This window comes from Argiope bruennichi, chromosome 6 (genome assembly GCF_947563725.1).
Source record: "Argiope bruennichi chromosome 6, qqArgBrue1.1, whole genome shotgun sequence".
Classification (NCBI taxonomy): domain Eukaryota; kingdom Metazoa; phylum Arthropoda; class Arachnida; order Araneae; family Araneidae; genus Argiope; species Argiope bruennichi.
Window position 1 is genome coordinate 22,841,494 of NC_079156.1, and position 72,089 is coordinate 22,913,582.

Genomic DNA, 72,089 nt, shown 5'->3' on the forward strand with positions numbered 1-72,089 from the left:
AAATGATATTCAGAAATCCAACCAACATAATGACCAACAGATATTTACCTTAACTGCTAAATAATTCGAAGCTTATTGCACTCTACAAAGAAAATATACATCCGTAAATTGTCATTGGATTCCTCACAAGAAATGAGCAGATCGAACGAAGGGCAACGGATTTTAATAACTGTTCTGTCGACGTTATCTCATGAAGATCAAACTAAATGGTTCAAATCGGTGCCAACATGGAATCGCGGAAAAAATAACGGAGCCACCTGTCTTCATTCTGGTCTCGTTCATCGAAGTTTTTTTTTCTCTTTAAAGGAATTATTCGAAAGGAATTAATGTAAAGATTTTGAAATTAAAAATTTCACAAGGGCCAGTCTATATTTTGTAATAAGAACAAACTAAAATTTCCAACGGAAACACCCATTTTATTCATTAAATTTTAAAATGACATCAAAAACTCCTGGAAACCAAATTTCATTCCTCTAAGTCTATTCTTTTCGAAATGATGAACTAAAAAAATATGCCCCCACCCTTTTGACCTTTAAATGCTATGCTAATACAATGCTTAACAAAATCATTGCTGATGAAATCGTAATTAAATGTTTACAATACTGATTTGTCATGGTAAATCTTGTATCTTTAAATTTGCTAATAATTCAAGCTAATTCAAAGATGTCCGGACCAAAGTATTGTTAAATAATTATTCATTAGCGCTGATATCTAATCAATGTAGCGCCCTCTATTGTTTCCCTCCATGGATGAAATCGAGAGCCACTATTTCTTAGAGGGATGCTCGATCTATGCAGAGCATGCGCAGCTCAGGACTGTAATCTTAGTTATACCAGTGTGCCAGATGGGAAACATAATGTTTTTAAAAATCCAAATATTCAACTTATCTGTAATCTTAGAGTAATCAAGAAAGACACGATTTTAACTCATCCATTGCTTTCCCAACTATTTACTAAATATTACGGTTAATATAATAAATTGGCGATTATTAACGATTATCGGTAATTATACATAATTACTAGATAAATATCATTTACTGTAAATACATGATCAAAAATATCTGGTTCCTTTCGAATTTACAAATTGTTTCGAATTTCCCCATAAAGGCTGGACGAACTATCTTAAAATTACGATTATATAAATGATGTACAAATATGCCCACATTTTAGCATGAAGATTCCGCCATACGGCATTTAGAGAAACAAGCAGTAATTGAAAATTATTTTATTCCCTCCATTTAACAGAAAACAGATAATGAAGCGGATCATTCAGTAATGGTAGACGCTGTGAGGCATGATTATACGCATTTTCGTGCAAACAGCGTAAACATTGGGGAATACATTTTTTTCAAATCCTACATTTTTCATAAGCTTTTAGGATTATAAAACGCAGAATTTTCAACCAAATTATACAAACTTACAAAATGTGCATAAAAACGTATTATAATCTAGAGTGAATTACATAAAATGTTGTCCGGGACATACTAGACACTTTAAAAAATAATCAAATATAAGCGAGAATACGATGTTTGGATTTTTGTTCCTTTTGATTTCATCCATTTTTCGAATATCGAGCTGTGTGAATCATCACAACATTCGAATGGGGAGCAGTGAAACGCTTCACGCTTGCCGCTCAACTTTAATACGATTTTCCAAAGTTTAATATTTGGAGCGCCCTATCTCAAAACGAAGTTATTAGCACTACGATATTGCATGTCAAAATCTGTGAGTGATTGCCTCAACTAACATTTCCCTAAGATGGATTGGTTCATCCATCCATTTTAAGATCCATTTCTGTGGCCTCCCCGATTACTATATTTTATCCCATTTAGGTTTTTCATCTGGGATTGCGTCAAAGACTTCGTCTATAAGACTGTTTGATCGATATAGAAAAATTCAAGCATGGAATTGCAACTGATATTTATTTCATAACTATACGGATATTTTCAACTACATGGAAGGAAATAAAGAATAATTTTGGTGGCTCATAATACACCTAAATATCTCATATTGAAATCTATTCACTTTTATAAGCTGTACCCAGAAGGGATTCATTAGATTGAATTCCTACTATTTTTAGAATTTTTTAAAATTTAATTTCGTGGAATACCTAATTTCACGAATCTTCCCAATAAATATTCAAAGATATGAGTATTTTAGAAAGGGAATTTTAACTACGCATGAGTGAATTATTGCATATTTACCTCTTACCATTCCAAATGCAAATATATAGGGCAACTTATAAAAAAATTCAATATGAATGCCACTAAAATTCTCGTAATGCAGTAAGAATGTAGTTTCTCTCAAGAGCAGTTAAAAGGTGGGCTTTAAAACACATTGTTATTCTTTGAATTTGGAACAGTAATATCGCATTCTAATTAAGATTCAAAATATATTACACAAGCCTCTTCATACTTAATTTGTAATACATAATACAAAGTGCAGCAATTTAAGATCTCAAATAACAAAACATTTAATTATGTATTCCATTAATATTTGCAGAAACGATAGATTTCCAACTAAATAACTTGAATTATAATGTGATTGAAAGCAAACACTGCATGTTATTCTTGCAAAAGAAAACTAGGAACCTCTGTCCCTGATGCTAGGCCTTAGGATTTAGGTCGAATACGACATTCTGTTCAACCCCAAGATTATTTTATGGAAATTAGATCAAAATCCTGTGCAATGCATTCAAATTCCTAAAAACACGAGATAAAGAATTAAAATTTCAAATTGGATTTCGACTCCAACGCCCTGTGGCCGTGTTAGGGTTTCCAATTTTCTTTTAGAAGAATGGCGTTCAATCCCGGCAGAATCATTCCCAAAATTAATGGGCATGATTCCTTCCTTCCTCATACAGCAAAGCAAAGAATATTGTCGATGCGCTTGGGTGATTAGCGCACAAGTTAAAACTTCAAATAGCCCGTGTGCTTTTAATTATATCGTAAATTAAGTTGCATAATGTTAGAAGTTCACTTTTTGCACAAATTTAAATGAATATGTTAAGTCAAATTTAAACACTATCTCAAGTCCGTTACTTGTAAATATAAAGACATTTTTAGTTTATATCCAACCTCGTATAAAATCTGATGATTTATTCGAAGATTCAAGTTTAAATAATATCACTTTACAGAAAAAGTTCCGTCTTTTAACTGAACAGAGATGAAATTTAGATCACTGCAACAGCAATATCTTTTCAGAATGTCGAATGTATTCAGTTGCAGTTTTTGTACAGTTACCCAATATATTTGATTTTTGAAAGGGCAAATATGCTGTATTTCACACATACACAATTAAAATGTATTTACAAACAAAAAATAAAAATAAAATGTTATTGAATATGTACAGCATTCATTTTACATGTTAATATAAAGCTATAACTTTTTTCAAACATTCTGCATTTTATTAAAAAAACACTTGAGAAAAATGTGAAATTAAAAAATAACCTTTATATCTTTCCGAATAAATTGGCTACTTTTACGAAATACCAAGTGTATTTTCATCACTAGCCGGCTTTTTTACTTTCTCGAATATGTAGTACAGAGAAAGTATAATAATCTCCAAAAAAAAATTGAACCGGAGATTTTGACGAATCTCCACATTTTAGACCTTCTTGAATTTGAAAAAAAAAACATTTTTGGAAAATGTCAGTCCATCCGTCTGTCTATGACAAAGGTAACTCAAAAGCGATTTCAGCTCGACGAATGAAATTTGGTATATGGTCATTATACCAAATTTGCAGTTTTCTACCAAATTTTGAATAAAATCTGTTCAATGAAAGTCCAACTGTTTTAATATAAGTTGGCACGATAATTACAAAACAGAGAGTGCAAGATAAATAGAATTTGGTACAGAGATTTAATATCTGTAGTGATGACACTTATCAAAGTTTGTGCTAAATCTAGCAAACGGCTTGTCCGTCTGTCGGTCGGTCCTCACTTTCAGAAGCAAATTCGATCATTCAAAAGCGCAGCGACTTAAATATATTAAATCTGTTACTTGATATTCTGAACACAAGTGCGGTTTTGCGTCAAACTTTTGTTCTAATCGTTAGCGAAGTACTTGTCTGAAATACAAACTCGATTTTTGGAGACTATTCATGCATGTCAGGGATTAATGGCAAAATAATTCACCAAGAACAACACGAGATTCAGTAAAAATACTAAATTCACACCAAAAGTTAATAATTCGTAACTATTGCACGCCAATGACGATTAGGGCATGACAATTTATTAAAAAGTTTTGGGGAGACCACTCCCGATAGTTTAAGCGGCGAGTTCTCCGGAAGTAGGGATTATATCCAATTTCGGTTCAGCTGTTTAGCTGCGTTATTCCTTTGATTTTTCAAACATTAAAATCCTATTATTGTAACTACTTAAATTGTGTTCTATTTGTTGCCTGCATGAAACTTTCCATGATATCAACCCGCTATTAAAAACGTAAATATGCGATGGAGTGTAACCACTCTTTTATTCGTCTAGAAAGCCACATGGATAATAAACCGTATCCTTTTTCTTTAACCCTTTAAAGGGCCATTTTTTCCTAGTCATATTATGTTAAAATATTTTTAGGCTTGAAATTAGAATAAGAAGGATTCATTTAGCTTATTAGATAAATTTAATTTGATTAATTAATTAATTTGGTTAATAATTAAGTAAAAAATCAAGACGCATCATTTTGTCTGAGATAAAGAACTGAAGCATCTAATTTCTGACTTACTAAAAAAATCTGTCATAACTTATGTCAACCTACATAATTTCATACAAAGATTGATAAATTTCGTGGAAGCATACTTCCCACGATCCTAGAAAGGGTTAAAGCCAGAAGATGAAAAAAATTATGCGATTAAATACTTGATGAAGCAATGAAAAATTAATTAGAAGATAGAAAGGCAATAGATTGAAAATACATCTGAGCTATTATTAAATTGATATTATAACTTTAAAATGCCATACACTTCGTTTTTTTGCACTAATATTTTCAAAATTCATTGTAGAAAAAATTCCAAAATTCAGCTTTATTTTTAATAAATTAAAATATCAAACCAATCGCTCCGCGATGAACATATCCATCTTCCTATATTATATATCAAATTTAATAATATATTTTGACAAACAAATTCAGTCTACACAGTGCCAAATACGCATTAGTACTAGGAATAGGAAGCAATACTACTTTTGAAATCTGAAATTCTTCTGAAAAATTCTTGTGTTAAAAAAAAATACTGTTTTCTGTGTTAAAAAAAGGGAAAAAAATCTATATCATAGAATTTTAGCCGGTCACCTAACTACTTTCGCGTTCGAATCTTTACAATAAACGTAAAGTCAGTATACTACTTATAGAATTGATGTGCAAAGGTAATTAGTTCAGCTTCATAAAAATTCGAATAAAATGTTTTAATATATCCGAAAACGACTGGATACTCTTATCACGAAGTAGACAAGAAGTGTTTCGCTTTCTCTTATACGAAGTATAGAAAAAGTATTTTAATCGTCAAAAAATTCCGATTCCAGATTGAGACATTTTCACGTTTCGGACTTCGCTCACTTCAAAGAACACATTTTTGGAAAATGTCTATCTATCCATCTGTGAAAAATAACTCAAAAATGCTTTGTATTAAATGATGAAATTTGGATTATATGTTTTACATTAATTTGTAGATTGCTATCAAATTTTGAGCAAAATTCGTTTCAGAGCAAGTCATTTCGTACATAAATTAGCAAGATAACTACAGAACGAAGTGAGCAAGATAAATAAAATCCGGTACACATATTTAAAGTTTATGCAGTAAGACATCTGTCAACTTTTATGTCACATCCAAAGAAGGCTTCATTATCTGCATTTTCAGAAACATGTAAATGCAATGATTTAAATATATCAAATTTGGTGTGCTATTTTCTGGCTGCAGTTGTATTCCGTGTCAAATTTTCATATTAATCGACTGGGGGGAGGGAAATGTGTCTAAAGAAATTCACCTTTATTAAAGAATTGGGGGGAACCACTCCCATTGTTTTACGACATTAAATCTCTTAAGAATTATATTACTTTAAATATAAAAAAGTATATTTATAGAGAAAAAATATTTATGAAGAAAATATAAAAAAAGCAGGATTTTTTTGTTGGAACCACTTCTTTATTTCTACACATTAAAAATGCTTAAGTAGTTCATATAAATGTTACTACACTATAATTAAGTGGCAACTTATAAATGAAATATACTAGATACATGTCATTGAGGATGCAACCTCCATAACAAAAATAATGATTTATGTCAAACTTTCGATCTAATCGGAAAACGGAAGAAGGTTTTGTCCCAAAATAAATACTTAATTCTCGTCACTAATGGATGAAATTATACACGATGTAGGTTATATTGATTTGATTGTTTTTTTTTTTATGGCGCAAGGTCCAATACTGGCCAAGCTGTGCCAAACTCGATTTAACTTAAAATACAAAAAATATACTCATTACAGTAAGGGGATATAAAGTTAAAATAACAAAGTGAAAATAGAATTTTAGATATTATGCATGAAATTCATGTCAAGTAAAAATGAAAAAACATTAATATGGAAAGGTTCGTCAATTATATCTTTCAAATTTGGATAATCACTGCCGAAATATTTTACTCTTAGAAAGCGGTATTTAGGGCATTCACATATGATATGCCGAACTGAAATTATGGCACACATTATTAAAGAGTACGCGAGAAAGTTTTGGGGAGACCACTACCGATAGTTTAAGCAGCGAGTTCTCCGGAAGTAGTGATTATCTGTTTTCGGTTCAGTTGTTTCTTTGTTTCAGCGTTATTCCTTTGATTTGTGAGATATTAAAGCCCTATAATTCTAACTACTAGACGTATCTTCTATTTATTGCCTGCATGAAATTTTTTAATCCAGACTAATCCCATGATATCAACGCGCTATTAGAAACGAAAATGTGCGATGGAGTGTAACCACTCTTTTATTCGTCTAGAAAGCCACATGGATAATAAACCGTATCCTTTTTCTTTAAGGTCTGAAAATGAAAAAAATTACGTGATTAAACACTTAATGAAGCAATGAAAATTTAATTAGAAGATAGAAAGGCAATGAATTGGAAATAGATTTAAAATTTTTAGAAAAAATTTCCATCGTTCAGGAAAAATTTGAGCTATTATGAAATTGATATTATAACTTTAAAATGACATACACTTCGTTTTTGTACAATAATATTTTCAAAATTCATTGTGGAAAAAATTCCAAAATTTAGCTTCATTTCTAATAAATTAACATATCAAACAAATAGCTCCGCGTTGCACATATCCATCTTTCTATATTATATACTAGCCGCCTTTGGCGACCAGCCGGTTCGCCAATCTTAATGTTCGTTAAAATTTTAATAATTAAATATTTTATGCAATTCCTACTTTAATAGCTTCTTCATCAAAATATTTTAAAACTTCAAATTTTGATTATCATATAATTCATTCATAATATTATAAAGGCCTTCAGTCATCTCTCTAATTTTCTGTTAGCACCCGTAGAATTTATGCTTTAAATTAAAGTGGAAAGAATGAATCGTCAATTAATATAATAATATTTTTTACTGAAACAAAGCATTTTTTTAATAATCTAATTACTGAAAATAGAGTCACTCAGCGTTTAAACTTTATGGGCACTAAAGAATATCTTTTTTAATTTATGTAATAGCTCAAGAGTTTGTCAACAAAATTTTCTTAGATTCATTATGAGCAGATCGATTCATTAACAATGTTTAAATTTAAATGCATCAAACATTAAGAAAATAAAACGAATCGTTTAAAATAAACGGTTGAAAACAGGTTTTAAAAAAACTACTTAAAAAACGATGTACTTAAAACTATAAGCATATACAAAAAATATATAACATAACTACAATTTACTTACTAAAGCATGCAACTAACCCAAAAATAATTTAAATCATCCATTGATAATGGTTTCATGGCAACAATAAGAACAGAATGCTCGAATTTTCTTCGCCAGTTACGTAACGCAAATACGTGATTTTTTCTACGCCAGTTGGGGTAACGCTATGCGGATTAGAAATTTTTAATTTCCTTTATTCTGTTTTATTTTAATTCAAAAGTACTTCAGAATGAATCTGAAAGATAGATTAATTAACAATGTTTAATTTTAAATACATCAAGCATTAAGAAAATAAACAGAATCGTTTGAAATAATCCACCGAAAAATGTTTACCCTAGCCTCATTACTGTTGGGAGAGAAAAAAACTGAAGCCTTACTCATTTGGCGGTAGGGAAAATGGAAGATTTTTTTGGCGGAAAAGTTGGCGGTGGGGAAAATGGAAGATTTTTTTGGCGGGAAAGTTAGTTTTTAATTAATAATTAAAATTCTAATTAAAAATTCGAAAAAAGGAACACCATGTGCACATTCCCAACCTCCAAGGTATACATGTACCAAATTTGGTAGCTGTAGGTCAAACGATCTGGCCTGTAGAGCGCCAACACACACACACACACACACACACACACACACACACACACACACACACATTGAGCTTTAATATAAGTATAGATATAAAATCAAATTTAATAATATATTTTGACAAATTTAATGTACACAGTGCCAAACATACATGCTTAACTTTATTGTTAGTACTAAGACTAGGAAGCAATATTATTTTTGAAATGTTCAATTCATTATCTGCTTTCTGTGTTAAAAAAAAAAAATCTATCTTCGAATTCTAGCCGGTCCCCTAACTACTTCGTGTTCGAATCTTTATAATAAACATAAAGTCAGTATATTTCTTATAGAATTGATGTGCAAAGGCAATTAGTTCAGCTTTCCTGAAATTCGAAAAGGTTTTAATAAATCCGAAAACGTCTGAATAATTTAATCACAAAGTATATAAGAAGTGTTTTACTTTCTCGTATGTGAAGTATATAGAAAGTATTTTAATCGACAAAAAATTCGGACTCGACATTTTGACAATTCTCCATATTTTAGACTCGCTAAGTTAAAAAAAAATTGGAAAATGTCTATCTGTCTATCCATATATGAAAAATAACTCAAAAAAATGCTTTATACTAAACCGAAGAAATTTGGTATACGAGTTTTACATCAATTTGCATATTTCTATCAAATTTTGAACAAAATCCGTATGGAGAAAATGTGTCTGTCCAGCGGCTCAAATATAAGTCACCACGGTAACTACAAAACGAAGAGAGTTAGATAAATAAGATTCGGTACACAAATTTAACTTTTATACATTAGACATCATTCTAAATTTGAGACAAATCCAACGAAGGCTTCATTATTTGTATTTTCAGAAACATGTGATTTAAATATATCCAATTCGGTGTGTTGTTTTGTGACTGCAGTTGTATGCTGTGTCAAATTTTGATTTCAATCGACTGGGGGGGATGCGTCTAAATACAAATTTACCTTTATTAAAGAGTATGAAAGAAAGTTTAAGAGACCACTCCCATTGTTTTACAAGATTAAAGTTTAATTCTTAAAAATTACATTACTTTAATGAAAAAATACAAAAATTCTGCTTTTTAAAAAAAATTAGAACCACTTATTTTATTTCTACACATTAAAAATGTTTAAGTAGTTCATATAATGGCTACTATACTATTATTAAATCGTAACTTATAAATGAAATATATTAGATACATGTAATTTAAGATGCAACCACCATAAAAAAATAATGATTTATGTCAAACTTTGGACCTAATCAGAAAACAGAAGATTTTGTCCTAAAATGAATATTTAATTCTCATTCACAAATGGAGCAAATTATACAAGACGTAGGTTATATTGAGAGAATGTTACAAGAACGTCCCCACCATTTGTATTCTGTCATTTAAAAAGTCAGCAACAAATGAAAAAATGTTAATCGGAATGTCCGCTTTTTCAAGGATATTCAGAATGCAAGGCCACCATGCATTGTCAAAAGCACCTTTTATATCAAGAGAAACCAGGATTGAGTGTAAATGTTTCTTTTTACCACTCTGAATAATCTCATTCAAACGTAAAAGAGCCTCTTCAGTACTTTTTTGAGGGGTAAAACCATACTGATCACAAAAAAAAAAAAAAAAAAAAAAAAAAAAAAAAGTCTCCGCGCCGCAGATACCAGCATATCCTATTAACAAAAAGTTTCTCTAAGCATTTACCAAGAGCCGGAAGTAAGCTTATGCATCTAAGGTTATCCTAATGGGGAAATCTAAATTCATTTATTTTGGGAATAAGAATCCCCTGGGCAAGTTTCCAAGCGCGTGGAAAAATACCTACATCTAGACAAACATTAAAAAGTTTATGAAGAAAAGAAGGGAATGCTAAGTGAAACTGTTTAATAATCTCATTTGAAATAGAATCCGGACCAGGTGATTTATTTGGCTTCAGCATAGAAACAACTGTATTAACTTCATCACAAGAAAAGGAAGGATAAGTAAGGGAAGAGTACGCATTACGCGCTGTCTGACGATACACTTTCTGTAAGTGATTGTCATTTTCCTCTGAATCAGAAGGAAAGGATTTCTGAACCACAGCATTTATCGTCTCATCTAAAGAGGTGGTTGTTTCTCCCGTGCGTAGATTAATACCAGTTATTTCAATTTTTTTCATGAATTCTCTTTTAACACCATATGTATAGACCTTTTTCCACACATTTTGAACATCAATGGTCAAAAGAAATTCCTTCCAAGAATCAGTTTTAGCATCAGTAAGCATTTGATTATAATCGTTTCTGTATTCAAAATATTTATCTTTATATAGCTCTCTAACAGCTGGATTCCTACAACGCTGATATCTACGCCTAAAGGCATTAAGCCTCTTTCTCGCACAGTCAATCTCGATTGACCACCAAGAGACATTATGTTTGCTAGACTTCTTAATAGGTATTGAGTACAAGCATGCCTGATAAAGAACAGAACCAAGTTCCTCAACAACTGTATTTAGGCAAGAACAATCGGTACAACTGTTAAGAGTATCAAATATACGAATTATACGAGAAGAACAAAATTCCCGAAAACGGCACCAGTTTGCTTTCTTTATATTGAATATTGTAAAAGGAACTCTTGATGTTTCTTGTAGGACAGTGGAAAGACAAAACTAGAATTCTATCATCACATGATCAGAAAGGGGTTCATTATCAGAAAGACACCAACTCGAAATATCTTGGAGTAGATCCGAACCAAGGAGTAACTGTAACATCAATATAGCTTGTACCCTGAGATGCACGAAAAGTAGGCCCACAGTCTTCGTTAATAATAAATAAATTGTTGGCAGAAATAAATTCCCACAGCTTATCACCCCGTGCATCTGAATAGGGACTAAACCATAATTCGGATTTGATATTGGAGTCCATACTCCAAACCAGTCGATTGAGATTCCTGCAACAAAAACTTGGCTAATTTTATGGACATCCGAATCAATGTTTTTTGAAGGTTCAAAATAATACGAGAAAAGAGTAAACACATCTGTGCCTGCGGCAACTTCTAAAGTGACCATATTGTAATCAGTATTCTTATAATCAAGAAAAGTTGAAAGATCACGTGAACGAACAATAATGGCTGCCTTAATAATGTCTGAATTAGGATCATAAAAAAGTCTGTAAGTACTGGAATAACCCGGAAGAGAACTCATGTAACTATGAGGTTCCTGAACCAGCGCACAGTCAATATTATCTGCTTCCATATTTAAAATAAGTTGCTGAGTCGCAGATTTGGATTTATGAAGGTTTAATTGCACACATTTTAGAACTTGTTTATCTGACCTAACCATAGTTAATTCTAGATTGAGTATTCTTTATAAAAATATGGCAAGAACAGCACTCAGAAAAGGGTTTATGATTAACATTGACTTTTTTATGCATATTGTTTGTTTTATGATTGAAACGGATGCAGTTTATACAAGCCACTGCATCTCTATTCGAACAATCTTTCCCTTTGTGTTCTCCAGACTGTTGGTTTATTACATTCGTCAGCACGATGGTTGTATCCAAGACACTTAAAAAACCTATTGATGATAAGAAAATCGTCAACATCACATACACTCCAATTGATTTTCAGTCTTGTTTGTCGTAGAATACATTTACGAACCATGGGGAGCGTTTCAATCACAACATGCCTCGTATATTGGAAGTTTTTTAAAGTAAAGTAACTCTGCACTGACTCAAACTTTCATCAGATACAGCAATTTCAGGATTTTGTTCACTTTTAGGAAATTTAGGAAATCACTTTTAGGAAATCACTTTTAGGAGATCTTCATTATTAATTTCATTAGGCACATTTTTAACCAAGATGGCTGGATTCCCCTTTTAGGCAGAGAAGTATTTAATTCCGGAGATTTTTCTTTAAGTTCGGTTAAAAGTCGATTCCGATCATTTTCAGAAAAACAGTTTACTAATAGTTTATTTCCTCTAATATTTTTCGAGTTACACACACCTAATTTAGACTCTGATGGATTTATTTTTAATTTAATAATTTTCCTAACATCATCAGAAGAGCAATTTTCTGAATCTACAATTAGACAGCAATTCGAAGAAAATGAAGACTTTTCTTTATCTGTCGTAACTTTAGATGGCGCCACAACACTAGCATATGTTGGCTTTGTAATGGCTTCCCTCAAACTTTGTTTACAAGCTTCCAAAAATTAGCTGCCTTTATTCTTTCAAAATTCTTATATATAGAAGATTTTAACTCACCCAAAGCTTGCCTGGCCTCTTCACGCACCTGTTGGTTCTTATTACCTTTCGATAGAAGCGCTGATTCAACAATCTTGCAATGTTTTTCAAGAGCTTTGAAAAACACGTCATCCACCATTGCCGCCATATTGGCCATCCTTTTTCTATAAGGTACCATTAGTCATTTAAATAACCAAACGTTTATGCACTATAACATAGTTACAAACTTGTAATGTTGCTTCCCAGCACTAATACTTTCATCGTAAGAAAGACCGTTTTACGATCAACCCTAATCGGGTGCCGCGTCAATGATCTCATCTTGGCGACAAAATAGAAATTACTGGAAACTTCGATAATTTTATCGATCCATCCATTAGGAACTGAGATGCTCCTGATTGGACCAGAAACTTCTCGGCTCCCGGGAACTATAAAAGGCCGGCAGTCTCAAGCCGAAATGAATGGAACCAGAATCGGAGTTCGAATCGAAGAGTCATTGAGAGGAAGCGAAGCAAAGGCGGAATAGTCCGATGAAGTGCTGCATTGCGTGGAACTCAAGCTATTGCTGAATTGGGCTGTGTGCCAAGTCTTGTTGTTAATTTTGTAAGCAGCATCGAGTCCTTTGAGGAGTAGCCAGTCGTGTAGTAGTGTGTCGGCAGCTGGATACAGCTAAAGCGAGGAGACAGTGGAGAATTTCAACCGTTTGCAGAGACCGTAGTGTAAAGCTCCGAGGACCCCATCCTGAATTCTGCCAGGCCGCTTTGTGTGCTGTGACCATTACTACTTGTGGGCTACTGTTTGTTGCTGTGTGTTCGTCTCGGCGGTACATAATCGTCGTCTCTGTGTACTCGTGCCCTTTGTGTTAATAAACGTCGTCGTTTCCTACTAAAGGACTGTATTTCTGCATCAAATCTTAAAAGAACCCCTACGGACAAAGAAGTGAATTCGTAACAATACGCTAAGAAAAGTTTACTGTTTCCTGATTAAAATCGATCGAGTTTCAAGCGTTTACCTTCAGTAGGAATTTCCTCCAAATTTATTTCAAGGAACATTTTGAAATAGCAATACAATGAATAATTTAAATTTGGAAACGATACCTTATCTCGAGTCACCTAATTTAGTAGCAAATTTTTTCTCAAACAGCGGTCTTTAACATCTCATTTCTTAATCAGTAGTAACCAGTCGTAGAATGAGTGTATTCTTTGAAATTTTATAGTATCAACAATATTTTTTACTAAATATGAATGACTGGATGGGGGAAAATATAAAAAGTTTAATTCCGTAACATTTAGAAAAATATATTCACTAACTCTGTCTCTACCAGTTTAGAAATCAGATACTGGAGCATAATAAGTGGTAATCTGTATATCGTCTTTAATTTTTTATAGCACTTTCCGAATTTTTTTTTTTTAAATATGGAATTATTTTAGCGAGAATATCAGACTTGAGGCGTGAAAAATACCGAGTTGACCCTTTCTAGGGCCGTGGGAAGTATGCTTCCCACCAAATTTATCAATCTTTGTATGAAATTATGTAGGTTGGCATAAGTTCAGATTATTTTTTTTTTTTAGAAAAACAAACTTAGATGCTTCAGTTCTTTATCTCACACAAAATAATGTGTCTTGATTTGTTAATTATTAATCAACCAAATTAATTAATCAAATTAAATTCATCTAATAAGCTAAATGAATCCCTTTTCTTATTCTAATTTCAAACCTAAAAATATTTTAACATAGTATGACCAGAAAAAAAAATGGCCCTTTAAAGGGTTAAAGTCGTTTTAGTTTGTTTAGAATCAACTCTCGCAGAAGTTACTCAACCACCTTCAGTTTTACTTTTTACTTTTTCATTTATGCACTGCAATTAAGAAAAAGAATTGTAATAATCAAATGACAATTTCTTGATTTTGATTAATTTTAGATCTACTGGAGCAATAAAAAAATTAAATGAAAAGATGTAATGAACTGAAGTATTTAGTATTAATTCTTAACACCATTTAAAGAAAACTGGAAATATCTCAGCATTCAAAAAATTGATTTTTCAATTTTAGTCTAATAAGTTAGGGGGAATTTCACTGATTATAAAAAATTGCATAATTTGTGTAGATTTTAAAAATGAAAAGTTTATAAATTAGGCTTTAACCATGAATCCAACAAACTTGCGAAAAAAAACTTTTTTTTGCCTCTTTATCGATGCATGTTTTCTACAAATTTCGGTACGCCTAGATCGAATTACAATCTTATGAAGCTGTTTACAACAATATTTACAAATATAATACATCTATTTATTCTATTTTTATTTTTTTTCTATGCAATAGTAATTATTTTTAGAAGTTATTTATCATGCAAGATATCATATATTTTAGATTTTCAAATTACACGACATTCATTTTTTGAAATTTTTATAATTAGCATCTTTCACTGGAAATAAATTCACTGCAGTTATTAAATCTATGCTCGTATTATACTAATTTTAGAATGATTTATTCAGAATTATTTTTTTCTGAGGATATCGATCTGCTGTTATGAACTTGAAAATCATCTCATCACAACATATAATCGATTTGCCATTAAAAAAAAGAATTTATGCAACAAATATCTTTCTAGTTTGTTTTTATAATTAAAATAAGTCATTCGTTTTATATGTCCAAAATTATCAATTAGATACAAAACTTACTGGCGAAAAACTCCACTTTAAAACTGAATTTCTGACTTATTGCCAAAAGCACCCCACTCAAAAAATTATTAAATTCTTAATTATCAATGAAAAGTGTCTCAGTAAGCCTCTAAATCAGTGGTTAAGAAAATTAAATCCTAAGGTTGGTCTTCCCCAAACTTTCTGGCCTATTCTCAAGTAGATATATTATACCCTGCCTGCATAAAATTGTGGAACTCGGTAAAGCTTTGATTACCACGACTGTTGAGAATTTTATTTTTGAAGATCTGTACATGAAAAATCTGTGTTTCATAGTATAGTTAAAGCAACATATATACATTTTTTCCAATTAATTCAAACAAAATTTGAATCAGAATTACAATTTTAGTAACATAAATACATAACGAAATTTTATTTAAATCACTGAAATTTGACTTATCGTGTTTACATGGATGCAAAAGTGCAAACGGATGTCTACTCTTTGACAGATTTGTTTCAATTCTTTTGAAAAGTTCCATATTTTAGATGCTAAAACTGAGTACAGAATTTCATTTATCTAAAACGCTGCTTTTTAGAGTTATCGAATTTACAAGAATTGAAAATGAGGGAAACCAACAGCCAACCCCAAGATGAATTTGGTTCAAAATTTGATCAAAGCTACATCTATATATCAAATTTTATTCATCCCTTTTCGTTTTGCAATTATTTACTAGTCGCCTCAGGTGACCAGCCAGTGCGATAGAGTACTTATTATTTTAAATTTCAATCAAATCATTCATATATAATTGCGATTCCATTTAATTCCCAGACGTTAAAGTCGTCCTACTTGATTCTCTTACTTAAGTTCTGTTGATTGTGTATATGAACCGAATGGGGGCCACTCCCGTGACATCATGGTGTTATTAAAAATGTAAATGTCGATTAATCTATCTTCGAAAGTTTGCGGTATTGTAACTTCACTTTGTTACCCATCTTGTGAAGTTACAACACCGCAACCTTTAGAAAGTGAAAGAAGAACATTTCTTCCTTCACTTTCAACAACAACAACAAAAAATTCATGTAATTAGATAGTTGATGAAATAAGGAAAACAGTTTGAGCTTCAGAGTAACAGATGTAATATACTATTAAAAATTAAAAAAAAAAAATTAATTTCAAAATTTTTTAAAAATTTTGCATGCCTATTAAATAAGTATTTTTATACATATTGGAATGGTAATGTGCAATAGTATTTTCGGAATTTATAGCGAAAAAACGACAAAATTCAACTTAAGTTTTAATTAATTAAATATTTTAAAAAAATCTCTCAAATGCACATTTTTACCCTCCAAGGTATGTATGTCCCAAATTTCTGATCCTGAGAGCGCCAATTAACATATGCACCCATCTTTAACAGACTTTCTACGAATAGATTCCGTTCAAAATCAGACAGAAACCATTACTTTGGTGTAAAAACTGCGTATCAAATTTCATCCGTCTAGCTGAAAGTTTTTGCGATATTAAGTTCATGAAACAATTCCAAAAATGTGTTTTTCGCGCTCAGAGCCGATGAATGTGGCGATTCGTCAAAACGTCGAATTCGAATTTTTGACAATACAGTACTTTTCCTTTGTATATATGCTCTATATTCGAAACAGTAAAAACAGTTAAAAATATGATACAAATATTTGGCTCTACCTAAATAGAATCTGCATCCAAATATTTTCTCAACTGCGTCAAAGCGCTGATCCTCTTGATAAAATCCCTGAAACTTAACTGTCTTACTGTTAAGTTTTTGTTACCTCTGTTTTCATTATAGAGCTCTTTGAAGCATATACAATAACACACGTGTCTTAATTTCCTTCAAGACAAAACAGTGTTGGCTCACAAAAATACTAATTTATTTAACCCTTTGAACAGCGAAATTAACGACATTATTATATAAATGTGGATATAAAGTTTCCTTTTGGTACTTGGATATCTCAAAATTAGTTGCAAATTTTCTATAATTATTAAAAATTAAAGTGGAAGTTTTTTTCTATTGTAAGGCTTATATAATAATCATTATCTAGCAGGAATGCGAAAACTGTTCATCTTGCACAATTCAGAATTGATATAGGAGTGCTAAGAGCTCAATATTACTTTAACACAGTACAGGATTGGCTGAAAGCTAGGACATAGCAGTAATGTGCCAGAGGTGGAATTCTTCTTTCACCTTTCTCTCTTATAATAACAGAAGATGGCAAGTTTTGTACTTCATAGAACAGAGAAGAAAACTGAAAACTGATTTTGAAACTTTTCCTTCCCCTTGATTAGATTTAATGTTCAAACAGATCAGCAGTGAGGATGATTAGATCACTTTCAAATTCCCTTTGTTTAAAACAGTTGGGTTTTCTAATTATTTCATTCAAATACTCATAAATTTACAAATCAACTGGCGATCACTCCTTTGACCGAAAGTGTTTAAAATTTGAGTCATATCTTTAACTATATACACTGATGTATTGAACTGCTATTTTGGAAATGTGTATTAAACACAAGCAATGTAAATTTTGAAAGGTAAGAGAAGGTAAAATGTTTCTATCAAAAATTTAATAGCATGCATGATTTCTTGAAAGTTATTGAGATATCGAGAAATGGTAAAGAAAAAGAAAATTGTTAAGCATTCCAAAACCGATATTTTAGTATATGTAAAATCGGTTTCATCGATTGTTCCTGTCCGCAATGCCGATTCGTTTCGAAGGATGGGCTCATTTTTTTTTGTTTTATTTTTAGGAAAAAATTTTCCTTTTTAAGATAAATATTCGGATAAAGGGATATTTTATACATACTATTAAGTTATAGGACTTGAATGTTTTCAAATTATCAATTTTCCACAGATTTATACAAATACTGATACTTATAAGAGTTATGAAAGAACATGAGCAACACATACCATATTTCCATGAAAAACTTTATGCTGGTATGGAAATCTGATTTTTTGTTGAGGTTGAGGGGAAGAGTTAAAATTATTATATATTAAGAGAGATAAGCACACATATTTCCTCTGCGTTTTCCCCGGGATACTGAAAGTGTCAAGCGGCCCGTTGCATTAAATCTTTAGATTAATGTAAATATTATAAGCACAATAAAATGAATTAATAAATAAATTAATACACAATCAATGCGAGAATTGCGCTTCTCAATATACTTTGTAAAACTAAAATGGCTGGTTTACAAATAATTTCATTCATAATTTTTATATAACAGAAATAAAATGGACTCTCCTAAAACGAGGGGTGATATGAGAACTTCCATCATGATCATATCAAATGGAGCATTCAGGGGAAATATTCATGCATTCTTTACTTTTTCCTGAACTGGCATCTGATTTTTAAATGACAAATTAAGTCAGTATGTGGTGAAATGAATACCAGTTAAGCATAACTCAGTAATCAAGTTCAAACAGACCTCGAATTTGTATTTCCGCCTATTGCTATGCGATAAACTGTCAGTTTTAGTGTTAATTTATGACTACATAAATTTGCTTTATTAAACAAAACAAAAATTATGAAACTGCTAATCTTATGCTTAATACAGAATTTTTTTTGGAGATTTATGCAACCTAGTCAAAATTTATTTAATGCTTTAATTGATCATGATTATACAGAGATGTGTCATAGGAGAGTCCATTGTATAAGAGAAACAATCAGTAATTGAAAATTCCTTTCTTTTGCAATTAATAAATGAAAATTTATTTACCTTCCAACTATTTTCATTCCATTTGCAGCTGAAAAAAGGTTCTTCCAACCATACAGTATGGAAAGATTCCAGAATTGATGTGATATCAATAAATATTTTAGAAAGATCTTCGGTTGCAAGATGTCTTCCATGAAAGGGCTGTGTATTTATTGGATATACTTTTTATTGAGCGCTCTTGGGTTAATCTTAATTCTCTAATGGTTGAAATAACCTTTGTAACTTGCAGCATCAGCTCCCCGGAGTTTCCTTTTTGGAAAAGAAAAAAAAAATTATAAAAATAATCATAACATATCTGTAATTATATTATATAAAATCATGACAAATTTCTTAATAAATCAAAAATAGGTAAAAATTTAGATATATCAACATTTTAGAGTGGCATGAGAGATTTGCTACAAATCATCTCACTGTAAATCCTAAAACAAATTTCCAAGTAAATTTAAATTAATCATAGGTAAACAACATTCTGTGCAATTTTTGAACATTCCCTTACAGACAAATGGCAAGGGTTAACATATTAAAATCTAAGTAATACTCGTGGTAAGAAATTATTACTAAATCTACTGTGAGAGGTCAAATAAAAATTTTCCAAAGCAGTTCTAATGCGTTGGAGAATTGCTGATACTTTTAACGTTAAAAGAGCTTGGTGTTCATGATCTTATTAAGTTCAGTTGTAAAAGTAAATTTTCTTCCCATAGCACATGGATCGCCGTAGAATTTCATATAAAATGTTAAAAAAATGGCTATTGGTTTCCAAGATTATTTTGTTAGGATATATAAACATGATTAGTATTTTATTATTTTAGTATATTTATTAACAAAGTAAAAAAAAATACACCAAAAGATACAATTTGTGGATAGATGTGTGGATTTTTAGACAAAAATCGTTGATGGTAAGGCTGTATCCAAACGCTCGTAAATAGAGATTTCAAAATTGCAATGAGCTAGATGAATAAAATTTAGTACACGTTTTTTACTTTAAACCTACCGATTAGTAACAAATTTTCTGTACCAAAAAATTCTCTCCTAACAATAAAAATGGACGAATCAACAAATGTGCTCAACTGTATTATTTAGGAGCTAAGTAGGAGCCACTCGGGCATTCTTTATCTTTTCCTTAAAAGTTATACTATTTCTAAGTAACAAATGATATTTATATGTGATGAAATGAGCAATTAAGCATAAGTCGGATTTCAATTTTGATACTCAAAATAATATTTCTGAAAATTAACTCTATTCTACTTAACAGGACCGCAAAAATATCTTTGTTTAATAAATAGTATTTGTAGAACATTATGGATATTTTCATTCGAAACAATTTATTAACTATAAAATTTTAAACAAGTTTAATTAAAAAAGCTGTATTCTGTACATGTGCCACTTCTGAAGACTATGAATCATTTCGCAAAACAATCGCTTCAACAAAAATATATGTTAATAAAATTCTAAGTCTATAAATGACAATCTATAAATTGCAATTGTACTTACTAACGGAATTATTCCCCAATATTGGTATTTGAAAAATTTTATGTAAATATTCATATTTTAGACCTTAGGGCTTCTTAAGATTACCGTAATAGTCCCATTTTTATACATGAAATTATGGGTCTATTACAAATAGGAAAAATAAGAAATTTAAAAAAAGATTCATTAGGAATTTATTTTAATTCAATTCATTAAAATTAACTGAAAAATTTTAGTTTAAAACATCTGAAGGCAAAACAAATTACCTAACTGATTATGTTTGGGAATGCAAATGATACCAAAAGGAGCGCATTATAAAAATTGTAATACCTAACAGGCTGGCTCAAGACAAAATATAAGAAGCCCTCATAGAACTTACCTACGCCATCTTCTAACATACTTTCACCACCGCATTGTTGAAAATTTCACCTAAAGCAGTTTTGCAATAAGAAACTAACTTCAAATTGCATTATTTAAAATTAAGCTCTCAAAGATCTAATGACCTAAACTATATCGAAAAATTTAGAGTTGCTATTAAATTAATGTATAAAATATCGCAGTTTATCATGAAAATGTAATAAAATTAAGTTTTCAATAGTGCATCCAAAGTCGGCAATATTGTTGTTGGCTCTTTCATTGCAAAACTGCATGCAAACTTTCTTACAACGCGGTTAAAAAGGCCGGCTTTATACGAACGCTCCTTAAAAAAATGACATTGTATGGCTAATTTATTTACAATAAACTACAATGTAGATAAATTTTCCTCTGTCATATAATTGTAATCATTTTAAACGCGACATGTTACCCTCGTTGTAAGAAATTCTACTTTACGACACTGACAAAAAAATCTTACATTGAAAAAAAAAATTTACAAAAATCTTAACAATTCTAGTTCAAGCATTTACAATGAAATCATATTCTAACAAAACATAAAAAAGTGAATTTTTAACGCATTTACCGAACTGTGCATGTACAATGCTGTGAGATTCCACCCTTCTGATCAACGCCTGGATTCGACGTCTGAACTCCGCTTCGTCACTCGTTGTTCTTCGTGCGTTTCGTGGGATTCAGTCGACACGACGTTCCTGTGACATAACATAACGCCATCCTGTGCCCCCGGTGCCTATAACACTAAGTTATCTAACCAGTTGGATGAGCACAAGATGGAAGGGGGAAAAAAAGAAAGAAAGAAGATAAAAAGAAAGAGACGACAGACCATCCAGGGTTCTCCAGAGAGAATCACATTGGTGTCGAATCCTACATGACTATATTCAATTTTTTGGTGATGTAATAACTGGATAGAGGGGAAAAGAATACTTAAACAAATGGTGACTTTGAGTTGAACTTACAGGGAAATGAGATTACTAACTGAAAAATTAATAATTTACATTGAGAATATCTGTATGACATATATTAGCATATAAGTAATCACTAAAGAGTCAGAAATCTGGAAACGAATCTCACAGCGTTCGGCAGACCACCTCTGCTCTCACATCTTCGCTTGTCAAATAAATGTGATGAATATATTTACTGTGTGCAGTGGATTGGATTTGAGCGATATATTCTATGGTAATAGTCAGTGGCGTAAAGAAGAGGGGGGGAGGGTTAATGACTACATTTATCCCCATTGTCAGACTTGCAAAGCTTCTTGATGGTAAAATACATTCGGTGATAAGAACTGAAGTGTAAAAATTATAATTGATACCAAATTCAAACAATGTTTTTCACGTTAATGTAAAACGAGCAATATTCTTATGGGCATTTTCCCCATGCGTTAAACGTGAAAATACCAGGTAATTTTCTATATTCAAAATAAATCATACTGGTAATAGACTCGCCAAGGCAATTTTCCTTCGGAAGGTACTTTCTAACATTCTATTTGACACTTAAATGTTTACTCCATTTAGTGCTCAATTATAGAATTAGCTGCAAAAAAATTGTGCGACTTGCTGAAGGTATAAAATTTTGTTACATTAGTATATTCTTTATTAGCGATTTAAACTAAATTCTGTTCAAGATGCAAGTTAAATGTTTCTGCATGGATTTTTTATTTCTTTAAATATATCGATTTCAAAAATAATGACATAATTGAACGCCAAAAAATTTTCATCAAAAATAAACGAAAAGGAATAGGGTTTGAGATTTAACAAACTGTAAATGGAGTGGCCTCTCTATAATCCGGCCTTCCCCTTCTGTTTAGAAGCACAAAAGGGAAATGTTATAGAGAAAACAAACCACTGCATGCCAGTGTCAGTGACCTTGGGACGACATCAATAATAAGCTACCATTCATGCCTTATAATACTTATTACAAGCAGAATATATTTCTGAATGATATTACATGGTTTGAAATATTCCATGCAATGAACTTAGGTTTTGCTAATGGAAGAAATTGTTTTTATGTACTTCCGCTAATACGGCAATTTATTCATTTGAAAATGTGGCACATTCTGCTTCTTTATTTTGTAAATCAGCGAGATTGCCATTAAATTATATAAAAAAAATGCCACCGTTCAATCACATGCATCAAGAAGCCAATCGTCATTTTGAAGCATCACGGTGCCTATCTTGAAATGGACTTTGCAATTCTGAATCGTGATTAGATAACAAGGATATCAACTTTGCTAGAATTACTTTTTAAGCATCCTTTTCACGCTACTGGATCATACATATTGAACATCAGGATCACATCACGACGGCTTTAAACCTTGAACTGGAACTTTAATTCCGAAGTCGGTGCTTTAAGAAATCACTCCCCCGCCCCCTTTTTAGTTTGAAGAGACAGAATTATTAGCGGTAACAGGAATTTCGACATCGACAATGAAGGTTTATATGCGATACAGATATATTCTCTAAATGTACAGATTGTGTTCATTTCAGCAATTTTTTGAAAACATAAAACTTCCCGAAACATTATGGCCCGAAAGAAATACTCATTGAAGATTTCTTTTTCGTCAAACAAAGAAAACGATCCTATTCAAAACCATTTAAGGCAGCGTAATGAGGAATGCAACAATGTGTCACTTTTCACTGCACTGTGAACTTGAATTGTCACCTATTTATAGTATGTTTTATTTACTTTCTCAAACTACCTAAGTCAAGTCTCAAAATATGCTGCAGACCTCATTATTCAGAGAGGTTCACTACGCAAGAAACTGACATATATCACCAAACATCGTTGCACACGGTATTTTTTCATTCTTTGTTAATGATTTTATAAATTTGCTTATATTAATTGCATGCATACTTTTTTTTATTTCGATTAAATAATAAAATAGTTCAGATTATCTATTTCATATAATAGTCTCCTAACTTTTTAATTTCCTATTTTCCATAAAATACCCTTGGAATGAATCGCTGATTGAGAAAACTACCACAACAGTATATTTGGAACTTTTTGGCGGCTGCAAGCGAAAAGTCGCCAAATAGTTTAGACCTGAGCAAAAAAAAATGTCGCCAAGATCTGCGTACAAACTTAACGCTATAACTTTTTCCCCTTTTTGGGGGGAGGGGGTGAAGCCCCCTAATGGTGATAGGAATTCTCGACCTCGAAGTCGACATCTTACCAGTAGGCCATCGATTCATCGGAAATCTAATGAGACAAGGCAGGTGGGGAAAAAAAGAAACGACCAAGCCCAAGTTACCATTTATCCTCCTCTACGCCACAGACTATTACAGTAAAATATATGTTTGAAATAAATATAACTTGTTTAAGTGCTTGATAAAGTTGTCTGCATTGAATTCCCAGAAAATATTATTACATGATATTGGATGTCGTATGACACGGAATTCAGCTCCAATAGAAACTGCATTCGTAGAGCATTAAAATAAAATGTTTATCCTTTGAAATTATTGGAAAGAACTCACTTCCGTTTCGTCCAGTGTTGAAACTATCCCACTACGCCAGTTATGGTAATATAAGATTTTAGATTTTAAAATGAGACAAGGAAGAAATTTGTTACAAATTGTAAATAGGGTGTGATGAAACCATCGTCTTAAAACTAGAATAAACAAACTTAAAAAAAATCAAGCTGCAGTTCTTTTACGAAATTAACGGCGTCCCCTTCAAAGAAGGAAGAACCCCTTTTATTTCCCTCAAAAAGGCTATAGTCAGGCAATATCTTCTCGACGCTGGATCGTTTAGACTCATTCACATTGGTGAAGCAATTTTGATTTTTTTCCCCAAGTTTTGACAACAAAATAGAATTTGACGAATTGGTAAAAATATAAGGAAAGCGATTCGGTCTCAAGCGAAATTATTATTATTATTATTATTATTTTAATGTACACCAGAAGAAACCGATATGTTTTTAAAACACTCATTCGTCGTTCCTGCTGCATTGGAGTAAATTGGTTTGTTGTTGTTGTTGATTTTCGCCAAAGCTAGCCATTGGCTTGTTGAAATATATTCTTTTAAGTAAGAATGGCGAAGAATCTACAGTTTGATTCCTGCCAGAGAAGCAAGACCAATCAATGGTTTTTGAAAATTCCGTTTCTCTCTTTTGAGATTTGTAATATTTGATGCACTCTCGCCAGAGAAAGATCAGTCAGTGATCACTGATCTACAGGAAATATTCACCGATGTAGGTAAATAAAAGGAATTTTGGCAAAGTTTTGAAAGTCTTCATTCGGTCCTGTAAAGGATAAATTTTTGAAATTTGCAAATCCTTCGTCTTTTCTGAAGATAACTTCTTAGCTTAACATTTTTAAATAAAACGAATATTCAAGACTACAAATTATTTTTACAATGTTTTTTTTTAATCTGATTAGCAGCAAATAGATATTTAGAAAGACAAATTTTTGTCCAAGCTCGTTTAAAATCACGATAAACTTGCCACGACGTTACAAGGAGTTTAATATCAAAACAGTATTAATTTATAATCAATTAACAACATCGCACTTAGGTTTATTATATCTTATAGCTAAACCTTTCCCATGTTTTTTCGAGCGCAGCTTTGTTTCGAACCAAAACGGATTAGCTTTGAATGAAATGATATATCAATTTACAAATATTTTACTTGATGAAAAACGTGTTTCTCGTCGATTTATCCTATTCCACTACAAATCAAAAATTAATTTTATTTTATGATTTTGTATCTACCTATACATGCTTGTAACTTTAAAAAAAAGTCGAGTGTATTCATTCACATCAATAAAAACAAGAAGAACTCGTTTCCTTTTCCTTAACATATGCCACACTCGAGAATAATCAAAGCATAAATTAAGACATTTGCAATTGTCGCTACGCATATACAATTGAATACTTGCTAAGCAAAATAAAATCCTTGTTTAATGTAATCAGACATAGGGTCGTCAATTATTCAACAAACTAAAAGTGAACTAGTATTGTGAAATTTCACACTAGTTTCTAGAATTAGAAACTAGTGTACATTGCACGATTCTTCAGCAATTAAGTAAATTTGAGTTTATATCGATAACAAAAAAGTTAACTTTTCTTAGCAGATTGTATACGAATACTATTCCTTTGTATTGCCTTTTTGAAAGATGGGTCACGGAGTTCTTGAAAACCAAGTTCTTAACTCGTGATATAACATATTATATGGCATTAAGATTACTTATGAAGTGGCTGTACATTTTGAAGGTGGCTATAGCCGCATAGAACAGTTAGATAATTATTGATAATATTTTGAAAAAAAGAAAAGAAAATATATTTATATATACATAAATATAATAAGGAAAGAGAATTTTATAAGGTGATTTTCGGCAAAAACAGTCCAGAGTCCTGTCGGAGTGGTAAAGCAAAAATTTTTATTAAATAGATGAGATGACGAGGTCTCTAGGAGTTTTTCAGAAATATGATGTCATATCGTTTAATTTCATTAATGGCGACGTTGTCTCTTCTGTTGAATTTATCAAAAAATCTTATTGATATCATTATGGACGTTTTTTAATGCAGAAAGGTCTTTCAGAATGTCGTTATTTCTGGCTAATCATCACATTTTGTAATCTCTAGTACAGAGATGCAGGATTTTGCTACAGTCATCCAAATAGGTAATACGTAGGAGATTTGAGGTTTCATGGATTGGTTTTAATCCTTTTTCTCCCATCCAACCACTTTGAATAAATGTCAGCATACTAATTAATACTTTTTTGCTATCCATTTCTGTTGCACGTCCTGAGAAAGACGAGGATAGGTAATATTAAAATTTACAATCTCTAGACCATATGCATCTTTCAAAGAACAAAAAAAAAAAAAAAAAAAAAAAAGACGAAGCATTTCACTGTTTTTCAGAAAAATTTGCGTTTTAAAAGGATATTTTGAAAGGCTTTTGTCAAGATTATTTGTAACAAACGGATGAAGAATCGTTGATTTCGAAACTTCATGTATGATGAGATTTTAGAATCACGACCGACCTGTAAAAAATTGTAGAATTTGATTGTGTTGTTATTGACTAAATTTTAATTATTCTGCCAATCGATGCCAGTCTTCAGAAAATTTTAAATCCCTTCTGATCTTATTAGTGTATTTTAATAGTTAACTAACAAGTGAAGATTCCATTTACATGCTAAAATTAGATAATTACTCATAGAAAGTAAAAGGGAGACGATGTCTTAAATAGTGCAATTATTCCTCAGTTTTCAGCGTTGGCTTTCTTTGCAATGATATTATTTTATAATGACAGAAGTAAATTATTTCATTATCGATACTGGAGAAAAAAATAATTGAATCGTTTATTTTCATTTATTACATTTTAATGCCATTTCTCAAAAAGATTAATTCTTTTATTAACTTAAGAAGTTAAGTATGAAAACACTCAGAAATTAATTTTCTAAAAAGATCTATATCCTAAATAAACGCTTGTTGAACATTGTATTTGGAGAACGTTTGTAACGAAATAATCATTTTATTCATTCGAGTCGGATACTGCTTTATATAAATATTAAACCTCAGATTAAATAAAAATTGTTTTTAGATACTGGAAATAGATCTTAATGAATTGAACTGACTTTGGATCAATTCAAGTGTATTTCCAAATAGTTATTTTTCTGATGAAACATTATAAATTATATATATAACGCAGTTCACTAATATTGTTCTTTATTCTTTCCCCCAGCCCTAAAACGAAAACGAAAATAAACAAGAATTCCAAACTTCTACGAATTCATTTATGAAAAGTATACATCAATCTTATCAGATCAAAATTTTATTTCGTTGAGATAGTACTAATGAAAGCAAAAAGAACCAACCACAATTCTTAAAATTCGTGCAGGATTTACTGCGCAGAGGCCAAACAATTCAATACTAATTAGTTCAGATCTTAATTATTCATAAACAATTAAAAATAATTCATAAAAAAGGCACTAAAATTTTGAAACAATCTAAAAATACTTTTGGTTCTACAAAAAATATCTGATGCCGTGCACCGAGTTCGCATATATGACGGATCTCAGATGGAATAGGATTTCAGGTGAAATACGATTTTGGATATTTTCGATATAAAATTAATAATTAAGCTACAGTGGCAGCGAAATGTCAGAAAAAGAAATATATAACAAATATTTTACTTTTTAAATTACAATAATTTTATCTCAAACCGACTATCAAAATGTTCTGTTCGACATAGTTCTTATAAATAAATACATACTACATGCGAAGTTTACACGTAATATAGAAATAGTGTAGTTTCCTTTAATTTTGAATTATGATAAAAATGTGCAAGAACTGTATTCATTCCGAAAAACATTAAAAATGGAGAATTTTTTTTTAATTTGAAAGTGCCAAAATATGATAATTGATTGTTCAATAAGCACTAAATTTGAAAATAAATTTCACTACACTTGAAATTTCATAATTATATAGCAAAGAAAGGACAGCAGTAGCTGTAATAAAGCAGTAATAAAGTAATATTACTGCTTTTGTAGCAGTAATAAAGAATAAAAACAAACAAGGACAAGGTATTAAATATTCATGAAAACAAGCAAAAAAATCTCAGCACTGATCATGAGCTCGGAAGCAGACATTAGTTCACGACGTACTACAAATGAAGGAAACAGCGGCCATTGCTTATTCAACAATTTTGAACCAAACACTTATACAAATTATAAATGTAACTTATAAAATCATACTCTGGCAACTAATAAATCCTTAAATCTACTTTTAAAAACAGATTTTATTTTAAATCCTATCAATAATGAATAAACTTCAAAGTTCCGTCGTCATCTGATAAAGCTATTAATTGCTTTTATACAATAGAACATTTCATACTAAATAAATATATACGTATATACCAAGACGTGTTTTTCTTATCTCAAAATTTGCATTACGAGTGTTCAGAATGTTTGTGAAAGATGTTTCACATATTCTTTGCAAATGGAATATTTGATTTTGAGAATGAGTTAAAACCTCTAGCGTTCAAAAACTAGTTTTAACATTTCCAAAAAATAGTGCTCACTTTTAAGTGCCTTTAAAATTAAAAAGCTTTTTTTATATTTTGTACCGATACAATATTTCGTTAATTTTTTATTAGTTAACAAAGGGTGTATTTGCAATCTCTATAAACAAAATACAGGAATCCACATACGTAAACAAATGAAACTAAGATTTATAAATTTTATAATATTCACTAATTATAACCTACAGATGAACAGTTCTTTCGAATTTTCAAATCTTCTAATATATTGTTTTCCTATATAGCAATTTCACAAGTGTGTAGTCAAGAAACAGACAACTGGGGAATTTAATTTCAATTTGTTTTTCCACGGGAGGGATTCTATATGAGATTGAAGTTGGAACGTGTTCGTTTGCACCAGAACACGAGAGCAAGGTGAAAGTAATTTTCCTCTGAGCAATTTTAACTAAGAGATTCTTTACGGGATTTCTTTCTCACATGTTGATTTATGTAAGGGAATCTTGGATATCTTTGATGTTATGTCCTAGGTATTTGTAATTTCTTTTATCTTTTCGCACGGAGCGTAAGGAACTTCAATAGCCAGCAATTTTTTAGATCAAGTGCCAGAAATAATTAACAAAAGTAGGATTTAGGTCAGAAAATAAATTAGAATAAAGTAATGTGGTTTAATTTAAGATAAACCAATAAAGACTGGAATCAAATTGAGAGGTATCGTATAAACCAGTAGTTTAATATCCAAACTGAAATCGCTGAATCTATATTTCCCTTATCTGGATTACTTTTTTAAAAGTATATAATTACGTCCTTGGAAATAGTTTGGTCTTTTATTTTTCAGTTCAGCCTCTCCTTCAAGTCAAATAATCAATACAACTAATATCTGAATTGCTTTAGTTTCATCTTCCTGAACGATATTATGAACTGCCCTCCTAGTTCTCTACACGAGAACAGCTATACAAATACATGTATAGAATTCCAACAGATACACCTCAGATCTACTGATTTCATTGAAATTCCAAAGTGAGAAAAAAGAATAGCATTTACGTTTAAATAAAAAAAATAATTATGCAGGGCATTTTCCTTCCCTTTTTTAAATCGAAAGAACTATCTTATATACAAGTATCTAAGTATCTTATTTTCTCATCAAACAACGAAAAGATTAATTCCAAATGTCGGGCAATTTTAAATATAAACTTCAGGAGGTTTATTAGGATTTATTGAAATGTACATATAATGTCATTTTCCATTTTTATGCTTACTAGTAGAAAAAAAATTATATTTAATGGTATTTTCAGCAAATATATATTTTGAATAAGGGACAGATTGGAGCAAATTATTTTGGAAATGTTTCTTCTACATTAATGCAAAGAATGCCAAGCAAAACATAAAAAGATCTACTTTTGAAACGTTTCGGTTAACAGCTTCATTGATTTTGGGTACAATTCGCAGTACATTTATTTGTACACCTACTGCTTTCATATTTCGACTAAATAGTCTTGTGAAAACAAAAAAAGAAACTAAGAAAAACTTATTGATTAGCCCTTTTAAAATAAAAAAACTTTAAATATTTCTTTAAAAGACGCAATTGTATACCATTGCATTTCTGCATCATATGAGCATTGCTTTTTTTCTTTTAAAATCAACAATAAAAATGTTAAGAATTAGAATCTGATCTTGAAGAAATGTTTTACTATATCATTAATTTTTATTGACTTAAGAAAGCAAATAAATTGCCTAACTTATTATTCCTGCATTCCTTGCCTTTGTTTATTTACATCTACAGAATCGGATCTTGACAATAAAGTATCAATGCCTGAAGTTAAAACTCGTATTTAGAAAGATTATTTTAATATTTAATAACAAGGAATATACTTATCAAGGAATATAGTTAAAATTATTATAATTAATCTTCTTTCTTTAAAAAAAATCTGTGCCGAATTTAATCCATCTAGCTCTCTGCGTTTTGTAATTATCCAATAGGACTGACAGACTTCCTCCGAGAAAAATGTGTTCAAAATTTGATAGAAATCTATAAATATGGCGATAAGAACATATACCAAATTTCATACGTCTAGCTTAAAGCGTATTTGAGGTATTTTTCACTAAATAGACATAATTTTGAAAATCCGTTTTTCGAACTTGGGGGGGGGGATCTGAAAAGTGGAGAATCGACAAAATCTCATCTCAAATTTTTTTAGCGAATTCAAACGTTCTCTATTTCATATAAGAGAAAATAAAAATACAAATCTAGATACTAATGATTATTTCTTCCCAGAAATACCCTAAAAAAATATGCAACTCGTACCGAATTTTGAATATATGTCTGCAGCTTCAATTTTGTACCACAAATTTAGGGGGTAATTGCACGATTTAGGTGTTTTTCAATCTAATTTAACTAATTAATATGGTAATTGAGTCTCAAATGTTGATCAATTGATTTAAGCAGCTACTATTTTTATATATGGAAAATATTATTACTAACGTTATTAACTAAATAACGTTTGTGTTCTTATTAACAGAATAGTGTCTATCGAAATTAATTGCCTATCTGCCACTCATTTAGTACAATGACATCCAACTGAAACAAAATCGTTTGCCAATAAATTGTTAAACCTTTAATAGCAATTCAGTTTATGATTATAATTTTAAAAATTAACGACGACAACTTGGCAGATTTTTTCCCCTCAAATAATTTCGTTGCGAGATATCTCAATAACATTATTCAAATTAGAACAAAAATCTTAAATTTGATGTCTTTTTATGCAATATGAAAGATACAACAATAGAAAAAGGACAAATTTAATTGATTTCCTTTTCAATCACATAAAGCACTTTTAGTCATAAATCAGATGTGCTATAAAAATTGGATTAAATCCTTAAATGAATATCCAGTTTTGAAATTAATCCATGGGTTACTCAGAAAAGCCATGACACAAGCCTAAAATAGACAGCACTGCTTTGATAAGCTAACGCCAGAACTTGGACTATTCAAATATGATAAGACGATTTTTGTGAAATTGGATTGGGAAATTCATAATACTAATTGACTGTATAAATAACTGCATAAAAGAATTTAATATTTTTTAAATACTTTAAAATATATTTGAATTTTTACATCCTGATAACCACTGACATTTAAAATGCAATATTTATGAAACTTATAATGAATCAATCTAATAAAAAGCATTATATCATAAAAATTAATGTAAGTTTTTTTGGTATAATTTTCAGTATTTAGAAGGAAAGACCAATTTAATGACATACATGAAGTACTCGCAAATACTAGTGAGGGATTCCTTATAAATGGCTTCTACAACTTTCAATTCTACAAGGATCAAGATATTTTGATATCGAATATTCATATAATTGAATTTAAGGGAATCATTTCAATTATGATCGTTGATAGTTTCGTAAAATTAAGACCCAGATTACATTTCTGCAGTGAACTGAACCAATGAAATGCATAAAACTCGCGTGGAATTAAAAATTATATTAAATTATTTAAATTACTTACAAATGTTTAAAGTTTTTTGTTGGCAAGTAGATTCATCAGAGCTTCGAAGAATCTTATTGTTTTCTTGGTGAGATATTTTTAAAACTATATTTGATAAATTTTCAATAATTTATGTCACTATGCCTATTTGACTTGAAATATAAGATAGAATTATATAATACAAATATGCTATAAGAAAATCATAATACAAATAAATGCGGCTTGTCTTTTTCCGGCAGATTAGATCGAAATGAATATTTCATCATAACTTACAACACAATGCTGAATAGATTTGATTTACTTATAATTATTTAATAAGTATTGCTAAATTTGCAAAAATTCCAGTTTGCTCACAAAGTCTTAAAAGTTAAATTTTGCTCACTTAACAATTACGAAATAAACATAAGGTTTAAGTAAAATTGCCTAGCATTCCAAATTTGATGATATTAATACACATAAAATTTAAATTAATAAAATAACTTTAATTTAAGAAAAATCAAAGAATAAATATTTTTTTAATTTTAGTTTACTCATCTTAAGATTTACTTATATTTAAAAAAAACTTATATTATTAAAGAGAAGCACATAATATAAAGTGTAGGAAATAATCATAATTCATTTATAGAATAAACCATTACAAAGTGGCAACATACATTTTTTTTTGCAACAATCAGATTTAATAAATTGCTAAACTAAAACAATTTTTTTCCGCTCAGTTAATGAATAGACAGTTAAGGCTCCTAAACTCAGGAACACCTTTACTTTGAAAACAGGCAAAAAAATCTTAATACCAGCATTAATTAACAAGAAAAAGAATTAAAATATATTGGCATCAAAATGAGCCGTTTATAATAACTATATTTAGTATACATGTCAGACCACTTGGGAATGGCAAGATTCATGGTTTGTCGGTATTAAGACGGATTGTAAGCCTTAATACAACACTAGGTGATTCAATATTATTACATTCAATCACAATTTTCCAGACTGTCAATGTGCTACAAGTGTCATAAACCAAAAATTTCCAAAGAAGATCATCAACGTAAAATATATACATTGTACACAAAATTTCTACATCAGAAATCGGTAACAGAAAATATCAAAATATACACAGATTACAAGTAAAAGCATTTTTAAAAAGGGGAAATAATCGCTTTCATTTTCAATTTTTTTTTTTTTTTTTTTCATTTTTTCCATTTTTTTTAAATTTTTTTTTTCATTTTTTTAAACTTTTTTTTTTCATTTTTTTCAACATTTTTTTCTATCATTTTTTTAACATTTTTTTTTCATTCATTAACATTTTTTTCTCATTTTTTTAACATTTTTTTTTTCATTTTTTAACATTTTTTTTCATTTTTTTAACATTTTTTTTTTTTCATTTTTTAACATTTTTTTTTCATTTTTTAACATTTTTTTTTTCATTTTTTTAACATTTTTTTTCATTTTTTTAACATTTTTTTCCATTTTTTTAACATTTTTTTCCATTTTTTTAACATTTTTTTTTTCATTTTTTATTTTTTATATATTTTTTTTCATTTTTTTTTATATTTTTTATTTGTATTTTCCCCTTTAACAATATTAATGCAGATATGAAATATAGAATAACATACGGCATATTTCATACATTATCACTAGATTAATACAAAAAGTTAATGCAATTTAACCACACATGGCGCCTTTTTTTTCAACCACATTTATGTAAATCGATGTAAATGGAAGTAGAGAAATAGAATATCAATTTGCCAACTTAATTTTTAAAAGTTAAACTTTAATAAATTCATAACGAACTCTAAATCATTTAATTTTTTTTTTCTAAATTTGGTTTATAATGGAATTATAAACCAAATTATCCTATTATCAAATAAAAATGTAATAAATTTTATCATTATACTCAGAATCTAAATGAATATACAAATTTAAAAATTACTGTGCAATATAGTGTTAATATAAAATTTCTGATATAAGTCAGTATTGCATTAATTTTTGTCAACATAAACTATTATCATTTACTGTTAAAAGGAAAATAATTTCTAGAGATCATGAATTCTTTTAGATCATTTGTCCAGCATGGGCTTCGATTTTAACTGGCACTTTTGATTAAAATCTTTTCATCGATTTCTTAGCATATAAACCTAGTATATGCATAAAGTATACAATAAAAAATAAAATTCAAATTTAAATTTAAAAATTATAATGAAAGCCGAAAAATATTTTCTGATTTCATTAATTCGACAAAACTTTGTAGAAAGATAAAATTTTACAACTTGGCGAGTCCCATGCATGATAAATTCAAAGACGTTTATGACACTTTCACAATGATTGAAATTAAAATATTTGCTTGCCGACTGAGACGCCCAAAAAAAGGAAATAATTGGCTTTGTATACATTTAACATACTGATAATTCCGACTGCTCACAAATTATTTATTCCTCATATGATTAAAATCAAATTTCGTAATTTTTAATCAATCTTGATGAACAAGATTTGGAGTTTGTGAATTGCATCGAAAAATACTTTAAACAATTCCTTGGTTAACTTTCTGTGAACTGAAGTCAATGGCTACAATATTAGCAACTCAGTCTTTGTTAAATGATTAATTAAATACAAAGAAAAATCTGTCAAAATAATGGAAAACGTTTGTTAAAATAACACTTTTTATCACCTTCAGAAAAAAAAAGTCTGAAGAAGTTATATGAAAGAAATATGTAAAGTTGTGAGCTCCTATCGAAGCTATCATACACGCAAAAACACTGTTTGCACCAATGCATTTCATCTTTCAAATTAAGAATTTAACGAACATTTTCTTTTTTTAAAAAAATTCATATTCAGTTTCTCAGACACGACACAGACTTGGAGAAAAAAGCTGAATATTAAATAATGAACTAATTATTAAATAAATACTAAAAAGTGAAGCAAGTATAAATAGTTGAACAATAAAATGAATTTAAACAATAAATGCATGAGATATATACAAAATTTTAGAATTATTACATAAAATAATCCATTACAAGAATGATAAAATTAGATACTGAAAACACTGAAATAAGAGGGAAATGTGTCAGGTCTGAATTCTGCATTAAAACTATGCATTCACATTTAATAATTTACAATAAACTTCTGAAAACGTAGTACTACCAATTAAATTTGCAACATCATGAACATATAGTATGATTGACATGAATTAAAATTGCGACATGTTGAACATATGATATAATTAACATGAAATTAAAATTGCAACATGTTGAACATATAGTAATTAACATGAAATTAAAATTGCAACAGCACGAACATATGGTGTGATTAAAATTAAATTCATTTTCCGTATAAATCAGAAATGCAATCACAAGAAATGAAAAATGACTTGAAGCAGCGTTGATTTTTCAAAAACACATTTTTTGAAAATTGCAACACTATTAGCTGAATACAGTCGCATTCAGTCGAAAAATTCAAGAAGAATAAGTGCTTTATTTCAAGGTTGCTTGTGAGCCGAATGGAAGGAATATAAAAATGAGACTAATGTTTCATTTCAGTTTATCGGCAAACAGCTCAGGAAACAAAATGAATACAGAACATTTGAGGTTTTGCACAAGATTGAATCAGTTCAGAGTCCATAAGCGTCCACTGGTGCCAGACACAATAACTGCTCAACGAATGATAGAAGAGGCTATGTTTGCAACACAGTTGGGTACGGAGATGTCTTTCCTTTCAAAAGATAAGTATAGTAAGACTTCTACTCGGATTATTTTCGGTTTCTTCTTTTTCATTTAACTCAGAATCAACTCTGAGCTTTTAAAAGTCTCTGTAAAAGATTTTTAAACAGTTCCTTCCTCATCCATTGCAAGTTTAATATTTTTTAAATTGCAGTGTATACGAAATTTTCTTTTAAATTTCAGCATGTATGGCAAAGGGAAAAAAGGTATATTTCTTTTCTTGCAACCTTTTTAAATTTTCTGGTTGAAGTTTTTATTTCTTCTAGCAAAGATTTATTTTTATTATTACATCGTCTGGCAAGAGCTTATTCCTTCTATCCAGGCTTTCCATCTCTTACAATTCTTCTTCTCCTGCCTTTTTTTCCCCCACTTCTGCTACAACAAGGGTTGTTTTTTTTTTAATTTCTTGTCGCAAGAGTTTTTTTTTTTTTTTTTTTTTTTTTTTTTTTTTTAAATTTCTTCTTGCAAGAGTTTTTTTTTTTTTTTTTTTAATTTCTTCTTGCAAGAGTTTTTTTTTTTTTTTTTTTTTAATTTCTTCTTGCAAGAGTTTTTTTTTTTTTTTTTAATTTCTTCTTGCAAGAGTTTTTTTTTTTTTAATTTCTTCTTGCAAGAGTTTTTTTTTTTTTTTAATTTCTTCTTGCAAGAGTTTTTTTTTTTTTTTAATTTCTTCTTGCAAGAGTTTTTTTTTTTTTTTAATTTCTTCTTGCAAGAGTTTTTTTTTTTTTTTAATTTCTTCTTGCAAGAGTTTTTTTTTTAATCTTTTTATTTCTTCTCGCACGTGGGATTTTTTAAAAAATTATCTTTACTTCTCGCAAGAGTTTTGTCTATTACAAGATTTTATTTCTTCGCCAAAGTCTTTCTAGGTCCATTTTCTTAATACAAGTGTTCGCTACAAACAGTTTTATTTTCTTTCATTTTCTGACAGCAATACCTGATTTCACACATCGAAGAGCTGCAAATCAATCGACAAGATTCACATAATTACTTGTTCTGGATTATTCGGTGTACAGTTTCACAATGGGTATATAGTCCGGTGCCCAACAACGTGTTTCCGATTCATAAATCTGTATCTTCTATTGTAAAGGCAACAATTGGGAAAAAGAGCCAGAATAGTATAGAAAGTATTGCTTTTAGAGATGGAAAAAAAAATAGACATCGTAGGCTATTGCCTTCTCCTTTTTGTTGCATATTTCTATAAGCTCACTTATCGAAGAATTGAAAATTTAGGCAGGCAATTATCATGGTCCATAATAATCACCATGTTTATATCAGCATAAGTGACAGTGGTACACTTCAGCTCACATTTAATCGGGAACCACAACAAACCGATATTCTTTATCGATTGTTTAGTCCTGGAAAAGCACACTGGTGCAGCCACAGCAGTATTTTGCAGTACTGGGAACGACTCTTATAACGACTGTATGACTGCTCAGAAATTACAGGTTATAAATTATTATACAACAAAATTTAATATTTCCATTTCAATGAAACATTTGAGAAAGCAGAAACAATTATGATGTTGCAAATTTTAAGAAGTACTATATATCAAATACAGCAAATTAAAATTTGGAAAAATGCATTACAAGATATGCTGTTTTGATTCTTCAAAAAAAAAAAAAAATATTTATCCCTAAATATCTACTCTAAATTATATATCTTTATTTTTTTTTGTTTTGTTTTTGAAAGTTATGCTAGATTAACAGTATTTAATACAGCATATTATTTCAGTAAATTATTTTCTGAATACTGTTTAATTGTACTAAAAGAAAATGTTCGAATGTCTTCAATCATCTGCACATGAATAGGAATAAGTTTCAGGAACAAACATGAATCAAATTTAATTATTTCATTGAACATAAATTTGATCCCAAAAGTTCATAAAAAAATCTGAATATATATATTAAGATTATCAAAGCTTCTTTTTGTCAAATCCCAATGGAGAGAAAATTTGACAACACGAATATCAAGTTTTTCTGCAAAACAAGATAAAAATAAGCAATTTGCCACACATTATAACAAAGGTTTAAATTAATAGTTGCTTTTTAAAGCTCATTTAACAGTTTAGTTTTGATAATGGTTTCTATTTTAACGAAATAATATTTCAGAAACTTCACAGGAATGCTAAACACATTGGTGCAAAAAATTAAAAGTGTAAGTTCCTTTCCAAAGGATACTTTTGGTGTCTCAGTCTTTCTAAAAAACACAAATTATTCAACTATATAACACTTTAACTGCCGTGGGGTTCAAAGGAGACCAGTGGGCCCATATAATTTACATGGTAAGATATTCAGCACGGCAGTCAATGTGTTAATTAACGAACATAAAATTCCATCAACTTAAGGAACATGAAACATTAAAAAAATACAAAAAAGAAGCTTTAAAAATAGCATACGAACATGATTAACTTCATTAACAATTAGCAATATGAAAAAAAAAATTATTTTTCCTTAAATTTTGTTATTTTTCATATAAACACAAAAGAAACGAAACAAAACATACTCTTTCTGCTAGACACAATAGACATATATTGTATATATAGAATGAAATTAAGATGTCAAACGTACCAAATATATTTTTGGCGCTGAACTGTGTATTTCCAAAATCCCCAAATAGGGATTGTGGCAACTAATGGATTAAAATAATAGTAGTTATTTGGTGCAATATATAATAAAGGAGCAAATAATTTTAAGAGAAAAATATAATTTCCTTACATAATTTGCATTTGAAACAATATAAAATATATTTTATTTCGCTAGAAAGTATTTAATGAAAAAATGAATAACTATTAGTTATCTCCAGACTGGAAGTTTTCATAGAATTACTAATTTTAATCAGTAAAAATATTATAATAATCTTTTAACTTTATAAAAATTTTAAATGTAAACTTTTGTAATTATCACTTTATGAGCAAACTGGACAACACTTTCAAAAGACAAACGTCTTCTTGGCTGTATTAAATCTTATTATATTATGCAGTATTATTTATAATTGAATTATAATTAATACTGCATTGATAATGATAAAACAGCAATTAATAACTTTTTTAATGTGCTGCAAGAGTGTATTAATAGATTTCATTTTATCACAATTACACGAGATAATTGTTTTGCTTTAAAAATTAAACATTCCTTCAAATAAATACTTATATACATTTGAAATTTAGATCTCATAAGAATTTATCTTTTCTACACAAAATGAAACTCAAACCTTATAGAAGAAACTTCAGAATAACTATATTCTTTTGCACTGAACCAAAAGTTAATCATTTTAAATGCGCTTCAAATTTCACCAGGTATTAATAATCGAAGAATTTTAGATGACTATGAATTTTGACAATTTTGTTACTTTTATGGTTAAATCATGCCCTTGAAAAAAAAATTAGCACTCGTAATTACCAAACTATTTCTAAACTTCTAGAAATCGTGAGTATTAAGTACTTGATATTGAATAGATTGCATATTTTTGCTATGATTCTTTCCAAAACCGGCCTGAAAAGTTTTTTAAAATCTGCAAAAAAAAATTATAAAAGGTGGATTTCTTATCTATCTCATCGGTTTGAATTGACCTCATTATATAAAAATGCCTTTTTAGCATTAAATATTCAAGTTCACTGCAAAAATAATTGAAGAAATGCTGGGAACCCTAAACTTAGCGTTAAGAAATGAATAGAAGTACAAATGAATGTAAAAAAATGAACAGAGTGCAAAATATTGTTAAAAAGCTCTATTTACTTTTTCGGGGGTAGCAGGATTTTACTAATATTTCGGTTAATCCGAATCTCTTTCCTCTCTAAGATAATCAAATTCATAAATTCAGGGAATTAATAAATCATGTTTATCATTCCATTCCTACAATTACTTCCATCAATATCCTAGAAGCTTTGAGTGCTTAGTTGAGACAATATTAGTTGCATAAATCTTTAATATCAACAGTACCAATTATTCCCAATAAGATTGTGAGACTTTTTTAAAAAAATATAAAAAGCGTTGAAGTTACTAAATTTGTTTCTTAATAAATTTGTGCATTCAAATTAAGGAAGAATTCTTATTCTTGAATAAACCAATGAATTAATTTAAACAAGAAAAAACCGTTAATATTTAAAATAAATATCTCCATCTCAATTCTATAATCTCCAACTGTCATTTAGTTTATATTATATATATACATATATAAAGCGAGAAGAATGCGAACTATATCAGAAATTTTATAATTAACATATACAGCAGCAAGAATATTACCGTAATCATAAAATTGTTTTTTAAATTAAAAAATAATTGATAAAGTTGTCTAGCAGTAGTTGCATTTTCGTGAGTGACCCATAAGCATCCTATACTTATTCTTAAACATTGTTATTAAAGCGATTTCGCACAAAGCAAATTTATCAATTTACTTCAAAGGTAAGCAAATTTATGCGAAGCGATTCAAAAATATATTCCTCGATTAATTTTTTGAAAAAAGATGTTAACATTTTTTTAAATATGAAATTCTTATTTATGCACTAGAAATGAGGAAAACTAAGTTTTGAATATTTATATCCATTGGCAAACGGATCGAGTTCCTTGGAGCAGTCTTGAAAAAAAAGAGTAATGAATTTTGTACAATCCACTAAATTGATGTATATTTCATTGCTCGTAAATGTCATAAGCATATTTCTAACAAGTTCGAAAGAAAATATGTGTCGGCAATCACGAGATATATTGCTCTTCTTTAATTAGATTAAAATATACTACATTTAAACAATTAAGTAAAAAAGGATCCATAACAGTTTAAAGCAAATACAGGTGCGGACAGTACTTATTACAAATTTGAGACTTTTACTTTATCAGGAATTCCATATTGCCATCTGACTTTACTTTCTCTGGTAGGGTTATTCAGAATTTTTAGACGAAAGTTATGAATAAAGGCAACACCGAAGTTCTTGAGGAAATGCCATTCAAAAGATTATCATCTGAATGACTGACTAGTGATTTTGAATAATCTTTGCGCTTTTATTTCCTTTTACAAATGTTTGAATTTCGGGAAAATAGTTACAGATTTTCGAAGAATTACTAACATTTTATAGCAGTTGTCCTGATGAGGTGAGAGATTTTTTATAGCATATAAAAATTAACAGATTATCTCAATATCCAGCTTTAGAACACCAATTCTATTTCGAAAAGGGTTCAGTAATTCTTACTGTGGGCAGACGACAAGGACGTCTCCTAGACCAACATCACCTGATCAATAAAAGTACACATGATCCTATATATAGATTTTATTTTCATTAGCTGGGATTCGAATTTCCAATCAGGAACTTCTTTGCTATGTATCAGAAGAACAGAAATTTTATACAGAACTTTTCTGCTATATTAGATAAGTCAGTTAAATTTTTTTATAAAAAAATTCAAGACTTCTGTCACTTTATTAATATTTTTGTATCGTAATACTTTTTCCAGTTTACAGATAAAATTAGATGCATTTAATTTGGAGTTTCCAGGTAAATTTTCAAAAGTACTATTTGCATACCTTATTAAAAAATAATGCGAAAAGTCATTTATTATTTTAGAAACGGGATCGTATTTGAAGTTCATGAAATTTTAGACTGGAATTGTGTTTGCAATGAGTGATTCGCATTAAAATAAACCATAATTTGATCTTAAATTCATAATTTAAGATAATTCATAATTAAGAGATATCATTAACAGCAAATATTCGAATTTGCTGAGCATTCAACCTTCATAAGATTTCGAGGTAACTATTTACTTTCCTATAAGTTCTAGAACTGTTTGTACATTTGTCTATTCGCTATACTAGGCATTTCGAAAGCTTATGAAAATATCCCTTAAAATGTTCTAATAATATTCGGTTTTTCCACAGCGATAAATAGGCGATTTTTCTTATTATTTCATCAGCAAAAACTAAGTATTGTAAAGCTACAATAAAGCAGAAACCGAGTCAAAAAATTATCTCAAGAAATATAAGTCATTAAATATTTGGCATCAAACAGAGAAAGGCTTTTTCCTAACTAATTATTTACTCAAACATACTCAACTGTATAATTTTGATGGATTTTTTGCAATTTAATAAAAAGCAGTTGCATAAATTCATATGGATAAAAGTAAGGAATGCTGGGAAGAGAATTTTAAGAACTAAATTCAGACTTATTTAATAAAAAATTATATATTAATAGCTTAATTTCAATTCATAAAAAAATTCGAGAATTAAAAAGGTTATAAACATAAAAAGTGACAGACGAAAATGTCAGAAAATCGACACATTTTGTTTTTGCATATATCTGGCACTAATAATATTCATATTTTTAACTCGTTTTACCTAATATAATATATATAATATCGCCATCATTACCCGATAAAAGTTACAAAGAGCACGCAAGTGTCCTTCACATGCTCTTTTGAATTTAGAGGTCTACTAGGCATTTTTGACGATTAACACATTAAAAAGCAATGCTCATTTGATATACAAAGTTTATTTTTTGTGCTAGCATGCAACACAGTCCTAAATCTGAGTAATGAAGATAAATATAACATGCCAGACAATTAGTAAAATAATAATTAAAAGATGCTTAAAAGCAAAATGTGATGTCCCAAGGAATGTCAGAAGTTGCGCTTTAATCAACCATTTTAAATATTTCAGATTAAGAGATTCGATTTATGTCTACAGTTCTTTGATTTTTTTCGGTTAAATTTAGTTGCACAACCATATATTAATATTCATATTTTTCTCAACTTGTGGCAAATCATTCGTAATATTTATTTGATAGCTATATATCAAGTACTCCAACCTTTTAAAGGTAAATTTAAATACTTTTAACTATCGATATTCAAATTTTTTAACTAATCGAACGTTTTATTTTAACATTCATCTAGCAAATTTCATCAAAATAATATTATAAATCAATCAGAATTTCGAAACTTCATCTTAAAACGAAGCGGTAAAGGCAGACGTGCTCATAAAGAAAGCTAGCGTTGGGATTTAAAAAAAAACTGACAGGCAATATGTGCTTTACAAAGTAACACCTGCGCTGTATATATTTCGCAGTATGGCAACATCGAATGATGAATAATATTTAAGTTGGGGGCAGGTGAAATTAGCAATCTGTCACCAGGAAAAAAATTACTTTGAAAGACCAAAAATTCTACTATGGTCTATGAAAAAATATTCTAAAAATTAGTTTTTTAAGAAATTAGCTTCGAAAAAGAATTTATTTTACAAATTTAGCAATACATCATATGTAACCTAAGCACTTTTTAAAAGATGGGCAATTTTAGTTAAATCGTTTGGTTGATAAAAATTATACAATTCTCAGCCTTTTTCACATTTGCTTTCAGGTTGGGCTTTTACTTTATGGCAGAATAAATCTTTCCCTGTTCAAGATCATTCATTGCCCAATACTTTCAAAATGAATATGCTTGTATTTTTATCTCTACAAATTTTTGAAGAGGAAACAATTAATGGATAAATATTCAAAACTGAATCATCTAGATCATTGCATTGACCAACTCTCGTCTGAAGACCAACTGATGTGCAATCGAACAGAATAAATAAAACTACTTCCGAGCTCAGAATGAAGAAGAATAAGTTCTCAAGAAGTGCTCAAATAAGAATAAGTTAATAAAAAAAATTGAATTGAATTAAAAAGAAAATTTATAACAACGAAAGGTGATTGAAAGATAATCATGTAACCTCACGAAGTCATGATATCAAAAGATTCAAAAAGCACCGATTCAGGCAATATCTGATCTTCCAAATGAACAAAAAAAGAAGCTTACAACCTCATAATTCATTTTCACTAACACCAAACAAAAAGTATGACAAAATTTCCAATAGTCCAAAACTATTCACTATTCAAATTTCAATCTAGATAATGGTTGGTGTGGTGGCCTTAGATCATCAATAAGCATTCCTTCACAATTTTCAACTGGCATATATTTTGGCCACTAAGCAGATTTCGAAGTCGTCGTTTAGGTTAACTTTTTCTTTCGTTTACGAGATAATAAAAAAATAAAGATTCAAATTCCTTTCATTATTTTTGATTATTTTAAAATTATCTTTTAAATATATTTATACATAAAAAAAATGTTTAAATGACTGCTTGTTTTTTCCGATAGTTTTTTTTTAAATATAAGTTGGTGTTCCACAATTTTTTCAACAAAATTTAATTTTATTCCATTATTATCTTCATGTTCTTCACATATTTCAGAAAAAATAATTATTCAAATCATTGCTTTAAATTAAGTCAGGAGTTAAGGTTAATAATTCTGCCATAAGATGTCTAAAAATACATTTATTTAGTGCTGAGTGTTTTCATAATCCTGTTTAAAACTTTTCCAACAGACAAAAACATTAGAACCACAATAACATTAATTTAATACGTGTTGCATACATCATTCTCTCTATAATAAATATTTTGAAAAAAATTGTGAATCCGCATCGAAAATTTAAGCTTTATGTCATTCTATTTGTTTAATAGCACTTTACTTTTCAAAAATGGAAAATTTGTTGAAGCATATTTAACTTATTCGATATTTATTCTGTTCCACCAATCATCTTTTTTTCTCATATGATAGCATCATTGCACAGTAACTTCATCAATTTAACTTTATTTATAAAGCAGATACATTCAATTCAGTATTTAATTTCTACACTTTTCCTCAAAAATAGGACAAAAGTAATTCAAATTAAATTATTTCAAATTCTCAAGAATACTGTCAAACGAAACATTTTTATTAAATTCTTTCCGAATTAATAAATGGCAACATTTCACTTTTTCTCTTGATTTATGCAAAAATCAAAACTTGAAAAAGGAGATCGAAAGGCAAGCATGAATCTCAAACAATCCACCTCAGCTAAGTTTTTAGTTTCAGAAAAAATATCTTTCCACCTCCAAATTTCAGTTCAATAAAATACCATTTATATGTTTTTAAATACACTGATTTAAACTGAAGCATTATTAAAATGGCATAAGTGAAATTTTAATAAATAATTGATTTTTTTATTATTACAAATTTAATGCTTCTCTTCTTACCAATTTAAAGCAAATTCAATCAAAAGCAAAACTTTTAAAACTTACTAGCGTATTACAGCATAATTTATTATTGAAATAATTGAGTTCTGAAATTAAATAATTATAAAATTAAAAATAATCCCAGTTTTATAGCGTATCAGAGCACTAATCATATTTCTAGTTTTTTTATGATTTATGCATACTCAAAGCAAGAGTTTAATTGATAAATTTTAAACCACATGCGACATAGTGACTAAATATTACGAATAGTATTATGAAATGAATTAATTAATTTCATTAAGTACTTTTTCCATAACATAACTTGAAAATTTTTCAGACGTTCGCTGCGATTACAAAGGAAAATGAAAAAACATCAACTTTATTATCGCTTTAATTAGTATTAAAATATTATCTTGATTGATTAAAAGGAACGATTTATTTCCATGTTCTCCAAAATGATTTTTTCCAAATGATTGAAGCTGAAAATTTGCATATTTTAGAAAAAGAAATACGATTTAGATATGAAAGGGATTTTGTAAAACTTTAAATCCTCATGCAAATCAAAAATCCTCACTATTCCCGTTGCAGTTTCCTCATTTTTATGTCTTTTTCCTCACCACTGAAAAAAAAAATCAACTGAAAAGCAGGAACGACACAAAACCAAGATATTTCAGAGGAGACGAGATAAATTGCTTACGAGGAGACGAGATAGTAAACATTGCTTTTCAAGTTCCCTGTTTCAGCTGGCGTTATAACATTATGCAGCGACATATTAATTCTGATTTTTTTTTTGTTTGTTTGTTTGAAAACCTTATTCAAGCACTAAAACAAAATACAGAAACTACAGTCTTGGCAGATGGTGGATTTTAACAATCTGCAGCATGTGGAGAATAAGCACCAACTTAAATGGCATTTCCTGGGGGCAAAAAAAGTAACTGCAGGTATGATAAACCATTTAGAGAAAGTATCCAGAATTAAAAGTTTGAGTCAGCATTTAATAATTCATAAGCAAATATGATATTGATTTTAGCATGATATGTTTATTAGCAATAAGATTTGATTCATTCTTATTGGCATCTATCTATTCCAGGTCAATTATGTACATTAATCAAGCACATACAGGTATGAAAGTTCAATTAAAGGTTCAAATTCGTAAGCTGGTAAGTTATGTGTATTAAAGAGTGAAATGCATACTTGCAACAGTTACGTTGGTAACTACTGCCTTTATAAAATACTTTTTGTTTCCTTTCCAAACGCTAATTTTCAATCTGGAAATCTCGCCGTAATTTCCATGTACGTTGCAAAAGAGTTAAATTGTAGGATATTCAATTGATGATGAAGTAAAACGTCCTACTCTGGGATCACACAATTTCATGGAGCTCGGGATTAGTTCTACAACTTTTGTGACAGTGGCGGATTTACGATTAGGCATCTATATAGAAATATTAGTTACTGGCTGGATTTAAACTTGAAACTTAAAGCTATTAAAATTGAATGAATTTAGGCATAATTACTTGCTTATAAATATTTAAATATTGACTGGTTGTGGGGTATTTTGCTTGTAGGTCCATATAAAATTAAAGTTAGTTTCATCATTTCTTTATAATAAATTATTATGAACTGACAGCTTTAAGATCTGAATTATTCATTTTGGAATTATAATTCGGATAATAATTAGACTACAATATATTTTTTTAGACTATAATATAATATTCAACATCTTTATAACTGAGCTCTAAAATATTAACTGGGTATGACGAAATATTTCGTCATACGAGTTACTACTGCAATGAGCATGTCGAAATTTTTCTTCATGGAAATTTGCCTTAATATTTTGAACGTTCGATTGTCCCCATTGTGAAACAAGTCGAACAAAATTGTATTCCCCAGTAAATATGTTTAAAAAATATAAAGAAATAAAGACTAATTTTTAACCGAGTACATAAAATGGAAAAAATTATTTCAGCTGCTGAGATCGGGAAAAATTAATAAATATATATATATTTCCGTGAAAATGATAAAATGAAAATATTTACAAAACAACTTAGTCAAATGGCTGAAATCCGCAATTAAATAAATTAATTTTTTTATGGGAGAAACGTTATATGCACTGCATGAAGCCTCTAAATGTTTTCTAAATCCACCACTAATTCTGAGTTGTGCTAATTAAATGTCTATTTATCGGCAAATAAAGTTTTTTGTTTTAAAGAAATTTAAATAAAACCGCCTCTCATTATATCTATTTCACCATTCTTGGCAAAGACTTTAGTGAAAAAATATATCACCCAATGCCCTGTAGATGTACGCAATAAATAAAAATCCATCACATTTATTTCACAAGCGAAGATGTAGGAGCAGAAACTGTGGCTTGCTGAATACTGTGGGATTTGTTCCCGGTCATTAAGAATGTTGTGTCGAGTGAATCCTTCGAAACGCTCGAAGAACGACAGTGACGAGGCGGAGCCAGAAGTCGAATCGAGACGTGAATCAGAGGGGTGGAACTCCCGCAACATTGAACATGCACAGTTAAGTAATTGCATTAAAACATTCACAAATGCATAAGTGTATATTTATAAATACTATTTCATTATAAAAGCATACAAATCTGTAAAAGGAAGGAAAAAAAAAAACCTTTGCATTCTGAAGGCGATTTCATTTTGGCTTTTAATTCCTGCTAATATCGAGGAAAATCAAATTTTTCATATTTTTAACAAATTGTTTGACACCGATTATATAATAATCATAACGATCGTTCGTTCATTCTTTTAAAAGAAAAAGGCTTTTAATCAAGTAAAATATGGATTTTTTAAATTAAGTATATTTCTAAAAAAGAAAAATTTTAATTTATATTAATTAGCAACTTGAAAAATTAATGTGGCGAATAATGAGAGTGGTGATTTAAAATACAGCAAGATTTCATTAGCAATTTGCGCAGTTAACAATTAGAGAAACGTCTGAACTTGTTTAATTCACGAACTATGTGATTTCTCCTTCCAGAACGCTGTACGGAATTCCGCCGCAATTGAAGTTTATTAAAAATATTTTAATGAAGTTTATTTCAATTGCGAAATAATTAAATAGTCGTTGATTTTGAAGTAACAGAATTAAATTAAAGAAATAAACTCCAAGAAATATCAAAACTACCAATAAAATAATTGTCTCAAACTGTCAGTTAGAAATAGTAAACTTGATATTAAGAAGAAATTTAATAAATATAGGTCGAAAACACTACGTTGCTAAAAGTGCAAAAAAGTTCAATTCTGGCTACATGAATGCTGAAAGTACTACAAAAAGTCGATAGTAAAATACTTCTGATGTTTTCTAAACAGTAAATAAAAAAAGAATATGAATTCGAAACTTTTAATTATTCTTTTACTTGCCATTTTGGTGAATGTTTTATATTTTTCCTTACATGTATTAAAACGATGACTGAATATAAAATTTTTAAAAAGTTATGAGGATTAAGAACTTTGATTTCTTAGAACCCCTTCCCCTTCGCATAAAATGACGCGTTTGACGCGTGCATCGAATTACTGAATTTTTAATTTTAAATCAACAATTAAGTGAAAGTATTTTAAAATGCAAAAATCACTTAAAAGCACTTCATTATCTCAAATGCCATTTTATTATTTCAATTCCTATAATAATGTATGATCCAAATAGGATGTGCTTTTTAATTAGGGAGTGAAATAAAATCGAAAAGCAAGGACTTCAATGCCTAATTAAAAATTTAAACATGTTAAACTTACCAAAAGAAATAATTTTAAAAATTAAAAATATTTTTTAATTGGCATTTTAGTTTTACAAAGAAACGGTGGTAAGACAAACGATTTCGTATTAATCGATTTGATTGCCGAGTTCCTTTAATTAGATGAGAAATATGAGCATATTTATTTGCAAAACCAGAAAGAATAAATATAAGAGCATAAAAGTTTTTTTTGCTAACTCCACTTCTGATTTATAGCTTTTAATATCTCATTTTAGTAATCAGACACAAGAAGCAAGATCCGCCATTGTTAGAAAGTAAAGATTAAAAAAAACTATTTTATGAATAAAAATGAACGAACTCGAACTGTAACTGTAATGCTAATAAAAACCAAGTATTAAAGAGGCACGATTAGAAACCATTGTGAAAATGGACCTTCAGAATGCAGAGTTTTTTTTAAAAAGGTATTATGATGAAAGGCAGAATACTTACCAAAAAGATGAATCAAAAAACATTAAAAAAATACTCACCTTAAATATTTCTAAATTTTACCAATTTAATTTTTAAAAATTATCCAAATTCATGCAGGAACACCATTCAATACAGGAGAGCACATTTGCTCTTATTTATGCCAATCTGATGCGCAATAACTGTATTCCTTAAACTTAGAAGGTGATTAATTTAACAATAATAAAAAATGTCATAAATCATATGCGATGCAAATAATTCTATAGAAGAAACATTAAAAGTTTCTTACAAATGAAAATCACTCAGTAAAATTTTTGAAAAGAAATACAACAGTAAATGCTTTTCAATAAAAATGCCATTTTGGCGATTACTTCAAACTGTTTCGACCTCTTCAGATAATGGGTATCTAAATTGTCATAAGTGTACATATAGTATATAAAAATAGCAATTATAAATATAATAATTAAAAAATTATTATACAAGTATAATAATTGTCATTAAAAAAACTCGTCATAACAAAAAAAAAAAAAAAATGTACAATTTCCATGACGAGTATACTCGTTAAAATCAGTTATCTAATTAATGTTTTCCGTTGTACCTATAAATATTAAAAAATTTGACCGTAATTAATAAGAAGTGAATTAATATTTAATTTTCGGTACAATGAAGCAATCGTTTCAAAATAACAATACAGTAAAAAGATTTTATTTTTCTGACTGTCCTGTTTTATCTTTGAAGTTTTGTGAGTAACCACACACACACAAAAGATTTTTTTTTTTTTTTACATGCTTAACATATTAATACTATTCTAGATCACGAAAGAAAATTTCGCAGCCATCACAGATTTAATGACTAGAAATCAAGTAATAAATGTCTATTTCTTCTAAAAGAAATGAAATGCGATTTCTTCTAGAAAAGATTATGAATTTCAAGATATGTTACTTTTTATTAATGTGATATATTTTATTGTAGCTTAGAGCTTTATTTCAAAACTTTTTAAATTTTAATTCAAAAATTAAATTTTTCAAAAAATTTTAAGTTCAAATATATTTTAAATAAATTAAACTCATCGCTTAATATTCGGCGAAATCGGAACCCTATCATTAAATGCCTTTAACCAAAAACAAATCATTTAAGCATTGCTATATTAAAAATGTTTACTAATACTCTTCAATTGTTATAGAATACTTCCCGTCCAAATAAAAATTATTAAAATCATTTCAATCAATAAATGAAATTGCCAGTAAAGCCTATTTGATAATGAAAATGGAGTAAGACTCACCCATGTGTTGTTTGCAATAATTAAAGACATGCCAATGGCATCCATCAAAGACGGTCTCTCAAATTGCTCCGTCCATTCTGAAACAAGTGAATTTTAATTTAGATTCAGTTCAGTTCAGTTAAACGCTATATTCAGTAACAACAAGTACATAGAACTTTTTATCTTTCATAAAAAAGCGTTTTTATTAGTGTACTAAAATTAACAATTAAAAATTTGAATACCAAAATGGAATTCCAAGTAGGTGAGGCATTAAAATTAATACTATGTTATAACACAATAAACATTAGAAATCAGAATATGTTCTGAATTTTTATTGTAAAATTTTACGTGTTGTGATATTTTATTATATTACGTATAGATGTGCATAGGATAATATTTTTTTTAACTTTTTACTTTACCAATAAAAATGCAATTTATTTTTAGTACTTTCATTTTTCTTATTAACTGCCTTAAATATTACAGAATCGCCAATCTTTATAAAAATCACAACCAACAAAATTTAATTAAAATCAATCGATAAACCTGTAATTCTTGAAAATATTAAAATATATTTCCATCAAGAATACACACAGAAATATAGGAAATTTCAGAATTAATGTATTAATAGAGCAAATACTCGGTTACAAAATTTTATCTTACAGAAAACCAAGTAAAAGGTATGCGAAATTATTAAAATTTTTTTTTAATATTCTGTAATGCTTATTAACCTGAAATTTTGTATAAATTGATTTAAGAAACATTAAGAACGCAAAAAAAAAAAAAAAAATGCGAATTATAATAATGGAAATAATTATTATTTTGGCTGAAAATAACTATAAATCGGATTATTTGAAATACATTCTGCAGATAAATATATTTTACAACATAGAAAAAACTGTATTGAAACAAAGAAACAACTGTACTCCAATTCCATCTTTATACACCAATACATCAATTTCTTTGCATTATGAAAGATTAAGACTAAAATTTTTAAAATAGGCATATTGTTGATTCGGTTATTCCACAGAATAAATTGAGAAATTGTAATGCCAAATTTGCACAAAAAATGATACAGGTGGCTTTTCGAAAGATTTAATAAATTTTATAATTTGAGAAAATAGCATATTAAAGCATACATTATGCAAATATAATTGACAGCAGAAACAAAATTCAAATACTTTTATTAGGAAAACTGTTCAGAAATTAAATTTTATATTAAAAATATATTTCACATTTTCTCCAAAAACTTATTTTCAACGTAATTATCTACGTAAGGCGTTATATAAACTTACACTTAGTAGATAGAAAATAAAGCAACAGCATTCTTAACGGCGATTAATACAAATTGCATACATTGGGCGAAGCAACAGTGGTTCCATACACTAACAAAAATTCAGGACAAAGGAGGAACTGATGCCACTGGGATTAACTGGGTGGGGCATCCGATTAATTCTTTCGAAGTGAAACAAGGTTGACAAAGTTCAAACAGGAAGCAGCTGCGTTCAACTTAACTAAATGACTTGTCTAAACTAAGAGGCAGAGCAGATGCTTTTACTGTATCATTCAATAGTTATTTAAATTTTTTTATTCATTATTTGTCGATATATCCGGTGTTCCTCACGTTGAAAGAATGTATTCCTTGAACCCAGCTGGAGACATTGCTGCTTTGTACAACCAAATTAAGCTTAATTATATATATATATATATATATATATATATGAGAATTCCTTTTCATGCTTAGGAAGCTGAAAGATTATTGTAGGTTTGTTGTTTCTAAAAATTACTGTAATAGTCTTTACTATTATACGGCTTTTATAATAATCATTAATCTTACAATTTGAAAATGACATCCTTTAGAATGGAGACTCAGATTCAACATAAGAGAGCCAAGAATTAAGCCAAATTAAATATTAATGGAAGTCAACTTTTAACGCGTCTTTTTTTCGACTTTTTGATTTTCTAGCAATTGCGATTAAATCTGCGCAAGTGCCGAAAATAAATTTAGCTCTTTAGAATTCTTAACCAAAAAAATAATATTCTGAATCAAATAAAATTGCACACTTAATACGATTAAAAGATGGCATTTGCTGAATCATTACTCTGAAAATAAATCAGAACAGTTCATAACATCAAAGTACCATGTAGCTAGAAAAAAGAAAACGTATTGAATACTTGTTTAGAATAATCACTCTAGGAAAAGAATCTTGAATGTGTAATGAAAATGACTGGCGTTTCCCAAGATCAAATGTTGCATTTTCTGTTTGAGGAGGAACACATCAGATACGATAAATTAAATCTTAAATGAATTACAGAAATAATCAACACTTGAAAATTACTATATGGAATACCTTAATATTTAAAAGATATGTTCTTATGCACTTTTCAGTGATTGAGATCAAGTAACAACACAATACAGATTTCAATATATAAACTTGCTACGATGAATAGGGTATGAAAACAGTAGTGACTTAGAAATTGCACTGGACTTCTTGCGATATTTTATAAAAATATCTAATAAATTTCAAAATATATTGCAATATTCAATTTCAACAATACCTTGAAATTTAATTATTTAGCATTATGGAATAATTTCTTTTAAAATATAGAATTTCAGAATAAAAATTAAACAGTAGAAAATGTTTCACAGAAGACGAAGAATCTTAGTGTATTCAAACACGAAGGAATGTTGTATTTCAACGAATGTATCAAATGCTGAATGCTGTTGGAAGCTGAACAGAAAAAAAAAAGAAAATTCACAAGTGTTATGACGCTTGTCTGGGATTGAACAAGAACGAGTGAAAACAAAACTGATGAATAATAAATTTTTGGTTCTGTAAATTTGGGGGAAAAAATGCAAATTTTTTTTTGTGAAGATCACAAATAATAAATTATATTCGAAACAGGTGACGATATCCCTTACGATCGACACAAGACAAGTGTTGTCCATTTAGGATTTAAAATTGAATGCTCCTTAGGATATCAACTACACGAAGATGGCTGACGCTGCTTTATTTTTAACTGGATATCTGGAACAGTGATGAACCGTTCCCAGGATGGGAAAAATTACTCTACGTGTTAGAACGCCACGTTTCACTTTCGTTATATAATTTGCTGCTGGCAGGAAAATTTTCTTCTGATCGTCGGGACGACTTCACTTTCGTTTCAACATGTGCATTAGAAATTATTTTTAGTTGGGCGCCAATGAAGTGGAATGAAGATCATCATGATCCGTGCAATGGGAATAACAGGAAGTATGTCTTCAGGAACGTTTCTTTAATGATCACATTTCACACTAAACACGAAGACAAGACATGAACGCGTGCACCCCTTACAGAATAGCATCTCATCTCATTTTATAATAGCAATCCACTGTGGGATGCGTACCTAATCAGACATCGCCATCTGTTATCCAAAAGAGAAGATAGAGTAATGCAACTGCTACAATTTGATAAAAATACATTTCCATGAGAATAAACGCTTAATTTGAGTATAGACAGCGAGGGAAGAATAATTGTTCAAATCGTGATTTTTTTTAAAGTATATTTCAAGAAAATTTATTTTTTAAAGATAAATCGTGAATGATGTGGATATCAGGTTTAAATATTTCTTTACAATTTAAAAAATATAATGGCTTTGAATAAAATATCTACAATAGTCTCACGCTTTAGAAAAAATTGTTCCCATATAAACTTACACTTTACACTGGTCGTATTAAAATGACCTCGCTTTATGTATGATAGAAGTGAAGGTTAATTCTCCAGGGTTATAATAATAAAAAATAATTACATGCAAATTTAATATATGAAATATTTAATGCTAATCAAAAAACAAATAATTTTCTGGATATTCAGAAATGTTAGCAAAGATTATAATTACATATATTTGATTCCGGGATAACAAAAATTCTCATCTGAACGGTAATCTTGCAGACTGTTTGTAAACTGGTTAACTGAAGTATGAAAAGAATTAGGTACATAAAATGTAACACATTATCTTATTACCGCAATTGCACATCTCAAATTTTGAATGAAATTCACTAAAGCATTGAATATATCAGTCCCTATTCTGGGGAATGACGGAGGAATAATTCAAAAATACAACAAACTACATAACTGAAATTTATATGTGTTCTTGTCAGCTAAATTACATATTTAATCTCAATCAGTTTAACGACGGAAGAGTTCTAAAATAGGTTTTTTTCACAAAAGAAGCGAGATATTTACTCTAAATTCACTTTAGCTTCACATTTACTGAAGACCTCTTTTTATGAGGAATGCTCACTGTAACTGCTAAAGAGAAGTTTAATGAATAAGCAGAAGCAATTGAAAAAATGTTTAATAAACATATGAAATGTAAAGAAGAAAGGATAAACAATTTTTAAAAATCGTTTCTTTACTTTAAAAATATTTTTTCGATACTTTAAATGTCGCCTTTAAGTCTCAAAAGTCAATTATTGCTAACTTTAAAAATTAATGTTTATTTTAAGTGTACGAAAACTTTGTAACATGCATTGTTTATACATCGGAATTATTTACAATGTGTGTCACAGATTCTACCGAAATTTATTTATCAGTAAAATGTTCACAACAAAATGAATTTTACAAATTTTTAAAACCGTTAGCTTTTGAAGAGCTCGTTGAGGTTTCAATATCCTAAAACATTTTTCTTCTGTTAAAAATTAACTTTTCAAGAAAAATTTCCACTTTTAAACATTGTTATTCTAAGAACATTTTACTACAATGTTGCCATTCGCAGTCAATATAAAGTTGTCGAAACGAAGATTAAATTAGTTGTAGATGTTACAAATTCTTCTTTTCAACATTCATTGTGCTTTGAATAAATATAGTCAGTAATACAATAAATAAGGGTGAATACGTCTGAAAAAAAATATATTTTTAATTTATGCCTTTTATCACATAATTTTTTAAGAAATATTTACATCTTCTTTTAAATTATTTTTCAGCACCTGTTTCTTTAATTATATGCCACAATTCGCCTCCCTATCTAGAATCCTGAATCGCTCAGTAAGGATTTCAGGTTATTAAGCACACAATATGGATAAATTAATAAAAAAAATCTGTTGAAAGCATTTTAAATTTTTTTAAAAAAATTATCGAAAATAAAGAAAAAAATTGTATAGAAATAAAACTATCATTTAGAACCTAATTTTCTGAATTTTTAAAATGACAAAGTGAAACAGAAATAAGCATTTATGCAATAGTGAGCTCTGAAACCACGAAAAAAAATTCTTACGAAGTATGTTTATTTTAAATTTAAAACTTAAATATAATTTTGAACAATTCTTATGCAAATAGATCTTCTAATGAAATTTTGTAACTCTAAGTTTGTAATTTTTATAATTGATCTTTACATGAAGCAATTAATAGTGGACATAAAACTTGCTTGAACATAAAATTTCATGTTAAAATTAAATATTAATGTCACTCAATGGAGAGAATCGGGGTCATTAAAAAACTTTGGTATATAACATATATTTGATGGTCATTTAGTAAGTTATATGCAATATAAGAGACAAAACAGCATTAGTGCACTAAGTTCCAATTTCGACTACCTTAAAATATTCCTTTCATTGCACTTAGGTTGGAGTGACATTTCGATTTGGGTAGCACTATTTCTACCTCAGTTGAGGCCTGAATTGTGAATGGCACCAAGAGCCTCAGCACGACATCATTACAATCGAACATTATTTTTACTTATAAAAAAGATCGAATATATGTGTGTGTTGGTACTCTACCGGTCAGACCATTTGACCTAGGGCTAGCAGACTTTCACATACGCACTTTGAATAATGAAAATGTATACCTCTAAGCACTTTTAGAAAGTAAAAAGCACGAAACCGTATTAATGACGACTGGTAAATATCCATCTTGAACAAGAGCATGCAATATTTTTTTCATTAAGTCATTTTCAGAATTAAAATTACTAAATAAGAGTCACAGAGCTACAAAAAGTAATATTAATTCTAAATTTTGAAACCGAAATAAAATCGAATCAATTTTGAAAATAATTTAGATTTTTTTTTTTTTTTTTTTTTGATTTGTCAAAATGAATAATTTTTAGTTTGATCATAGGTATTGTAATAAACATACAGTCATTCAATTATTCATTAATATTGCCACAATACTAATAATTATATATTTTACAATTACTAAAATAACAAATAAGAGCTATTAATCATTCTTAAAATATTCAAACATGCAGCCTTAGAACAAAAAAAAAAAATTGAATTTCTTAAAATAATTCATTGCGCCAAATGAATTAAAATATGGAGAAGTAGAACAAGTATGATTAAATAAACAATAAATAAATTTATGCAAACAATAACGTTGTAGAATTATTATATAAAAGGAAAATTAAGCGATCTCCAAAATGATAAAATTTTGTTCCGAAAATGTTAAAATTCACATTTCCGTAGAAATAAAAAACCATGTCTGAATATTTTTTATTAGTCAACGTGTTTTGAAAGCTGTTCAAATATAATTTGCATGCGTTATAAGGATTTTATACACATCATAAAAATAATAAAACCAGCAGAAGTAATCTCTGCAAAAGTTTCTCAAATATTCTATAATAAAAATGTTATACCAGTGAACGCCTTGCATAGCACTGGGTAACAAAAAGTTACGAAATATTAATCTTTGGTGTGAATTTAACATTTTAAATGAATCTATTGCGTCATCCTTGCCGATTAATAACTGGCATACGGTTAAGGTACTTGTCGATTTCAACGGCGACCCAAAAGCGAAAAAATAATTATAAAAATATACTTTATTATATATATATATATATATAATAAATATGTTCATAAACATAGATCACATGCTATATAGTTTGATGATTAAAATCGCCAAATTGGCAAATTTTTTGGCGCTTTATTGGTCATCGTGACAACTTGCAACTCTAGCGGCTAATAGTATTCGGAAATAGTATTTTAAATGCATTTCTCATAAACGATTGAAATAAATATTCGATATAGAACTACATTTGCAAAGTCAAAATCGCAAACTAATTTTGATGTATTTAAGTCATTATGTTTTTGAACTATCGCGGTTACATGCTTCTAAAAGGACAGAACAATAAACGGTCAGTCTCTCACTGCATTTGACTGAAGATTTGACAAGTATCTAGACTGTAGATGTAAATTCTATATATCGAATTTTATCTATTTAGCTCCCTTCGTTTGCGGTTATTTTATTATATTCAAATGGCCCCACAGATTGTTTCCCTGTGTACGGATTTTGCTAAAAATTTGATAGAAATCAGCAGGTTTAGTATAAATACCGCGTATGAAATTTCATATATCAAGATTCAAAATAGAAACGATGAAATTTCATATATCTAACGTTTGAGTTATCTTTGTCCAAGACAGATTGATGAACATTTTCCAAAAATACGTTTCTCGAACTCAAGCAGGTCGAAAAAGTAGAGATTCGTCAAAATCTAGAGTTCGAATTTTTTGACGGATACAATATTTCCTTTACGAGGAAGTAAAAACTGAATTATGCACAAAAAAACTATACTCTTTTTCGCAGCTCCAATTACCAACTGCTGCTCAAGCAAGGTGGAAATTCAAAATGGAAACAATGGAATCGGATAAGATTTAAGATACTAATTTATAGCAGATGGTAATTTGCATCAAGTGGAATTAAATGCAGATAATACCCACATAATTTGTTATAAGTACTATTAATTAACTGTGAAACAGACAACTTGCCAAATATACCACCAAAACCAAATTAGCAAATTGCTACCCTATGAGCACGCTTGAATAATATGCTAACTTACGAGAAGAAAACTAGCATCTTTTTACACTGTATTGATTAAAAGCTGTCGAAATTATTAATGTTAAAGATGAAAAAGTGTTAAAATTATCGTCAACTAATCGCCAAATATTCACCGTTAATTAATACCTTATTATATCAATTTGAAGCATTGAGAATCAAATGTAGATGCGGGTTCGAAAATTCTTATCCAAGAAAATTAAAGCCAGGGTTCATAACGAAACTCCCATCTTTATAAACACAAAACTAATCAATTTAAATAAAAAGTAATAACATGAATCAAATAAATCTGGCAAAGATATTTTTATTAACATCGAAATTGTGATTTATATAACGAAAAAACCTCTATAATATGAAAATAATGGAAACCAAGAGAATGAATACATTTATGTTAGATTATCTGATAACAATAAGAATTTAGAGCACGGCATAATCAACTGTCCAACATTCGTTATCAACACATTCACTGGGACAAACAAATGAGATGCAAGCGTTAAACAATGAAGACAGTGAATAAAATCGTTCTAGACAATTTCTACAAGAAAAAAGACAAGTAAACTTATCCTACAGATATTTATTATGTAATACAACCAAACTTACTTAAAGTCGCAACGTCTTTAAAAATCTAAATTCAGCATTCAGTAAATATTCATTGGATATCCCTTAGAAGGAATACGTTAATCATATTTCAAAGTATTGGAAGAAAATAAACTTACCAAATTGCCACAGTTTAAAATAAATTCCCGATGGTAATTACGGATGGATTCAAAATCGCTGAGCAGAATATGGCTGCTAGATATTCTTTCTTATCGTTGAATTTCAACTACGAACTAAAGGGAAAACAAAGTTTCAACCAACCGCACGAGCGAATGCTCGCGCAAATGAATTCTCATATTTGAAGCCGAGTTTCTAGAAGGTTCAGGAAAAATAGCGCAGGTGCAGGGGAAAATGTTTAATTAGATTTCCAACGGAAATTGCTGTTTCTCATTTTCACTATTTTTTTTTTTTTAATTCTTTTCTTTCTGGAAATGTTTATTACCCAGCATGCACTTGAATACATTTAATACGGCACTCCACCCCAACACCGTGCACGAAGCACATCGTTGGCTGCACTTGAATACAATGCGCAGAATTGCTTTAAATATTGAATATCGTTTATTTTAGTGATAACAAAAGATTTTTTTTTTGAAATTAACATAGCAGAAATTAGAAATATTTCTGCTTATGTTTATGGCTTCATTACATAAATGTTATAAAATGTTTCGAATCGTCCCCCTACTTTATTCTGATTATTAAATCCTTCATTTTAAAAGATGAATTTTATAAACTTTATTATAATTTTTAAAGAATATTTTTCAATTTTTTATGTACATAAAATAGTAAAAATTCTTTAAATACCTAATTCTCTCCTATTCATCATATTTCGACAAGTCTCAAACTATTTTTTTGTCATTTGTCTAAGATTAGGTGAGGCAATGCCTTTTCCGATATGTTGCAAAATAGCAGATATAGGCATTTGGGGGCTTTTAGTTGTACACATTATGCGCCCTCTCTTTTAATAAATATCTGGACTTGACTTCACATTCTTAGCTTAATTAACAAATTATGATTTACTATAGTATACTCCTTTTCATTTTATTAACTTTATGAAATGCATATTTATTTGTTTATTTATTATGACTTATGCTTGTGCAGCATCCACGTTTGTACACAATATTATTTAGGGGGCGACTAAGGTTGCAAACACGTTCATTTCCATTACTCATGCATGTTATTCGAACCTCTATCTAATAAGATGCTTACTTTGTTGTCTCTTAATTACAATAAAGAAGAGAATATATAATTAAATAGTAGGTATGAGTCACAGATGACAAACACAGTGAACAATGTGTTAAAATAAGAAATTAAATGCTAAACATAGGCGAATTTCATTCAAATCAAATTTTACACTGAATTAGAACTATTGCTATTACCTGAATATGGGTGAAACGGCAGCCAATGTGTTAAATATTGTAACAAAAAAGTGAAGGTAATCAAGCAGATACGAACCTGAACTATTTTATTTAACTAATTATTACTATCCAAACATTTTATAGAAATTTATTTGTTTGACAAATAATGTTTTAATCAACCAACATTTGGCCCTAGACAGTTGCATAATGGAAAATCGGCTCCAGTTTTTATCTACAGTGAGAGTCAAAAGAAGTAAATGCCCATAACTTATTTAGAAAATAAGTTATTTCAAATATATTATTGACTTATAATATAAAGTAGATACATACAATTATTAACTTATTATTTCATGTGAATTTATTTCATTCACAACTTCACCTATATTTACAAACTCGGTATAAAGCTCACGTATCAATCTTCATCTAATTTGATGCAGTTTTGAGTTATCATGTTCACAGACAGACAGACAAAATCCAAAATTGTGTTTTTTCCGGACACTACGAGGTCTGAAATATAAAAGATTAGTCTAAATCTTGATGTGGAACTTTTGGACGACTGCAATATTCTTCCTTTGCATACTTCATATATGAAGAGTAAATACTGAATGAGATTTGAAATTATACATCGAAGCATCGTTTCATAATAATGATTTAGACTTAATAAATAACTTTTCATGATATTTCATTTTTTTTTTTATATTTCCTTTTTGTTATGCAGTATCAAGAATGCTCACACAAAAAATTTAAAATGAAAAACTGACACAACACGAATGACCGAAAGAAAGCATTACTATAAATATATATATATACAGTGACTCAAACAATTGAGAGCACACCTTACTTTGACGTGATAAAACCAACTTTCAATATTAATAACACATTAACGATAAGTGCAAACATGTTTTTAATTTTAAGCACAACAAATGGTTTAATTTAAAGTTAAAACAAAGGATAATCAATGAAAAATTTCTAAACTGAAAAGTTTCAGAAGCATTTTAAATGATTATATGCAGATTTTTATCTCAAAAAATTGAGAATACACTTATTAAATTTTTGTAATATCTCGCATAGAAAGAAAGCATCAGTATTTAGTTTCATGTCTTTTGGCTTTTATAAAGGCATTTAAACGTCGTGGTAGGGATTCGACCCATTTTTGGTGGTATCTGAAAATATTTTACCCCATTCTTCTTGCAATACTCGTTTTAAATGGGTTTTGTTTATAATTTTGTGTTTTAGACCACTGTTTCGAGAGTGGCCCACAGATATTTGATGGCATTGATGTTGGGGTACTATGATGGTGTGTGTAATTGCTGTTTACTATGAAAAAAACACACCACTTTGACATTATGTGCATTCTGTTTGGTATCGTTGTCCTACAGAAAGGTTCGATTTCAGCACTTTTCGATATTTTTTGGGTAATTAGATAAAAATTTTGCCTCAAAAATTTATATTTAAAGAATCCGTTGAAAATTTGAATTCGTTCATCTAGATTATCTTCATTTTCATTTTGGTCAGAAAAAAGTAGCTATTGTTTTCGATTCAACTTCAAAATCTAGTTTCAAAATTATTAAAATCCATTTAGTATCCTATTTTTGCAGTTTAAATCAGTGTGATAGAATCTGAATGTGAGATTTATGATATCTGTAGTTCTCTATTTTTCAAAACAAAAATTTATCTAGAGGTTTGGAGATCATTCATTTTTAGCCATATTAAGATTTTGACAGTTATTACATTTTTTTACTTAATCAATGCAAATGTGTTTTGACTTTCTATATATTTAATGTGCGTCATAATCATAACACTAAGGGTTTTGATGCCGAGAATCTAGCAATGTCATCCATTTCATAGCACATTACAACGTTTCAAAATTTCATTAACCATAATTAATTAATAAACCTACCTTAAAATTGCTTTCCAGGTATGAAGAGCAGTTTTATCGTTTTCCTTACACAATGCATACATTTCTATCTGAAAATAAACAAAAATACTCAATGAAATACTATTTCTCAAGTTCAAAATATTTAATGCAATTTTTCTACATTATAAACAAAACTATGGCTCCCAATTATTAACCAAATCCATGGAAAGTAGACTAAAAATTCCCCTTCAATATCTGCATAGAGAAAAACTAAAAGGAGTAACAGTACTCATTGGCTGTGAATCTTTTTACTAAGGAAAATGTCTCGCTTTTAAGGTAAAACACTGGAAAACCCAAATCTATAAAACATCTATCCTCCTAATTAGATGCCATGTCTTTTTTTTTGACATTTATTATTATTCAGTTCTTAAAGATCATAATTAAACTAAGATTTCTTTTATCCGATAAGTTTATGTGATTTTCTACGCATACCAACCTGGATTAGAAGAACATAAAAAATTGTTATTCGATGCACTTTCCATGCACTTTATTATCAGTAAAAAAATACAGATGCGAAAAGCATTTAGGTAAAAGACATTTACTAAATTTGAAATCAATTGAAATTGGAATATACGATTAGCTAATTTAGAAATATTCAACGAAGTCACGTTAACATATTTCAGCATTTACCCTCGTTGTCAGTTGGTCATTTTCTCTGTAAATTTTGCTCACTTTTAAGATTACATTCTTTGTAGATGGCACTTTCGGGTAGTTGTTTGGTTTAATTTAGTTTGCTGATAAGTTACATCAGATTGAAATATCGTTTCGAATCCAAATAAATATTATTTTAGAATAACCCTCATAATCTTCAGCAGTGATTAAATAATGTTGCCAACAACTGGCATCGCATACAGACTTCAAATTTCCCCACCTCTTCCATTTGCACACTTTGACCCTCAAATAATTGATTTAACATGCACCTGTCTAACATACATAAAGCATTGAACTGAAATTCCTTCTCCAACCTGCCTGCTATGTCCCTAAACTCAAACTTTATCACTAAAACACAAAGAATGCCATTTTTTTAAATATTTTTATTTATTTCCTTGCAACTCGCATGGGAGGAATGATGTATAACCATTACTTCCACTTCCTCACAAATATACGAAATTTGATTGGCATATTGTTTCTAGCTTATCACTGAATGTTGTATGAAGGTGAATCCGATAATCGTCTTGCATTACTACTCTCTTGTAAAAAATATAATCATCAATAAACTTGGAATTCCAAATTTCGACGAGCGTCTACATTTTAAATCTCCCTGAATTCAAAAAACACATTTTTGTAAGATGTCTGTCTATCCGTCTATGTCAAAAATAGCTAAAACATTGCTTTGAAGATGAATGCTTAGCTAGATGAATGAAATATTGTAATCGCGTATACATCAAATTTGCAGATTTCTATCAAATTTAGAACAATCTTTTCAGAAGAAGTCTTTCTGCTCATCTGCCTCTGACAAAATTGCATTGAGCTGAGCGGATGTAATTTGGTATATTCTCTTAACGCCAAATTAGCATATTTCTACCCAATTTTGAGCAAAATCCATTCGGAGAAAATCTGTCTGCCTGGGTGTTCGAGTATAAATTAACTGCAGAACGAAGAGAATCAGATTGATAAAATTCGGTACTTAGATTTAACATGTATAGTATGGATACTTATCAATTTTTGAGTCAAACCCAATAAGAGGTCGATCTTCTGTCGTCTATACTTTCATAAATATGTAAGCGGTTTAACTCAAAATATACCAAATTTGGTGAAGGATTTTGTTACTGCTATTGTAATTCTATGTAAAATTTTGGTTTCAATTGGTGGGATAAACGCATCAACAATGCAAATTCAAGTTTATTAAATAGTATGCGAGAAAATGTTTGGGTGATCACTCTTGCTGGTTTCATTCCTCTAAATTCTGAACTTCTGACTGTTCAGACAATTTCACTGTCTCCGTGCATCCTGATAACGATTCATTTTTTTGTTTTGAAGACTGTACATATTAACGAAGCAATAACCTTTACACTATCTGAAAAATTATTACTGGTTTCAAAATTTTGATACGGTTTTATTCTTTGTTGTTAGTTCTCTCTCTCTCTCTCTTTTTTTTTTAAATCTTATTTGTGTCTTGTCTTGTTTCTTCCTTCCATGTCAGATGCTTGCTATTTTATAAAGATCATTCCAAGCTTGCCGCTAGGGAGAAAAAGAAATTCAAATATTAGGTGTCGGTATTTCTGTGGAGATGACGTCAAAGCTTGACTTTCCCGTCAATCGTCAGTCACTGCAGAATTGGGAAGATTGTCAAACGCGTTGAAAACTGCTCCGTAAAATGTACAATTTGGAATTGAATGTTTCAATATCAGTGAGCGTTTTACAGTTAAGGTTCTATTACGAGTTTGAATAAGACATGAATACTTCAGTAGCTGCATTAAAATGATGCTTTCGGTGCGGAGAATTATGAATGAATGACTGTTGAAGACCAGACTCAAATGATTTTGCGTCTGGAGATGCAGAAATATTCAATAATCATCCTTTATTATTAACAAAGCTCTGTTTAAAGGCGGCATGAAGCAGATATTTGCATCAGAGTGAATAAATATCCGTTATTATGGATGACCGTTAAGTTCTGCTAAAAGAGGGCGTACAGCTTGTATCTGAATGAGGGTTAGAATAGAAGAGGAAAAGCGCTCAGTTGCATCTGCATATATATTTATGAAGAATCGGTAGCTCTGTAACTGAGAGAGTAACATGTTGAACGAAAAATTAATAAAATAGCTCAAATTTTATCATGCCACAAAAAGGGTTAATTCCTGAATTAGATTTTCTTGAACAAAAAGGAACGTAAAACATCATTGGTCTTTTATTTTCGAATCATCTGCTTCGAAATGAAATGTTAACAGAAGATACTGCTTTGTGTTTGGTGGAATAAGACCTTTTATTGTATACTTCGGATACTTGGTGAGTGGCAAAACCACCGTAGTCGATGTATATCAGCCTTGTGTGCAGATAATGTTTCGAAAACAATGCTACTGAAAAAGATACTGTAGTAAAAGCATAGTTCAGTAGCGAAAATAGTAAAAGGTAAGTGATTTTGCTAATACTAATTTCCATGAACGTAACGTAATATTTCTCTGAATTCGTATAGTATTCTTTACTGTTATCATTATTCATCTTTAATTAAGATATTTATTTAGGATTTTAAATTTTGATGGATTTAAAAACACCTTGAGACCGGTCAGTAAGATCGAAAAATTTTCTCCAAACTTTTAGGAAATTACAAATTAGCTTGTCGAGTTTTTAAGGACCGGATTTAACGATTTTGATTTAGCGATTTTAAATCAAATACTAAATATGGTGAGATATTGAAATATTTGGAGACCATACTACGATTTTAAATCTAAGCATTCTTCTAGTGAAAAAATTTAACATCGCTATAGTATTACATCTTAAACTCGAAATAATGTATGGAAAAAACACTACCAAAACAAATTACAAATACAAATTAATTTAATACAAATTAATAGGAGAATCGGCCCGTAGAAATGTTTTTGTTTTATTCAGTGGGTCTAGGGCCCTTCCAAAGTTTCAATTAGAATTTATCTTTGATCAGCCTTCTCTGCTCCCTTAAACTGCCTTATAATCTTTCATAATTTGAATCGACCATGTGTATAAGCTGCCGGACTTTATGCAAAATACGTCATGTTACTTACAGATGGAAAAACTTTTGTACATTACAAATCGATCAACCTGTAAGTATCAATTTTGGAACTCAATCACTTGGTCAAATATGCCCATTACGAAAGGGTTTCTAAAAATTTTAATTAGATTTCATTGAAAAATAGTTTATATTATACCTTTCGTTGCTCGAGATAAATGCCCTTTCATGTATAATATTTATGTAAATTCATCTTTTGTATAAAATAGTAAATATATGCATAAAAATGAAAGTATAATAGTAAACTAGCTGATGTTATCCAAAAAGATTATTTAATTTCTTTATTTATTAATTTATTTTCTTTATTTTTCTTTCCTTCCGGAAAAACGTTCACCAAAGTTTGTGGGAAGAAAGACAGAATATTAATTTCTCAGTTTGAAAGACTCGTACGAAATGTTCACAATATTCCTCTTCTTTTAAATTAGAAGTGTGTAAACTTTTGTTGAATTTGGCCTAGATTTTTAACACATGTGGTATTTATGTAGTCACAATGCATTTTATGTAAAAGCTATCAAAATTAAAAAGTGTATCTTATTCTAAAAATATTTCTCATTTTATCATTTTTTGCATGTAATTTTCTATAAATTTTGAGTACTACCCTTTTGACAAAAATTCTCTTCATTATTTTAATTTTTCGATATATATATCATAGCACGTTTTACGAAGGCATGAAATATTTGTGCTAACATGATTTCGATATTCAATGAGGGGTAATGCTAAAAAATCCCGTTTGACGAATCGAATTTTAAATACTGTATTATCTTTAGGATTCAATTCGATTCTTTAGATTTTTATGGTCAGTTCGAATCAAAACCAAGAATGGAAACAAAAATTAATTCTGAATTCTGCTAAATTTTCGGTCATCGTACGTTCATTCACGCTTCATTTTAAACGGGGGAAACTATTTTTAATAAAGCTATAAACACATTAAATTCACAAGTTTTGCTACACAATAGTTTCATTCATAGTACTGTATTCTGTTTATTACAATTGTTTAAATACTTAGATTTTTAATACGATAATGCTCAACTGTTTTCTTTTTATTATGCATTCAATTTTGGTTAAAATATTTTGCCGCTTTAAGAAAAAGGACGTTTCTTTTCATTAGCTTGCTATATTTGTTATGCAACTATTGTTATTCGTATATTTGAATAAATCAAAGGCTTTTATACGGTACTTAATGGAGTAATGTGAAAAATGGATACGTTATCCCACATATTTTGTGCCGATTTAATAACGGCTATCATACAGATAGTTTCAGTTACGCGTATGAAAAGGAAGTAATAACGATTTCAAATCTAAATTCCATACATCGCGAACAATTCTGTTTCCTGCGAAAAAACCCGTAACGAAACGAGAATGACAATATCGCTAACAAATTCAGTTGTCCTTTTATTTGACCCTTTATCAATCGCAATATCTGACTTGTATAAAATTTGCATTTTATAGCTATATATAATACATGATATTTGAATTTTTATAAAGATTAATCATTTACATTAGTATGAGAATTTCATTTATAAAGGAGAAATCATCAATTGCATAAATATATCACAGAAGATATTTAATATCTACAAAATCCATTGCAATCATTTAACAATTTCCCTGCAACGATTCATGCCTGATTCGGACCTTTAATTAAAAAGATGCTTACAACGTTGCTATCTCTTGATTGAAGTAGAAAAGAGAATATCTGATAAATACTTGTGAATCACAGGCTATTCCCAAGTGAACAACATATTTATATAAACTAAATATTGTCGTGTTCTACTGACATCAAATCTTACACTGAAACTTCAAGTGACGCTAATATGGGCGATACGGCAGGCAAGTGTTAATGAAAAAAAATGAGTGGAACTGATGAATTAGAAAAATCTCTTCATAACCCTTTTATTGAATTGTATAACTAGGAAATGTTTTTAATAATTTTTTAATGTGTAAAGAAACTTAAAGGTGTATCTTTTAGAAGGAAGATACTCGAAGAAAGTGTCTCTTGCCCTATAGGGTAAATATAAACCGTACCGTAAATAATGTTGATGCTTTTGATTTATTTAATGAATTGTGTTCCGAATTCTTCCTTCTAAACCAAATATTATTTCGCTCGTGTCATTTAAATTCAATATACTCTAGTATTAATGTTTCAACTAGATGAAAATTCAAATGATGGTATTCGCTTTTAAACGGTTTAAAATCTTTGTACTGAGTTTAGTAAACATTCCAAATTTGAATCCTAGCTTAGGAATGAAGTCTTCACGAAAAGCTTTTTTTTAATATTGTGAAAACTCGAATTAAATAATTAATATTTATCTTTGATTTGATCCCTTTAGTTAAAACTAATTTCCTGCTACGATTTAATTTCTTTTAAATATTGCAGCAACTTATTTCCTGAAGCGTTTTATTGATGTTAGAACTAAACTCGTATTAATTTACTGACTTTAATTTTTTTTCAGATAGTGAAGATTATGTTTATCCATTTACTAAATATTGTCATTAAAAGCTGGAATCCAATAAAATCCGATGCCTTAAAAAAAACCGTAAGGAAAAAGACGGGCAAGTTCTTAAAAACTCAGAAATGAAACTGTAAGCATGTTCTTATGTACTGAAGGTATACTTTAGATAATTATAAAAATATCTAATTTAAAAATATTCAGTAGTGGAATTAAAGAATTAAAATTCAAGCTGACATATTTGTATTTAAACAGTAATTTTAATATATATAATATGCATATGTAATCTCTTAATTTATATCCTAATTTCCTATTTTTCAATATTAAATTAGTCCATATTACCTTATTCTAAAATGTTCTTATTTCCTGATCCAAATCTTAGTTTTTATTTGTTTTTAATACGTGATCCAATAAGTTTGACCATCGCATTTCTTATGGGATAAGTATATCATTCACCTAATGCATTCATTCAAAAGTACCCAAGATTCCCTTTCGTGTATCAATAATTGTTAAATCTCTAAAATCTTAGTAAAACCGATAAGGAAATTTGATTCACTTGCTCTTGCGATCTGTTGCTGACGGATGCGTTCTACCTTTGTAATGATTGACAACGAATTCTAAAACCCTCCGCGATTTAGCACATGCGTTAGGATGGGTTTAATTCAACGAAATAGGAGTGAAAAGAAAAATGAAAGATGTTCACATTTAATGCTAAAGTAACTGATTAATTATCTAATAGAAGAAATTTAAGATCGAAGGTTAATTCCGAAAATCAGTTAATACTTCCACGTTTAACCCCTTAATAAAATGGAATCGTCGAAAAGTGGTTTTATCAAAATACTGAAACGAACTGTACTTGCGTATTAACCATGCCCTCTTGCAAAAATAAATCGAAATTAATTCCAAATTTGTCTTTTCTGTTATACACTTGAAAATTGTTATATATTTATTATATAAATTGCAGATGCAATAATTTGAGTATCTTTTATAGAATTCGAGTTCTAAAATTTCAGTTTAAACCATTTTAATGCAAATTTCTTATTAAAAATTTTATTTTTATCTAAATTTATTATTTTAATACAAAATATTTTTTCCATCTAATAGATAGAATTAAAACATAAATCTAGTATATATTAAAAATAATTTTTTAAATTAATATAACTCTCATTTTTATTAAAGGACTGATAATACTAGTACTGTATTATAGTTATATCTTTATTTCGAAAACTACACGTTTAGAAAGTTCGTGCATAACTCTCCTAAAAATTGCTTTCAGCCATTTTTCTGCACATCTGGCAAGCAATTGTTGCGACTAACGAAAACCTCGCTTCTTGCAACTAAAGAAGCATAATTGCAAAATTATTCAAAACATGTTTTTATATAATAAAAGTAGACAAATGATTGAACTGCAATGCACGAAATCCATTTCCCTGGCAAATTTCGGGGGGAAAAAATGGAGGATTAGATAAATTGTTCATTTCAAGCAATTTGCTCCGATGATTTTATTGCCATTTTACTTAGAAAGCACTGAACCTCGGGTTAAAATTTAAAAGTACTGAACATCTGGTTAAATCCGAACCACTGAAGCAGAACTGAAAGTAAATTTAAATGCTCATTTCAATAAGCAATCTTAAATACTGATAGATTTCAGTTATTATGTTTATAATTCGATGTGTATTTTTAATAAGCTATTGGAAACAGCTATGTCAGATACTTACCAGTTTATTTGTAGACTATGCCAGAATACAAATTTTTAATTTACATGCGAATTCCCAAAATTACCTTCCAAATGATTAATACAGTCTTTTCTTTACAGCTCCAATTTTCCCAAAAAGGAATTATCAATGCGGATAAGAGACATCTCCTTCATACCCAGTAATCAAGTCCAGATCAAGAAATTTCAAGTTATGCTCATACCAACGTCGAATATCCTGGTATTTTTTCAAGATGTTGATTTTTATTCCAGTTCAGGACAACCAATGGATAACGAAAAAGAAAATGTCGGGCAGGACGCTTACTTAAGCACGACATTTCCATTTGAAATTTAATGCATAAAGTAAGATCGTATGATTTTAGAATATTTGCTTGTCAGAATTGGCTGTAAGACATCTAGGTGGTAAATCTTTTCTACTCATTCAGACTGCCTTGTGATATTATTTTTATGCATCTAAAATTTTTCGAATAGTTAAAATCTGAATACGTGCAATTCAAAAAAAACTATAAAATGGTAAAAAATGAACAAATTATAAGATAAAACGTTTCGTCTAAGATATCGAGTTTTCGACGGCAGAGAAATATATTATGTAAATGAGTTAATGCATTATATAAACTTTGGCAGATTTTTCAAAATCAATTTTAAATTAATAAATTTGTCAAATAGCTTCATTTCCAATTCCCAATAGAAGTAGCCAAATAGGATGCAATTTAATTGGGATTCTAAATTCATTCATAATGCAAACGGTTTATAATTATAGTTTTGATTAATAGTCAAGATGATTGTCCCATTCTTATCACGAATATATGGTAACAGATTAAATGCATTCTATGGGATGCAGTATATTAGACCCTCATAAAAAAAAAGTGATTATTAAAATTTAAGGAATTTGAAAAAATGAAACATAATTTTGCATTTTAGGAAGGAAATAAAATTCAAAATATTACACTAAGCTACAGGATAGGAATAGGATACAAATTTGAGAGGCTTCCAATCACTTTTAGAAAAATTCGGAAAACATAAGTCAAATGGAAAAAAATTACTGTCAAAATTCTATGTTTGGACAAAGGTAATTAAACTGTAAATCGACTGATAAAAAGTAAATTCAAATTTTATCCATTTTCTTTAACATTAAATTCTAAACAGACAACTTTGTATTCACCTTTCTAACAAAAAATGATGGGAAATCAAGATTTCTATTTTCTAAATTATCCCTCATTCTGAATTTCCAGTCTTTCTTCAAAACTAATTCTTTTTAAGCACAAAGAAAAATGTTTCATCTTTGAATAAAATGAATAAATCATTACTGTTCGCCTTTCATTAATTTCTGCTGAAATTATTTTATTGATCTTAGAACTCAAAATCAGCAAGCAATTATCTGATATCAAATCGCATTAAATTGTTTAGAAAATTTCATATGGAGATTTGATTACATCCGATATGACGTTAACTACAGAGCAATTTCGAGTTTTAGAAACAAAACTGAAGAAAATCGACATGTGTCGTCTCGCATCTGTGACATCCAATGTAAGCTTAGAATTTCATATTTCCAGGAAATAAATTTCTGTGAACTTGGTAATGAAAGCATCTTATTGACAAATTTTTAATTTCATTTAGTATTTTAAATCGTCTCTCTATTCAGCAAAATGTTGAATATGGAAGATAAATTTCTGTCAAGACTGGCCGATTTTTGGACTTCTTACTAATTCATTAAAACTGGGAAGTTAATTCTTTTGTGCATAATTTGTCTTGCACTCTTATTTTCCGATTTAAATTCTATTTGTCAAACGGAGGCGATTTATTCAGCTTTCCATCAAGATAATATTGCGAAATGCCATATTCGTTGTGATTAGGTGTTCCATTTGTAGAAATTAGTCTAAGCGATTTCTAGCAAAAAACGTACTTTAATACTTTTGGAAGAAAATGTTTCAAGAACGGGATTTGATAACATTTCTTCTGACAAAAAACTGATCAATTACATTCATGTTTTAAAGCAAGACAGGGAAATAAGTATTGCAATTGGATCCCTTTTGATGTAAGA

The 72,089-nt window shown here is 29.3% G+C and overlaps 1 long non-coding RNA gene across 1 annotated transcript; it reads right to left on the reverse strand.

Annotated features, from left to right (window-relative positions):
- Positions 1 to 19,044: 19,044 nt before the first annotated feature.
- On the reverse strand, positions 19,045 to 59,159 carry LOC129972936 (uncharacterized). The gene is made up of 3 exons (XR_008784914.1): positions 59,031 to 59,159; positions 50,534 to 50,610; positions 19,045 to 19,284 (listed from the first exon to the last, which is right to left on the reverse strand). It is a non-coding gene; the product is annotated as an uncharacterized LOC129972936 (long non-coding RNA).
- Positions 59,160 to 72,089: the final 12,930 nt, after the last annotated feature.